Consider the following 72,089-nt stretch of genomic DNA (forward strand, 5'->3'; position numbering starts at 1 on the left):
ACAATGCAGGCTGGGGACTGTCATATTTTTTCCTCTTCCCTTCCAGACCCAGGAAGGCAGCAACAGCCTAATTTCAGCCTTGCCCCCTCCACACAGTGCTGTGTAGTTCTAGGAAAACAACTCAACAACTTTCCCATTACCTTACATGACATCCTAGCAAAAACTTATTCTACACTAAAAAGAGCACTGCCTCTTCCCCCAAATGCTCCCAAAAAAAACACACCTTCTCTATTCACATTGGGGAGAAATATCTCCTCTCCTTCCACACTTTTCAAAAACTCTGGTTTTTCCATTTCCATTTCCAATTCCCTTGAAGCCTCCCCCCCTCCAATAAATCAACCCCTCCCAATTAGTTATGGAGAGCAACACCTCTCCTGTATTTAATAAAAATTAAATACTAACTCTTAGTGGCTAATGATCAAGTACTGCCTTTGATTCACACTAATTTTGTGACCAACGGTGTCGCTCAATTTAGTGTCCTAACTCTAAGTTACAGATCAGCTTCCTATCCACAAGGGAAGTAGTTTCCCACCAGGGGGTTCCAATTCCAAGTCCAGAATACTCCGAGATCACCCATGCCCCTCAATAAAGTGCAAGCCATCGAGCTAAGTTCTACAGATACAAACAAAAACAGTCCTAGAGCTCAAGCTGCTGACATTCTCCTGCGGTTGGGAGGAACAACAATCATTCAATAAGTAGTTTAATAAGTGCCTGCTACATGCCAGGCACTGTGCTATATCTAAGGATGCTAGTACAAAGAATGAAACAATACAACTTGCAAGGAGCTAGACACAGAGAAGTAATACTTCGATTGATTGTTTATCTCACTTCAGTTCTCCCTGCGATGATGCAACTTCTATTCTATAATCTATGAGAGATGAAGAAAATACACCCACTCATGTGAATGTATAAGTAAATAGTGTCAGAACTGTTATCTCACTGAAGTATTCCCTGTGATGGTGCAGCTTCTAGTCTACATTCTACGAGGAAAAAAATACAGAAAATAGTGTCAGTCTATGTTGCATATAGGTATAAAATTCGTTTAAGTATATACAAAATTATTTGAAACCTTCGCTGCCCTGGCTGCGTGGGCTCTGGTCTATTCCCTCACCTGTGAAACTAGGTTTAGAGGATGGATTCTTAACCTTTTTTGAAACCAACGGACCCCAAGTCATTAAATGCATAAAACTGGATTACAAAGGAAACCAATTAGACTGACACTGGGTTATCAAACCATTTAACAGCCCGCTCGAGGGCCTCGCGTAAAGTCACCCAAATGCAGACGAGCCCCCCAAGGCTCCTTCCAGCTTCCAGGCCACGAGCGGACACAACTGGAGCGGGTCAGCTTCCCGCACCCCTCCCAATTCCAGCTGTGTTCCGAGGGCGGGGCTGCTCCCAGGAGACAAAGCAGCGGCGGCGACGGAGCGAGGACCCCACGCGCACCGCCCCTCTCCCTGCCCCCACCCCGCACCCCCTCCCTCCATCGCCGGCCCGCAGCCTCCCCAAGCCTCGCCACCCAAGCGGGGGGCTCCGCGCCGGGGGCCGAGGCCGCCCGCTCTCGACGCCCACCCCGGCCGGTCAGAGGTGGGGGGAGAGGCGGCTCGCTTCTCGGCCCAACAAGGTAAGGCGCCCGAACCCCGGCCGGGACGCCCCCGAGGCCGCACATCCCGCCCCACGAGGACAGCTCCTCACCTGCGGCGTCCGGCCAGCCCCGAGGCCGGCCCCAAGCTGCCCGGACCGGGCTCGGCTCTGCGCATGCGCCTTGCGGCCGGCACGGTCTCATGCACGTCCTTTTCCGGGCTTTAGAAGCTGCTGAAAGGATGCTCTGCCCGAGCGCGGGCGACCTCGCTGGTTCAGGGAGGGGGCGGAGCCGCAGAAAATTGTCTCTTTAATGAGCTGGGATCGGTTTGCTTCTCCCCCTCCTTGCTACACCCACTCCGCCCCGAGGGTGTATGTGTGTGTGCTTGGGTTGCGAAAGGCAGGAAAATGAAAAAACCTCGGGAAGTGGTGATTTCGTTCCCAGGGGATCGAGGCTTGCGGCTCTCTGGTTTTCTTAATCTCATCTCCCTTCTGGCGTTCTTGGTCCAGCTCCTTAACTGGCAAATGTGGGCTGCGCCAGCTGACCTCACTGCCTCCACCCACGCCTGTTCTGATGCCCCTCGGGCTGGCTTCTGCACCCACCCGCTCGCTGGAAGCTTACCAGACACCGCAATGTCAAAAGAGTTATCCTTTCCGATTCCATCCCTGCATCTTGGAAACCCCTCCCTTTGCTTCTCTCCTACCTCTCTACGTGCTCTTCGGTGTCTTTCACTGGTTCCTCGGTTACCCTCTGCATGGAGGCAATCCTTCCAAAACTGTCTTTGTCTCTCCTCCCCTTCTCCCGGCAACACCAGGTCACGATAATACTTCATCTGCCTCCATTATGAAGATGGTTGCCCAAATCATAGCATTTAGGTTTGGATGCTTTACGGATGGTTTAGTTACAGGAAACAGGCCTGTGCAAGTTAAATGAGGCCCAAGATTGAATAGCTAGTTAGTGGAAGACCCAGGGCTACAAACAACTTTTCTTGACTCTTGGCCCTGCCATCCCTAACCTCAAGTTACCTATGTTCATGGTAGTACCATTCTTCTATTTCCCCAGGTTCAAGTCATCTCAATCATCTCACATTTCTTTCTTTGTCGTGCCTCCTTTATACCAATGGTTTCAAACTCAAACAGAAACAGGAACTACTAGTCCATATATAAGGATTCCTGTGGCACTCCGACTGTTTTAAAAAGTGACGTTAGCTGTTTTATTGTATTTTTAAAAATTTTGTTAAATAGTTCCCAGTTACATTTTAATCTGGTTCTGAGTGCACTGGAAAGTATTTTGGATCACAAGCATCAGGAAAGTCCTGTGTTTGACAACTCTACACCTCCTCCAACCCTTTCTGTATTCAGTCACTACTCCTTGAGTCAGCTAAGTGGTGCAGTGGGTAGTTCTCTGACTTAAAACACTTACTAGCTGTGTGATCTTGGGTGAATCAGTCAACCTCTGTCTGCCTCAATTCCTTAACTGGAAAATGAGGATGATAATAGCATCTATCTCCCAATCTTGTTGTAAAGGTCAAATAGACCATATTTGTAAATGTTTATCACAGTGCCTGGCACATAGTGGGAACTTAATAAATGCTTCTTTCCTTCCCATCTGGCCTTTCTTTAAAGACCTCCAGTGAGAGTCACCACCACCTCTCTTGGCAGATTATTTCACATTTGGACAGTTCGAATTTTTAGGAAGTTTTTCCCAACATTAAGCCAAAATTTGCCTCACACTATTTTTACCTTTCTCTCCTAGTTCTGCCCTCTGAAAACATACAGGAGTCTAATCCCTTTTCTATGTGCTCATCTTTCAAATTCCTGAAGGCAGGTAGCAGTGCCCTACCCCACCCCCTCCTGCACCCACCTCTCAGTCTTCTTCAGTTTAACCATCCCATTTCCTTTAACCAATAGGATCCATATGATATGGACCTCTATACCAAAGGTATGAACACTAGGCCTGCTGGCCATATTCAGCTGGTAATAACTCTGGAGTGCCTCAGAACCAGATTAAAATGTAATTGGGAAACATTTAACAAAACAGAAATACTATAGCTAGAGCATAGATAATTTTAAAAAGTGGTTTTCTAAATCAATATGCTGCCTGCAGGAGTCCTTATACACAGCTTAGTAGCCCTCATTTCTATTTGAGTTTGACAACACTGCTCTATACTACTGTCATATAATAATCTTCCTTAACTACTATTACTCTTGTGTTATTTTCTTGCTCTGAGATTTGTGATGGTTCCTCACTGTCTTCAAGTACAAACTCCTGAAGTTAACACTCAATACCTTTCATAATCAAACCTTATGACTTGATCTAGTGGATAGAGGACTAAGCCTGGAGTCAGGAAGACCTGAGTTCAAATCTGCCCTCAGATACTTTCTAGCTGTGTGACCATGGGCAAATCGCTTAACCATTGTTTGCCTCTGTTGCCTCAGCAGTTAAATGGAGAATCATAATAGCACTTTCTTTTCAGGGTTGTTGTAAAGCTCCAATGAGATCATTGTAAAGTGCCTGGCACATAGTAGGTGTTATATAAATGTTCGCTATTATTATTTTAATATATGTACATATATAAAAAGTATATATGCATTTGATTTATTGATGCTACTCTTAAAAGGACCATTATTCCCAGTGACTCACAGAACTCCATAAGAAAACCCTCTCTGGCCACAAGGAAGTGTAGTTAAGCAAAACAAATCAACATATAGGCCATGTCTAACCATGTATGCCTACTTTTATACTGATAGTTCCCCATTTCTCTCTCTTGGGGTGGGAAACATGCTCACTGTTAGTCCTCTGAAATTAATCATTGCACTGATAAGAGTCCTGATATTTTTCAGTTGTTGTTTTCCTTTTCATTATTGTCACTGCATAAATTTTATTCTCACTTCATTCTGCATCAGTTCATACTAGTCTTCCCAAGTTTCTCTGAATTCTTCATATATGTTGGATTTACCTTTCCAGTCTCATCTCCTCTTACTCTCCTATATGAACACTCTTGTGAGTGGCATTGTTTGTAGTGAGGTAGCAGGGTTAATGCAAGGCACAGTGGTGTAGTATAAATAACTTTGGCCTAAGAGTAGGGTGACTTTGTTCTTATCTCAGATCTGTCACTGTGTTTTTACTGTATGACCTTGAGCAAGTCACCATGCCTATCCACTCCTCAGTTTCCTCAGTTTTCTTCCATCTGTACAATCATAAGATTTACAATTGGAAGAAACCTTAAATATGATCTAGTTCAATTCTCTTATTTTACAGAGGAGGAAACTGAGACTCAAAGAGGGGAAGTCAGTCACCAAACATTATGTGTTAGGCACTGTGCCAAGTGCTAGAGATACAAAGAAAAGCAAAAACATGGTCCTGTCCTCATGGGACTGACATTCTAATGAGGAAGACAACATGTGAACTAGAAACAAGTAAGATATAGACAGTGTAAATGGGAGGAAATCCCTGAAGGAAGGCTCTAGTAGTGGAGGGGACCACAAGAGGCCTCTTACAGCAGGTGGGCTTGGAGCTGAATCTTGAAGGAATAGAGGAGGAGCAGGTGAGGAGGGAGAGAATATTCCAGGCATGGAGGACAGCTGGTGAAAAGCTATGGAGTCAAGAGAGGAGTATTGTGAGCAAAGAACATTAAGAAGGCTAGTGTTGCTAGAGTGTAGAGTATATTGAGGGGAGTAAAGTATAAGAAGATTGGAAAGGTAAGAAGGGGTCATCTTGTGAGGGGCTTTAAAAGTCAAATAGAGGATGTTATATTTGTAAAAAGAAGCCACTACAGTTTACTGGATAGGGGAGAGGAGGTGCCGTGGTTGGACTTACACTTTAGGTAGCTTAAATGGAGAGCAAATTGGAGTGGAGGGAGGCAGGGAGACCAAGCACCAAGGAAATGACTTGCTCAAGGTCACAGAGAGAATAAGCAGAAAATTTGGGACCCTTGTCCAGGTCTTCTGACTCCAAAGCCATGCTGCTTCCACTGGGGCATTTAATCAGTCAACAAGCATTTATTAAGCACTTACTGTGTGCCAAGCATTGTGCTATGCAATGGATGAATACAAAGACAGAATGAAAGTTTTTTGCTCTTAAGGCGTACTAATTCTACAGAGGAAGACAACATGTTCACATACAAATGCATTAGGAATCTTTCATTCATCTTTAGGCTGCACTCTGGACTTTCTCATTGGGTATTTTGGTCTGCCCCTACCTAGCTCTTTTGGGTTTCCTTTTATATGTTGTCTTCCTCCATTAGAATGTAAGCTCCTTGAGGGCAAGTTGTAGATTGTCTTTCTTTCTGCATTTTTTTTTTTTTTGGTGTTCTCTGTACTTAGCGCAGTTCACTTCACAAAGTGACAGCTTAGTAAATGCTTGTTGACTTGTGTCAAGTCTTGAAGTAAATCAAACTCCTGAGTGGAGAAATAGTGTCTCTAATCGAGATCACACCATAGCAAACCTGTCACCCTGGGGGATATCCCACCAGCAGACTCACAGGAAAAGGTTCTTAAACTTTTAGGAGAAAAGGGGGAATAGATCATATTAGGTAACAAGGCCTGGTTATGAGATGCCAGCCACCCCCAGCAATATAAGCAAGGAAAACCACTTCATTCTGGCTGTTTTGCCCTTCATTTCATGAATCCCAAGGGAAGAGTTAAGGACATCAGGTCATGGGAGCAAGCTGACTGTTTACAAGGAAAGGGCACAGAGTGGGACTTAGGGAATAGTGTAGCTGAACCTAATCGAGAGTAAATATCTTAAGAGTAGGAGTGCAAGGATATTACTGAAATTCTGACATTACTAAGATCATTTAAGGGACTTGGCAGGTAATATTACATTTGGTATTTACAATTTTCTGTCATCATATGAATAATTTTCTGTCACTTGACAACATAAATATAAGGTGATTTTGCAGGGGATTCTCAATAGCTGGGAAGATTAGGAAAGGACTCCTGTAGGAGGTGGCATTTGAGTTGAGCTTTGAAGAAAACTAGAAATTCTAAGAGGCAGAGGTGAGGACTGAATACATTCTAGATATGGGGGACTGCCTGTGAAAAGGCATAATGTAGTTTCTGAGGATAGTTGTTTGGCTAGACTGAAAAGTGTGTGGAGAAGAGTAATGTATATAATAAATTTGGAAAGTTATGTGGGAGACGGGCTGTAAAGGGCTTTAAATGACAGAGGAATGTGTGTGTATGACCCTTTATAGACACTAGGGAGCCATAGGATTTTATGGTCAGACCTTCACTTTAGGAGAAGCCCTTTGGCAACTGTGTAGAGAATGGATGGGAGAAGGGAGACTTGAAGTAGTAAACTAACATTTTTTTTTGACGAGGCAATTGGGGTGACCAGAGTCACACAGCTAGTAAGTGTTATATGTCTTGAGGCAAGATTTGAACTCAGATCCTACTAACTCCAGGGCCAGTGCTCCATCCACTGCGCCACCTAGCTGCCCCTAAACTGGCATTTATTAAGTACCTACTATGTGCCAGTGCTAATCCCTGGAGATATAAAAACAAAACTCTGCTTCTTCAAGGGGTGAAAACTGGGAAAGAACTGTACAAACAAGATACATACAGGATAAAGTCGGGGTAAGAAGGCATTAAGATTAAAGAGGACTAGGAAGGCGTTCCTGCAGAAAGTGGGACTTCAGCTAAAGGAAACAGGAAAGCTAGGAGGCAGAGATGAGGAGGAAGAGGGTTCGAGTAATGGCAGGGTGACAGCTAGAGAAAACTCTTGGAGTCTGGAGATGGAATGTCTCGTCTTATTCGAGGATCAGCACGGAGGCCAGTGTCACTGGATGGCAAAGTATGTGGTGGGGAAGGGAGGGAGTACGGTGTAAGAAGACTGGAAAAGACTAGCAAATTGCAAAGGGCTTTGAATGCCAAACGGAGGATTTTATATTCATCTTGTCAGAACTGGCTTTAATTCCAGTGGTTTCCCTTTTTAAATTATTTTCTATTTATTCTGTAGGTAACTTTCTTTGTATATATTTGTTTGCATGTTGTCTCCCCCATTAGACTGTAAAATCCTTGACGGCAGGGACAGTCTTTTGCCTCTTTTTGTATCTCTATCGCTTAGCACAGTGCCTGGCACATAGTATACGCTTAATGTTAGTTGAAAGAATGAAAAAGCATCTATCTAATCCATCCATCTAGCTAATTTATGTATCAATCTAATCTATGTATCTGTCTGTGTACTATTTATCTCTATCTTTCCATCTCTTGCACTATCCGGTTAGGACGATATTGTAATAGTCTAGGGGAAAAATGGTTACGGGCCAAACGAGTGTGGTGGGTGGCTTCTGTGCATGGAAAGAATGGGACAGATGCAAGAAACGCTGTAGAAGTAGAAGCAAGACCTGGCAACTGATTGGATATATGGAATAACAGTGATGGGCTGGCACCCTCAGGAGCAATAAAGAAGTTTTGGACACGGAGAGCTGGAGTCGCCTGCGGTACTTCCCGTGGATGAGGTTCCGAGACTGCAGCTGGGCAGTGACTTATCGATGCTTCCCTAAGCTCCTTCCAGCCCTGACAAAATTCCCCCGAATTCCGCTAGAACGAAGTCCTGTTTTGTAACAGACGAAAGCTTAGTCGGTGGGGCGGGCAGACTGGGACCGCAACGCTAGGATAGCATTACTCCCAGATCCCAGGCTCTCCATCCCTCCCAGAGCTTTCCTCCTCCCCACTCTCCCTCTCGCCGGCAAACTCTAAAACCCGGGAGAGCCGCGCCCCGGTGGCAGGGAGCGGCGCGGGCGCCAGATGCTGCAATGCAGGTGGCAGCCGCCGCGCGAGCCAAAGGAGATGCGTTTGCGTTTTCCGCTCCTGCGGCCGGAAGTGCTCCTCTTCTGGGCGGAGCTACAGCTCCCTCCACCGCAAGATGGCGGCGCCCGTCATGGAGACGTGTCACGTGTTCTGCAGCGCGAACCGGGCGCGGGGCGCCGTGCGCTGGGACCCCGGACCCGGGGGTCTCCTGGCTTTCGGCTCTTGCCGCTCTGTGGTCCTCTACGAGCCGCAGGTGAGAGAGAGCGCTCCCCCCACCCCAGGTCCCCCGCTCCGGGGCGGGGTCCGCCCTCCATCCCGTTCCGCCCACACGCGTGAAGCGCCCACTGTGTGCGCTGCTCTTGGGCGGCGCTGGAGCTCCGAGGAGCCTCGGGCTTCGTCTTCTCCATCGAGTGTTTTCCGCACAGCCCCGCGGCTACCCCTCACCCCTCGGCCGCGCTGCCCCGGGCAGCGAGGGTCTTTTTCCCTGATCAGTCGCCAGTCAGGAAGCACCCAGGAACATGCTCCTGTGGGAGGCCCGGGCCTTTGAGCCCTCCCGCCGTCAGTGTGGACGCGGTTGGAGATCTTGCCAGTGCAGGGCAGTTTCTCAAAAACAGCCCAGCCTGCTTTCATTTCTGAACCTAGCTCATGGTTCATTTCTAGCGCATTTCCAGTGATGTATGTGCTTATGGCTTGCTCAGTTTATCGCATGTCATGACCTGGACAGTAGGCATTTTTTATTCCCTTGACTCCCTGTGCAGCTTGGAATCAATGGCCAGCCACTTCAGGGCGGCCTTCTGTTGCCCCCCCCATTTCTTCTCTGCTTGCTTGTCTTCAACACCGAGCACTTTTCCACCTTCCTGATTTCTTGAGGCCTGATTCCAGCCACACAGTGGGTTGACCTGCTATTTCACGAATACTTGCTGTCCAACTTCAGCTTTGCTGTTGCCACTGTTAGGCAATCTTTGTTTCATTTTTAAAGAATTGATTTCCTATCTTCATACAGCAATTATTTCAAACTTTACCAGGTCCATTCTTTCTATGTACTTTGGGCTAGTCACAGCCTCTGTTCTTTAAGCTTGTTTTCTCCAACTTGTCTCTTAATGATTTAGGCCTTGCCTGAACTTTTTTTCCTGTCCAGGGCTTACTCAGTTTTTCACTTTATACTGGTTCCTATGGTCAGTTTTCAAACATGCCTAAATTTTCCCTAGCTTTGATACTTGAATAATCTCATTGGTTGTGAGTAGCCCCTTCACTGATAATAATAATAATAGCCAACATTTATGTGTAACATTTACTATGTGCAAGGCAATGTGCTAAGTGTTTTACAGTAATTATCCCCATTTGATTCTCATAATAACTCCAAGTTAGGTGCTATTATTATCTCCACTTTACAGATGAGGAAACCAAAGCAAAACAGGTTGTGTGATTTGCCCAGAGTTACACAGCTGGTAAGTGTGAGGCTGGATTCAAATTCATAAAGATGAATCTTCCTGATTCCAAACCTAGTGCTCTATTCTCTGTGCCACATAGTTACCAGATACCAAGCCTGAAGTCAGGAAGACCTGAGTTCAAATTCTCCTTCAGGCACTAGCTATGTGACCCTGGGGAAGTCACTTAACCCTGCTTGCTTCAGTTTCCTCATCTGTAAAATGAACTGGAGAAGGAAATGGCAAACCACTCTAGTATATTTGCCAAGAAAACATCAAATGGGGTCACAAAGAGTCCGACAAGACCTAAACGACTGAACAGAGGATGGCTACCTCAAGTTTGAGACATCCTAGGTTTGAATTTCTAAAGTTACAGTTTGTGAGCCCAAAGTAATATGTTTACTTTGGTGCAGTCGTAAAGAGGACGCAGCTCAAAGCAAAGACGTTATTGAACTGGCATAGAAAGAAATTATGCAACGAAATATTCTACCCATAAATCTGGGGTATGGTCTCCTCCAAGTACACCCAGGATCAGTGGGGAGAATGGCCACACATAGAAGTCACAAACAGAGAGGCATGTGTGAGGAAGAACGGCTTATACTTCTGATGCTAGTTCCTGTGTCTTTCAGAGTTGTCCTTTACAGTGTTGTAGTCAGCATAGTAATCATTCACAAATTATGGTATGTGAATGTAATAGAATACTATTGTGCTATAAGAAATGATGAGCAGGAGGATTTCAGAAAAACTTGGAAAGACTTACATGAACTGAGTGAAGCGAGTAGAACCAGAAGTACATTGTGCACAGTAACAGCAACATTGTGTGACGATCAACTGTGATAGACTTGGCTCTTCTCAGCAATACAATGGTCTAAGACAACTCCAAAAGACTTATGATGGAAAATGCTGTCCACATACGGAGAAAGAACTGTGGAATCTGAATGCAGATTAAAGCATTCTGCTTTCACTTTTTTTGTTGCTTTTTTTCTTTTTCGTGGTTTTTCCCTTTTGTTCTGATTCTTTCACAACATGACTAATGTGGAAATATGTGTAATATGATTGTACATGTATAACCTATATCATATTGCTTGCCATCTTAGGGATAGAGGAGGAGAGGGAGGCAGGGAGAAAAAAATTGAACTCAAAATCTTATAAAAGTGAATGTTGAAAGCTATCTCTATATGTAATTGGAAAAAATAAAATACTGTTAAGTGGGAAAAAAATAAAAAAAGACACCAAAAGAAAAACTCATAACAATTGTTCTCTTGGTTTGGCTCACTTCCTTATACATCAGTTCATACGAGTTTTCCCAGGTTACTATGAATCTGTCCCTTTCATCTTTCTTATGGAGCAATAATATTTCATTCCGTTCATGTACCATAATTTGTTCGGCTATTTTTCACTTGACAGGCGCTTACTTTTTTTCCAGTTCTTTGTTATAACAAAAAATACTGACTTTAAGTATTTTTGTACGTATGGCCCTTTCCATCTTTGATCTCTTTGAAGTATAGGCATAGTAATGATGTAATTAGCAATTGCTGTCCCTCTTCTCCTTCTCACCTTACACCCCTCCTCTTGTCCTCATTTATTTGGGGAAAAAGATAAAAAAAAATCAAACCCTTGTAACAAATATGTGTAGTCAAGCAGAACAGATTTCCCTATTTTCTGTCTCTGAAAACATACATCTCATTCTACACCTTGAGTTTTGCCTCTCTGTCAGCAGGGTGCTTATCATGTTTCATTATCCTGTGATATCATGGCTGGGCCTTGCATTGATCTGAATTCATAAGCCTTATTTATAATGTTGATCTTGTTCTAATTGTACGCACTTCATTTCCTACAATTTACACACTATAAAACTTAATACTTTAAAATATATACTACTTTGTATTTTCTCTTAATTGTTCTTGTGCATTAGTCTTAGATTTTAAGTACATAGAAGTCGGAGACCATAACTTAGAACTCTTTGTATTTTCCCCATATTGCCTAACATGGTATAACTTTTAAGATAGATAATAAATATTTGCTTACTTAATGGTTGCTTGAAACTTTCAAGAGTCAGGGTCATTTTCTGCTGTACCTGTTTTTTGACAAGATTTTTGGCATTGTTGTGCTGGTGAATGGGAGCAATTGAGATTGGCTGGAGTATAGTATGTGGGAGGTAGTGTGCCACTGAAGACACAGGTAGTTAGCTCAGTGGTTAGAGTGCTAGGCTTGGAGTCAGGATGACCTGAATTCAGATCTGCCTCTGACACTTATTAGCTGTGTGACCCTGGGCAAGTCACTTAATCTGTGTTTGCCTTAATCCACTGGAGAAGTAAATGCAAACCACTCTAGTATCTTTGCCAAGAAAACCCTATGGACATTATAGTCTACAGGGTCAGGAACAGTGTTCCACTAATGCAGCATCAATTCTTACAAGCTTTCGTAGGTTTCCCTGAAACCATTCTTTTTCTCATTTTGTACAGTACTATAGAATTCTGTTACATTAATTTATTTTAATTTGTTCAGCCATTGTTTAATTGATGGGCACCCGCTTAGTTTCCAGTTCTTTGCTTTAACAAAGAGAGCTGCTGTAAGTAACTATATATATGTCAGTCCTTTCTTTCTTTCTTTGATGTCTTTGTTTCACAGCAGTTTTTGTTAAAATTTAGGTTTTTCCTTATCCCAGCATTGGTGTTCTTGGAATTATCAAACATACGCTGCTATGTTCAATTAGTTGTCGCTGTGTGTGATGAGGCATCTTGTCTCTGATCATGCAGTTAGTGTATATCAGAGACAGGGCTCAAGTCTCCCTCACTTCAGTGGCAATTCTCTATTTAATGCACCATTGGGAGTACCAAGATAAAAAATTATGTTCCCTGGCCTCAAGGAGTTGCTTGAGTTTCACTAGAACTCAGGTCTTTTGACCACAAATCTAACACTACTGCCTCCCTTTCCCTCCTCCCTCCCCTGTACCACACTATATCATACCAGATGGTCTGGTGGCTAGTGTCATGTTTGTTGAACCTGGTCAAGTACAGATTTTTGTCATATATCATCTAGTTGCCAGAGTTTGGTTGTAAAACATAGTGTAAGGTGATCCAAGCTAGTTTCCAAGGTAAAGTATCAGTCATAAAACAGCTTCACAGGGCTGCTTCCCATGAAGTTTACTACTGTATTATTTTAGATTGAATTGTGAATCATGCATGAATTATTTAGATTTAGTTTCTGTTAAGCAGGGGAAACCTATATGAAGTTATCCAACTTCATAGCTGGGTAGCTATAGCTGATGTTAGAGGGGAAAATCCTGATTTTGTTTAGGTCCAACCTTGAACTGTAAATTACTAATACCACTGTTTCTTTTCTCATAGAAAGGAGTTGTTATTGACACTCTGAATGGTCATACTGGTCGAATTAATTGCTTACAGTGGATTCAAAAACAGGATGACTGTAAGTATTAATTGGGTTCTTTTAAATCAGTTTTTTTCCTTGATGAAACAAAATTAATTCTTAATTATCTTCCATATTCATCTTTAGTGTTATACATACTGGAAAAAGACCAGATTTTTACAGATAAAAAGCTCTAATATATATTATTGTAATACTTATAATAAATAATTATATAATAATTATAATATGATAATATAAGCTTACACTAGCTTGGATATAGTATGGGGTGAATAGTTTAATTTATGAAAAGTCTTAAAGAATAAAATAAAAACATCATAGGATCATAGAACTAGAATTAAAAAAAAACCTTAGTGGTCATCTAGCCCAATTTCTTTGTTTTGCACATTAGGAAAATGAGACCTAAGATAGGAATTTTTCTTTTAGGTTCCTTTAGTAACCAAAGCTAAACTAACAAAGAGGTTCTTAGGGAATTGCTGAAAAGAAAAATTGAAAAGGAATGGAATAGAGCACAAAGAGCACATTATCATTATGATCATCATCAAATAGCTAATTGAGCAATACTTTGTGTTAAGACCTGGAGTCTAAAATGAGAAAGCCTACTGTGTTGTACCAACTCTGCTGCCAGGCAGCTGCGTGATCTTGGGCAACCCTGTAACCTCTCCAAGCCTGAGTTTCCTAGTGAGAGAATTATTCCAGATAATCTATAAGGCCCATTTAGCAGTTGCAGTTTATGATTCTCTCTCTCTTTTGTTTTTTAAAACTATTTATTTATTTATTTATTTATTTATTTTTTGGTGGCTAGGCAATGGGGTTAAGTGACTTGCCCAGGGTCACACAGCTAGTAAGTGTCAAGAGTTTGGTCTGAGGCCCGATTTGAACTCAGGTTCTCCTGACTTCGGGCCTGTGCGCTATCCACTGCGCCACCTAGCTGCCCCAAGGTTCTCTTTTATAATTAGCATATTAGTTTGTAATTGGAGCTTTTAAATGCTCATTTTTTCCCCCAAATGTTTTAAACATATTTCCTGCAATTTGGTTTCACTGTTAATTATTATGGTCTCTGGAGAAATTATAATACTGCAATTTGAATACATTATAATTTGAATTTAGTTAGAATTCAGGCTGAATTAATATGGTTTTGTTGAATTTATTTTAGTGACATTTTAAATCTGTAATTTTTTTTTTTAGTTCAAACTTAGAGTTTTATTGGTATGGGAGAGTTTCTGATGTGGAAACTCCTTTTTCTGATCCAGGTATAATCTTAGAATAGCCTGAGGACATGGAAAGGTAGTGATTTGTTCATGGTTACTCTGTTAGTATATGCCCAGGGTGAAACCTCATTTCAGATCAGAACTCTTTCCAGTATACCAAGCTGCCTCTCAAGTGTACAATAGATACAAATGTTATCTATATATCTATATTTATGTATTCTTTTCCTGGCATCCTTTCCAAAATGTTAATGAGGTGCTGCTTATTAACACCAAAAATGTACACACATTTTTAAACTATCTTATGAGTTATGTATCTGATTTTATGAATGTACATGTGATAAGGGGAGAAGGAGGTGGGCTGCTCACTCATAATGAGAATGAGAGATAACAGTGCCTCACTAATGCTGGTGGAATATAAAAAAATATAGAGGAAGCCCCCAGCATGTCTATGGAAGATTTAAAGAAAAATATGGACGGGAAATACTCAAGATGAGGACTGAATTGTATTTATTGTAACTGGTGATATTAGTGAGATTACCCACACTGATGAGATTACATATTGAGTGAAGGATTAGTGTAGAATATTGTTGTATGGGCCTTGAATTTTTCACTTTGAATAATTTTCTAGCTATAGTATATTGTAATACTAAATTTAATATATATTTAACATATAAATTTAACAGTGAGATATTATGTAGAAAACAATAGACAGAATTCACCCAGTTATAATTTATCTTGTTCAGCTCCTGCAACGGAACTGATTTCTGGAGGATCAGATAATCAGATGATTCTTTGGGTGATACAGAAAAACCAGGTAAATGAACATGTTTTGAGTCTCTTTTTGTTTGTTTATTTTTTTATCTGATCTCGGATTTCATCAGTGTAGGAAGTTCCCAGTGAGAAACTTCTTTTTACCATTTTATCTTGTAGTCTTAATGGTTAAGTGACTTATCTAGGATCACACAGCCTGTCAGAGGCTGGACTTGAACCCAGGTCTTCCTGACTGTAAGGCCGACTTCTGATCACTACACTATGCTGCTTCCCTTAGTGTAATGTATGTTGTAAAGATATTCTGGTTTTGGGGGCAGCTAGGTGGCGCAGTGGATAGAGCACCGGCCCTGAAGTCAGGAGGACCTGAGTTCAAATCTGGCCTCAGACCAAACACTTACTTGACATTTACTATCTGTGTGGCCCTGGCCAAGTCACTTAACCCTAATTGCCTAAAAAATTTAAAAAAAAATTCCGCTTTTGCTGGTAATTCTTATTCATGGTTTTTGTTTCCTCTTGTTTCTATTGTTTTAAAGTTTTCTACGTGCTTCTTGGTTCTTATGCACAGTTATATTGACCTCATAGCCCTAATCTCATACCTTATTTACACGTGATTGCAAACATCTTTTTGAATGTCCAGGTATTTCAGAATGCCTTTCAAAATTCATTTTGTCCAACAAGTCTTATCTCCCTCTGTATTTATCAGAACCAAGTAGAAAGGGCCATAAGGGATTTTCACAGTGTAGCAATGCTCCTTGTGTCCTCCTGCCAGGGATGCCGATGCCTAGAGTGTGGCATGGCTCATGTAGGAGGCACAGGTGGACTGATTATTAAGGGTTTGTAGCTATGTCGGAAGGTCGGAAGATTGGGTAAAGCCCTAATGGACCTTGTTGCCATTTCTGTCATTTTCCCTTCATTGTTTACTTTGATCTGCTTATTAGTTTTGGTTGGACTGTGGGAAGGGAAAAGGAGCAAAAATACTTTTACATGTAAAACAATGGTATTTATTTGATGTCTTCTATTTGCAGAGCCCTGGAGTAGATAGAAAGTTTAGACAGAATAGTTCCTGATCTCTTGACACTTAAAGTATTGGATATTGCAACACACACATGCCGAGAGCTATAGTACACCATGATTCAGGATACGTATATTACATAGATCCAAGACAAAGAGGTATTTGAAGTGGGGAAAAGGGTTGTTATTGACTGAGGGATTAAGGAAATCTTTGAGTTGGGCTTAAAGAAATGAGTAGGAAATCAGTAGTGAAGAGATGTAGAAGGATATTCCAAATATAATAATAGTCAAAGATAATGATATGGTACTTAAATGTTCACAAAGCACTTTAGATACATCATCTCATTTGAATAATGTGAGCAGAGACATGAGAGCAGGGTGTGTTCAGGTTAGAAAATAGTCCACTTTGGCTGGAGCATGTGCAGAGCTCGTGTGGAGGAGCAACATGGCAGAAAGTTGGAAAGGGAGGGTAATTTCACATTGTGGAGGGCCTTGAATGCCAGACTGTGGAATTTTTACTTGACTCAGGAGACAGTAGGGAGACCCTAAACATTTTTGAGAGATGAGTGACATGATCAGATCTATACATTAAAATGTTCCGGCAGCACTTACCATAAGGATTAATGGGTAACAGAGAGAATGAAAGGGGAGGGGCCTGTTCGGCTGTGGCACCAGGATGGGAGGGTAGTCATGAGGGTCTAAGTTAGAATGGTGGCCATGGGACTAGCAGAGAGGCTACAGGATTGAAATCCCATAGCAGTGTGATGGAACAGATGTGATATGACAGGTGAGGGAAGTGGAAGAGTCACATATAAACCTGAGATTAAGAATATGGGAGACTGAGAGAACATCATGCCAGTCAGAGAGTAAAGTCAGAAGGAAGAACGAGTTTAGGGGAAAGATGATGGGTTCAGTTTCAGATGCCAGTGCTTTATCCTTGTGGAGATGCACTGAGAGCCAATGGAGGTGTGGGTTTGGAGCTCAGATGAAAGCTTAGTTGTGGAAATAGATATTTGGTATTCGTCTGCCTGGAGTCATTCATTGGAGAGGTGAGAGTGCATGAGTTTGTCAAGGGAGAGAGGAGAGAGAAGAGGGGCCACGTTCTTTTAGGAGAATAGCCACGTTAAAGGGTCAGAGGGAGCTGAGGCCCTAGTGAAGGAGACAGAAGAAACGTTTAGGTGGGAAGGAGAACGAGGGAGAAGGAAGCCAAAGGAAGAGGAAGTATCCAGTAAGGAGGACGCAAACAACAGGCATTTCTTAGTCACAGGTGGGAAGGAGGGGATTGTTGCTAGCTCTTCACTCCCAGTTTTCAACCAGCCCTCTTGTCCCCCACACCTCTGCTCTGTAGCCAGTCATATTGATTTCTCCACTTATGATGTTGAGATCTTTGTTCCCTGCCCACCAAGTCATGTTTTTTGTTCAGTACTCCCCAAAGCTATAAAAGAGAGCTGTCCCTCTCATTCAGCGTCTTATCTTTGCCGAGGAAGCTGAGATCCTATTTATTAGTAAATTTGTGCTTTACTAATAAATTGATCATGCTCAGAACTTTGTGCTTAGGTTTACTTTATTTTGACTGTAATATCCCTTAACAATAGGATTCCATCCCTTCTCTTATGCAGGAAAAAGCAAGGGGAGGTTGTTGATTGTTGTGGGAAAAAAGGAGAAGTAGTATGGGAAGGCCAGGGCATCGTGGTTGTGTGTATGTGGGACATGGAAGCTATGTTAGCAAAGATAAATGTCGTCCAGAACTGTCCTTACAGGCAGGCACTGTCACCTGTGTTTTCATAGTGCTAAGGTTTTAAGGTTTTTTTAACCCTTAAAAATGGAGCTCTTTTTAACCAAGTAATAAAAGATGAAATTGACAACACTATTTTGACATAATATTTTTTATCTTATCTCCCTCTTCTTCCTTGTTTCTGTTGAGACATCATTATCCTTCCCGTCACCCAAGTTCAAACCCTCAGAATCCTCCTTGACTCTCTCTTCTCCTCTCCCTTTCTTCTTCCCTTCCCTGCTCCATATAAAATCAGTGACTAAGTCTTATTGATTTGACCTCCACAACATCCCTCACATCTGCCCTCTTTACTGCACTCAGAAGGCCACTACACGAATTCTAACCATTGCTTCTCACTTGAAGGTCTACTTAGACTCCCTGCCCTCAGTCTCTCCACTCTCGTTTGTTCTCTACAGGTCTACCAAATTAATATCTTCAAAGCACGGGTCTGAACTGTCACTGCCCTGATCAGGAATCTCCAGTAGCTTCCCGTTGCTTCTAGGATAAAATAGCAATTACTGCATTCAGCATGTAAAGCCCTCCACAATCTGGCTCCAGCCTACCCTTCCGGACTTACTGCACAGGACTCCTCATCACACTCATTATGTTCTGGCCAAACTGGCCTCCTGCTGGTCTCTGTACATAACACGCCATGACTCTGCTCAGGCTCTCCTTCCCTCAAGCCTGCCGTGCTCTCTCTTCTGCCTCTCTTCCCACGTGGGGACTATCCTATTCCCTCTGTTGTGGCCCCCATCCCCCACGACTTTTTGTTTGCATTTTATACATTTGCTATACGTGTTGTATTTACTTACCTGTATACATGCTGTTTTCCCTGAATAGACTATAGGTGCTTTGAGAGGACTCGTCTTTGTTTCCTTGACTTCTAGGGCAGTGCTTGCACATAGTAGGCACTTAATTGCTTTTTCTTGTTGTAGCTTATAGAAATAATTCACTTCAAAGGCCATGAAGGTGCGATTTGTGCTGTCACTGCTGTTTACCAGAAGAGTGCCTCAGGTATAGAATTATATCCACTTATAGTTTCTGCAGCTTCTGATTCTACAGTCCGAGTGTGGTCCAAGGTGGACTCACAAGGTAAGTAATGCTTCTTCATGTGTTATAGACTGATTATCTATTTATTTATTTATTTTTACTTTTTTTACTACATTTTTATTGTGGTTTTTTTTTGTTTTCATTTGCAGCATAGTTAATATGGAAATGTTTTGCATGACTTCATATGTATAATCGAACTCAAATTGCTTGCCTTCTCAAGAGGAGGGAGGGGTGAGAGAGAGGATAAAAATTTAGAGCTCAAAAATTTTTTAAATGAATGTTATTTTTTTTTACATGTATTTGGGAAATATTTAATGAAAATCAAACTATATTGAAAAAAGTGAGTACTTGGTTTCTAAGCAGATTAACTGGGGTAATTTGACGCAATTATCCGTATCTCCAATTTTGGAAAGTTCTCTGGGTCCTGGCAAGGCTCAAGATTGTCCTTTCAAGTGCCTCAACCAGTGCCCCGCACTAAAAACTATCAACTTATGTCCATGGAGTATACAGTTCAGTAAGGCCTCCTAAATGTCATATAAAGAGTACTGTGGTAGAAAGTGCCTTGTCACATAGACTGATTATTTAAAGAGAATAATTGATTATTAAATGAAAGATAAGAGGAGGCAGTCAGTAGCAATATTTTCTAACATGTTTTACTTGGAATTCAAATTTTTTTAAAAATCTTCTCACAGTTTCTGTAAAGCTATATAAAGGAAACCCTTCTCAGTCTTTTTTTTGTCATTTCTTTGTAATATCATAATCAAATATATTTGGTAACTATAGCCTTTAAATTTGTAGAGTATTTTGACTAATTTAATGGGAGGATTTGTGGAAGGAGTATTGGACTAGAAGTGAGGAGACCTACCTGGATTTTGTTTTATTTTTATCATTATATTTAAGTTTATTTTAAACTTAAATAAAAATAAAATAAAATATTAAAAAAAAAAACGTTGCCATGTACACAGCAGAACATAAGAGAGGATTCACTATAAAACAATAAATTTCCATTTCAAGAGCACTGGCCCTGGAGTCAGGAGGACCTGAGTTCAAATCTGACCTCAGACACTTGACACTTACTAACTATGTGACCCTGGGCAAGTCACTTAACCCCATTGCCTAGCCAAAACAAAAAAGGCCTAGAGCCATCATCACTGGTTAATGCCTCATAGTGTTTAAAAGCTGCTATAAATAAGTGTGAGTTGTTATAATTATTAATCATGCTTTTATTATTTCTTAGCAAAATGCCTTCAGACCTTACAGTTTGGAAGTGGGTTTATTTTGGATGTCTCCTTATCCTTTTTGCCTAATAGTATTGGTGAGTATCCCTCTGGTCTTATATCAAAGACAAATGAGCCCTTATCTATTTTAGCTATAAAAAGACCTAAGTACTTAAAAGGCTTAGTAAATAAACAAATGTTTTATTACACACACACACATACATACATACATATATACATACATACATATATACACTCACACTCATACTCCTAGCTCTAAATCTTGATTCTGAAATAGTCTCTGCCTCTTCTTTTGGTTGCTTTTTGATTTCCTTGAAATATGTAGTTTATATGATAATTCTGAGAGTTTAGATTGGGTTACCAAGATGTTCTCAGATTCTCATATTTCATTGATCTAAGGATTCGTGTAAGGCAGTGGATACTAATAGGTGAAAGAAAAAGTGTTATTAAATTTGATTGGAGCTAATATGAATTTTGTAACTAGTAAAAATATTTGTGAGCTTGAAATTTAATTTATATCCAGAGCTAAAAAGTAGCAAAAAACCAAATGTATTATATAAATTATGTATCTATACATAATTCCATGTATTTTAAGTGTCCTGAGCCCAAAGAATTGAATAATTATAAAAAATCAAGTAGTGACACTGTAGAACCTGGGCTATTTTTGCTGAGATAGTAAATGCTTCCTTTTATTTTATTTATTTATTTTTTTGGCTAGGCAGTGGGGTTAAGTGACTTGTCCAGAGTCACACAGCTAGTAAGTGTTATGTATCTGAGGCCGGATTTGAACTCAGGTCCTCCTGAATCCAGGGCCGGTGCTCTATCCAGTCCAGTGTGCCACCTAGCTGTCCCTAGTAAATGCTTGCTGTTGATTTGCTCTCCCTCTAGTCTCTCTCCCACCCTCTACCATTTTGAGTTCTTCATCCCTGAAAATACTCCTTTGAATACTAGGGTACCTCATATCCCAGCTACATGCAGACAGCTCAAGACTTTTCTGTTCCTAGGTACAAACTCCACTTTTGTCCTAAAACAACTGCATTCCAGTGCATTAACTCCCTTCTTTGAACATTATGTCCATAGGGGTTAGGGGACCACTTTAAATACTCACGTTGGTATATCTTATATCTACTATGTCTTTTCCTTCATTGTTTTACCTTTTCTAATTTGTGGGTAGGTTACATTGAGGGGAATGGTGAAGAGGAACCAGACAAACGAGAAGTGATTTCTAGTTTCCTGACTTAACCATCCACCTGTCTTTTTCTCTCTCTCGGGGTCAAAGGGCATAGCCTTAAGTTGTTTTCCTCTCAAACTTCCTCCTTCTGACCTATGGGAACTATTTGGTAGAGGGGAGTTTAATTTCCTTTGAAAGGTAGAGGGGAGTCCTGTTCTCTCTGCAGCCCTAATGTGGCAAAGCAAAAAAAAAAAAAAATGGTTCTGTAGTTAGAGAACCTAGGTTCAAATTCTGCCTGCTGTGCTTAGTACCTGTGTGTCCTTGGGCAAGTCATTTAATCTTCTTGGACCTTGGTTTCCTTATCTGTAAAATGAGCGGGTTAGATTCTGAGATCTCTTCCAGCTCTAGTTCTATGATCTTGGAATCCTCTGTCTACCCCCTGAGGCATAAAAAGAGTTATCTCCCAACTTTGCAGGAGGAAATGCTTTTTTCAGTGTCTCCTTGAGTCTTACTTTTTAAAAATTTTCTATTTTATCCTCAATTGTATCATTTACTTGTTTCTTTATGTATATTAGTTTTATACTCCAAAAAAAATTAAATTTCTTGAGGACAATAAGTATCTTTTTATCATTACATCTTTCATAACTTCTTACACTGTGACATTTTGAGAGGAACATAATTTTTATTTAAGGATGGCCAGCCAACGATGATGAATTCAGAAAAGCATGGAAAGATTTACATGAATTGATGCAAATTGAAGTAAACAGAGCCAGGAAAGCAATATACACAATGACTACAACATTTTAAATGAAAAGAACAAAATCACAAAACAACAAAAAGGATGTTGCAAAATTATGTCTATATCTAATCTGTGGCAGAGGGATAATCTATGGGTGTGGACCATTGCATATGATGTCAGATTATTTTTGATGTGTTGGTCAATTTACAAAAAATTTTTCTCTTTTCACTTTTTGGCTTTTGGCTAAGATCAAATGTGGTATCTGCTGCTCTTCCTTTTTTTTTCTTTTCTGATTTTTTAATAAAATAAATTGTTATAAGAGATGTCTCTGGAAGGGAGGAGGGAAAGGATGCAGGATGAAATGTAGGTAATGTAAAATCAAAAGGTGAATAAAAATGTATAAAAAAAAAGACGAAAGAAAAATGGTGAGTTTCACATCTATTCATATAGGACTGGACACATCATTTCTTTCCATCCCCAGTTCTTTCTTCCCTCCTTAAAGGACTTTTTTCCAAGCCTCTATCCAGGTCATTCTGACTTCTCAGTATAGTATTTGCTCTTCTGTCACAGTCATTCTTTTTTTTTTTTTTTTTTTTAAGGCAATTGGGGTTAAGTGACTTGCCCAGAGTCACACAGCCAGTAAGTGTCAAGTGTTTGGTCTGAGGCTGGATTTGAACTCAGGTCCTCCTGACTTCAGGGCCGGTGCTCTATCCACTGTGCTGCCTAGCTGCCCCCACAGTCATTCTTTGAGCCAAATGGGCATTCAAACTTGTAGTACTTGCCTAGAGAAACTTTTCTTTGGTGGTTGTTATTTCTGCTAGTCAGTCATCATATTTATGCTGAATAATGTAGTTATTTGAAGATTTATAATTTCATCTCAAAATTCATTCTGTATCAGCTAGTCAACTATTTTCTTTCATGTTTCCATTCTTCCCTTTACTGTTCTTCCCCTCGTCCCCCCCCCCCCAAGTCTGAACCAAAGGAAAACATATCATAGTTTGGATATGGTTATGGGGGTGTTAATAGCCACAGTGATGAAGTTTTGAATGACAGACTGAGGGGTGATCATTGATATTTTCAGTAATGGTCTTAGTAGTCAGTGAAGTGTAGTATGATACAGTTGTTTGGGGGAGGAAGGATATGGGTGGCAGTTAATAAAAATGGAGATACAAAATATAGATTCTTTCAAAAGATTATTGCTCCAGTAAATATTAAACCAGTCACTGTTCTTTGAGTCTTAGATAGCACGGAGCTAAAAGAAATGTAATACTGAAATGTGAAAGATCTACAAATATGGTAATGAGAAATTGTTAAATAATATTTAGCTTTGTCTTCTATCTTACTATGATAAAATTCAACCCAAATCTTAGCATAAAATGTTTTACTATTAGAATATAAGTGCCTTGTGCCTGGTGATTATTTTTCTTTTTGTCTTTGTATCTCCAGAGCCTAGCCCAGTACCTTGTACGTAAAAGGCAGTGAATAAATATTTATTCAATCAAATTGAATTGTGCAATAAAAATTTTTCTAACCTTGTTTTTTAGTACCAGTTCTGGCTTGTGGCAGTGATGACTGCAAAATCCATTTGTATGTACAGCAGAATGATCAGGTAATCACTACTTTTCATTCTTGCTCTTGGAAATGCCTAATTTTTATTTTTAGTTTTTTTATTTTCATTTTAATTTCATTTTAATTTTATTTATATTTTTATATTATATATTATAATGTAATATGTATTATATATAATATATTATTATAATATATAATATAATATAATATAATATATGTTATGTATTATATTATAAATATGTATTATATATTAATATGTTATATAATACAATATATTATAATATATTTTTTATTTTTATTTTATTTTATTTTATTTATTTTTTCTTTTTATTTTTCCTTTTATTGTCTTTTCTTCTTAGAGTCTGTTGTAATTGTTATCTATACGATTAGATAACTATATATGTATACATGCATATATGCTTATCTTTTCCTAATATAATTATGTATCATAAATGCATGATTCTTTTGCTTTAAAGGAAATTGAGGTAAAAGGATGAAAAATTAAATGATCTGCCCAAAATTACGTAGGTGTAAGCCAAGTATTACATATTATGACTTTTGATTCCCAATTTAATTGAGAATTTAAATGATACGTGACTAGTTTACATTACCCTATGCAGAGTTGGTACTCTATCCAGATAAGAAGATGGCTGTGGGTGTGGACTTTTGAGGATAAGTTAGGTTCTTGATGTGTGTTGATACATTGAATACCTAAAAAAATTTTGTCATCTTGTTTTGTTTAGTTTCACAAAATGCTTTTGCTCTCTGGACATGAGGATTGGATAAGAGGAGTTGAATGGGCAACCTTTGGTCAGTATAAAACTCAACAAACTATTATGTGATAGAAGCAAGTATGTGTCATGTCTCTCTAAGATTCTGGCAAAGAAATATACAATTTCCCTTTTTATTTCACTTCTCTTATAACTCCCATTCTTTATTCCTTATTAGAACAAAAGTTTCTCATCTTTTTAAACAATAATGTTGGCTATTATTATTATTATTACCCTTTCTCTTGAATGTCAGTAAGAGTAGATAGAATAAAGCAGTTTGACAGGACTTAGAAAACTTAAGCAACTTAGCGTTCTGTGGGAAAGCAACTTTTTGAGAAATGTCCATGTAAAAAATTGTCTTCTTGAGATTGTAAAGATCTATTTTGAGCCTTTATGTGAACAATTTTCCCTGTTACCTTATGATTCCCTAACATAACAGATTAAATGTAAGAATGTGGCATTTTATATAAATTATGTAGCACTGTGTTGTGTAGGAGGTTTTTCAAAATATTGTAAGTGTAACGTTGGGGAAGGAAACATATAAACAAAATCCTAGAGTGTGCTCAGTGGAAGAAAGAGACTATTTTAAATAATTTTTAGAACATAATATTAATTTGTCATTTTTCTCCATTAGGAAAAGATCTTTTTTTAGCAAGCTGTTCCCAAGACTGTTTGATAAGGGTCTGGAAATTGTATGTAAAATCAACATCCTTAGAAATTCAAGAAGATGATGATATAAAGCTGAAGGAAAATACTTTTACTCTGAAAAATGAAAGTGAGTAGTAACAAAATTGTTAGGATATAGAAATCCTTGGTTTGTTCCCATCTCTTTGGCTCATTTAGCCTTTTCACTAAATGAGTAATTTGAAGGTTATTTCCCTATAATTGTCAATTCTCTATCAAAAAGTAGTTTATGAGTTTTCCTTTTATGATAATGATTAATCTGAAATAATTTCCTTGAAAGTGAAATGTTTGATGGTGTAAAATATTTCCATATGGTCCACATAGAATAGACTTGATTTGAATAAGTGCATAGCAGTATGTAAGGTCAAAATTGTGACAATATGTTACAAGAAAAATTTTGTAATATAAAATATTGCTGTAAGTAACTTTATAAACATTGGTGAATTGGCAGTTCTAAAGTGAAAACTAATTTAGGGGCACATTTAAACTTTTAAAAATATCAGTGGTGTGAATAATGCATTTTTTTTTTTGGGACAATCTGTGATTTCATTGGTGTGAAAAAGGTTTAGTGAGGAATTTTCCTCTGCCAGTGCCCCTCACTCCCTACGTTGTCACTTACCACTTAAAATCTTCAAGAATTCCTGGGATAAGTGACTTGCCCACAGTCATACAGTTATCATGGATCAGACACAGGGCTTGAATAAGGCTTCTGACTTCCAGAACCAGATATCTCTTCATTTTCTCACACTGCTTCTTACATACACGTACTCACATATTTACAATGGACAAAATAATCACAGTATTCAGATATGTTCTATAAAATTAGGCTTTTCTATGTACAAAACATGGAAACACTGCTGCCTGTTTATTAGTATTATTATATACTTGAATATCTCTTTCTTAAGGAAACCTATAGTTACAAGTTAATATTTATAAGTATTGTTCAATTATAACAGTATTCTGTAATGAAAGGGTTAAATGTGCACACTGTTGTGTTTGAACTCTGATTCTTCTTAGGCAAGAAGTTATCTCACTTTTATGTTATAATAAAAACATTGAATGACAATACAAACAAACTAAACTTATTTAAGTCACTATATTTGAATTAGTGTTGATACATGAAATATAATACTGTCACTTAAGTCCCCATTGGAATTCTTTTTCCTGTCATTCTCATTTACTTTTCCTTACATGATAATAATGTGTATTCCATTCTTCTGGCTCTGCCTTTTTCACTTTGCATTATTTCGCAAAGATTTTTCCAGGTTTCTTTTTGCATTTCTCACACTTGCTGGTCTTAATTACATTACATGCCATTACATTAATGTAGCACAATTTATTTAACTATTATTTTATCGCTGACATTTAGTTTATTTTCACCTTTTTTGTTTGTTTGTTTGTTAGGGTTTTTTTTTTTTTGTTTTTTTTTTTTTTAAGGCAGTTGGGGTTAAGTGACTTGTCCAGGGTCCCACAGCCAGTAAGTGTCAAGTGTTTGGTCTGAGGCTGGATTTGAACTCAGGTCCTCCTGACTTCAGGGCTGGTGCTCTATCCACTGCACCACCTAGCTGCCCCCAATGTAAAGATCTTACTAACAACTAGGCTTTATGGTATAGTGGAAAGAGTACTGGATTTGGAATCAGAGCATTTGGGCTCAAAGCGTGGATCTGCCATTTGCTACCTGTGAGACCTTGGACAGGTCATGTCCACTCTGAGTGCTACTTGTCTCATCTGTAAAATGAGGAGGTTGGAATAGATGACCTTTGGGGACCCTGCTACCTCTAAATCTATGGTCTGTAGTTTTTTTTTTTAAGGCAATTGGGGTTAAGTGACTTGTCCAGGGTCACACAGTTAGTAAGTGTCAAGTGGTTGGTCTGAGGCCGGATTTGAACTCAGGTCCTCCTGACTCCAAGGCTGAGGCTCTATCCACCGCGCCACCTCGCTGCCCCATTTTCATCTTTTTTGAAATGACATATAATGCTCCTGTGACAGTATTAAAACAGAGAACTCTTTTTTTAAATTGTCTTTGATAACACTTTCAGGATATATTGTTGGCAGTGTTTTGTACCTGTTACTTTGTTCTCCCACACTGTGCTTGATTTCACCCTCACTGCCCATACAAAGTACCTACATACTCTTAAGTGGTCATTATTATAGTCTATAGTTAGCATACTTTAAAATAAATGGAGGAAGGGAGAAGGTACTTTATATTAAATTATAGATACCCTAAACTTATTCAATCTAACACTTAACAAGGGTATATTCTTTGGGGATTTTTATTAATTCTTTTGATTTAAGGTTTCAAAGTACAGACTTTTTCAAAAGTGCAGAGCACTCAACTCTAAAGCCTGAGTTTGCGTATTGTCTTTGTCACTTGCTGTTCTTGTGATCTTGAACCAGTCACTACCTTTGGGACAGAGATTTTATTGGGATGGCAGGTGTCTCAAGGCTTAAAGAAATATTTGATAAATTCATTTTTATATTTCATTAATAAGTTGGTTTTAGTATGGTAAGCTTAAAACTAAGTCTTTAAAACTTTCCTCTTACGTAAGTCCCATTGCATGGATAAAGGAAAAGACATTTAGAATGTCTTGCATTTACTTAAAAGTTGTATATCCTGTTTTCTTGAGCATTAACATTTCTTGCACACCTGGGTTAATTCTGAACATTCTGTTGGTTCTTTGGGGAAGAGCTTGGGCAGCAGTGTGTGCTAAGAGTGTTGGCCTTAGAGTGACAAGACCCGGGCTCTCGTCCTGGCTCTGCAGCTGTGTCATCTTGGGCAAGCCATGCACTTGTCTGGATCCCAGTTTCCTCATTTGTGAAATGAAGTTATTGGGCCAGATGTTCTCTAAGGACCTTTCTGCCTTTGAGATGTCATGATTTCTGATTTTACAAATCAGTAATTTCATTGCCTTTTGTTGTAGGTGCTGAGGCAACGTATGCCGTTACTCTGGAGACAGTGTTAGCTGGTCATGAAAACTGGGTAAATGCTGTTCATTGGCAGCCTTCATTTTACTCAGGTAGGAAAGAGATAAATGGAGGTTTACTAAATATTTAACTGACCAGATGGTTACAGTAATTCTTTATATGTAATTCTTTATATGTAATTGGTATTCAATCTAATAAATTTTCACTTTGGAGGTCATGTTAAATAATCATACCTATTGACTATGTGATATCATAGCAGTTCTGTATTATACACTATAACTACCAAACCAAAGGAGAAATGGAGAAACAAGGCTCTCGGAGCTAAGTGTATGAACTCAAGGAATCTGTTAGTGTTTGAAAAACTTCTGTGGTCTGGTCTGTAGAAAGATAACCATGGTGGGAGAACATGGTGGGGAGGAGGGGTTGGCAAATGAAAAGAAATGTGAACTACTAAATGAGAGCTACAGTTTTTGGTTTATAAACCTATAATTTCTGGCATGCCATGGAGCTAATCAACAAATGTTCATCTTATTCTTTTGAAGAGTTTCTGATTTCTTTTTAGGGATCACAACTCTGATTTTACAGTGTGGGGAAAGCAAGGTTTACATAAGAGTTCAGTTTATAATTAACTCTACTGGGATGTGAGGATAACTGAACTGACTTGCATTGTTATGTGTACCAGAACAATGGACTCCGTTTTGCCTTGGAATACAAGCTCTGGGGCTTCTGAACTCCTTCAAAACATGTATCTCTTTGTAGTCATAAAGCAGTGAAACAAGTGGTTCTCCCATTGCTTCGTTTTTTCCCAATATCTATATTACCAGTTGATATAAGACAAAAGTGGGTAGGTAGATAGTATGAACTAGTGCCAGAGACCCAAAGACTTCCTGACCAAACTAGTATACAAATCATTGAATTAGTAAATTAGATGATGGATATAGGATTAGAGTTCTTCAAGTAAATAGTTTCTAGGGTGACTGACTGCTCAGATGGCCTCAGATGCCCATTGACTATCATTCAAGTTTACCCAGCATAGGTTTTAACCCAAAACTGTATTTATTTTTTAATTAAAATTTTTATTGCTGTCTTCTATTTTTTTTATCACCTTTCTTTCCAAATTTGCCCCTCCCCCTTCTGGAGAGTCATCCTTTATAACAAAAAATTAAAAAGGATGGGTGGATATTTGTTTATGTGTAAAAAGACAATGTCTTCATTTGTCTTCATGGGAGTCTGTTTGTCATTTTGTTCCCAAGGCATTAGGATGGTATAAAGGTAAAGAAATGGCCTTCATGTAGTAGTTAGTATTCATTGGAGTAATAGGGGCAGGAACTAGGCTGTAGTTTAAAAAACAGTTCCCATGGTGGGACTAAATGCAAGCTTTGGGATCAGGAGACCTAGGTTCGAATCTGGCTTGGACACTAAAATGGCACTTGGCTTTGCTTGTCTGAGCCTCAGTTTGCTCATCTGTAAGATGTGCATAATGTACTGTTCAGGTCACAAGAATGTGGTGAGGAAAGTATTTTGTACATTGTAAGGTGCTGTAGAAATGTGAGTGGTGGTATTTTCAGGGTGGTAAAAGGAAGAAAACTTTGGCAGTAATGGTTATAGATTGCCTATGAAAGTAATGAGCCAATGAAAGGTAGGTATAGCACAATATCCCAATTTGAAGGGCAGCCAATTTAAGTGAATCTTTTTTTTTTGAGGGAAGAGATGTATGAATGAAGGCAACAGGGAAATTGACAAGGAAAGAAAATAAGGATGTAAAGGGAGGAAAGAATGAGTATAGAAACAAATTCTCATGGGAGGTGAGAAATAGTAGAATTAAGGCAAAAGGAAGGGAATTCTTTTTTTTTTAAATTTTTTTTTGCTTTGTTCTAAGTAAGTTTTTTAAAAAAAAAGTTTTGTTTTTCTTAACATCACCATACTTTGCAAAGGAGCATGGTTAGAGTATTTTCTTATATATCTTCTTTCCAGCCATGCTTATTTTTGTGATTTTGGAACATTCATTTTTTTCCACTGTGGTTCTTTCTGTTTACAGTGTTGTGGTCAATGTGTATATTATTTTCTTGGTTCTCCTTACTTCACTTTGCCATCAGTTCATAGAAGTCTGTCTTTGCTTCTCTTTATTCATCATATTCATCTTTTTTTTTTGGCCATATTCATCTTTTTTTTTAATAGCACAGTAATACTCCTTGACATTTATGTACTACAATTTGTTTAGCCATTCCCCAGTCAGTGGGCATCTACCTTGTTTCCAGCTCTTTGCTGTCACAAAAAGTGCTGTTATAAATATTTTGGCACATGTGGGAAAAATTCTTTTAAAGAAAGACAGTTTCTTATGTGGCGGCAAGAAATGATGAGAAAGGATAGATATAGAAGCAAGAAGTAAAGGTGAAAAAGAGAATATATAGGTAGCTCAGACTAGATGTCATTCTTGGAGACAGGAGATGTGATGGAATTTTCTTCACATGAGAGAGGATTGGTATGTTAGGGAGAAATGAGCAGCTTTGGCATAGCTGCTATGAGGAGTGAGTGAGTCAGTAATCTCTGTGTGAGGTTTTGTCTGTAGACCATAGGCTTGTTTAGAAGACTGTCCCACTGTATTTTGCACTACAGATACTAGGTCAGAGGCCGTCAATCGTGACAATAACCCAGGGTGGGTGAAAGGGTTGTAGTAGAAGGTTAGAGAAATAAAGGTGTCACAGGACAACTAAAGTAGCAAAAAAAAAGCAACGAAAATGATGCTTGCCAATTTCTAAGGAGTACATAGTCAAGCATATTAGATGTAACATCTCTCGAAAATTGGGTTTTTAATTAGACTTGCCAGAGTATAGAAAAATTTGAAAAACTTGTGATGTTAAGGTATTAGACTCCAAGGCAGTGGTACCTAGTATTTTCAAATATGAGGACCCTTCATAACCCCGGAGTAGGGGTACCATGAGTATCCATTGATTGAGAAAATGCATAGTGAATGACAAAAATTACTATGAATTCATTAATGCTTTTAAGTGAATTTGTGTTTTATTTACCACAGTGTCTACATATGTTTGAAATACAGTAATATGCATATGTGCTAACTGTGCATAGTATTTATTCAATCTACAGAATGTATGTTTATATAGTATATAGAGGGATGCTGCTACTGGAGCTAATTAAGTAGCAAAATGACCATGTTTGGGGTTCATAGGAAGTCATAGACCCTTTCCAGTGACTCAGCTCACAGGCTGAGTTTAAACTTAAAAGACCGCCTGATATGATTTTTTGTTAAATAGAGCTTAAGTGTATTCTAGAGGTAACAATGTATTTTTTACTCCTTAGGTGATGTGATTCAGCAGCCAATGAGATTGTTGTCTGCCTCAATGGATAAAACCATGATTCTCTGGGCTCCTGATGAAGAGTCAGGAGTGTGGCTGGAGCAGGTAAAGACAGATGTTTCATCTCCTCTACTGCCTTGTAGACGCCTTAAGGGTAGGCGTTGTCTCATATTTTCTTTATATCCTCAGCCCTGGCTAAGTCGCGTTACATTTGGATAATAAATGTCTGCTGGGTGAAATTAAATATTTGTTTAGTTTACAGTAATTATTATTTTATAAATTAGACTTTTACATTTCTAAAAATGAATTGCCATAGCTGCAAACTTTTCCTTTTGGTAAATATTACACAAATAATGAATTTACTGTAATGTGCTTTTAATATGGGATATTTCCTTACAGCTGTTTTCTTTCATTGGTTGCCTAGGTACGAGTAGGTGAAGTGGGTGGGAACACCCTGGGGTTTTATGACTGCCAGTTTAGCCCCGATGGCTCCACGATCCTAGCCCATGCTTTCCACGGAGCATTGCACCTTTGGAAGCAACATGCAGTTGGTTCGGTAAGAGGGTTTTCTTCCATTGTTTCTGGTAAGGTTCTTTTGGAGCCTAATAATAGCTGCTTTGAGTAGTGGGGTTTTTGATTTTGTTTTGTTTTTTAATTTCCCTTTTTGAAAACAGGGGTCTTTTAAAATCGATGATCTCAGTTTGATTCCTGTACTTGTGTCTCAACAGTTGTTAGTTGTGAGACGCTGGCTTTACCATATATAGTAACTGTTTGGCATCATTGGAGAATGAGGTATTCCACAAAAATGAGTTGTTAGATACCTAAAACATTTTAAAATCATATTTGTTAGAAATGTTTCTAAAAACATTCTACTCCCTTCCTTCCCTAACTTTTTAAATGGAATATGTTCGTAAGGCGGCTAAGTGGCTCAGTGTGATAGCACACTGGGCCTGGAATCAAGAAGTCCCGAGTTCAAATCTGTTCTCAGACATTTACTAGCTGTGTGACCTGGGCAAGTCATTTAATCCTGTTTGCCTCAGTTTCCTCATCTGTGAAATGAGCTAGAGTAGGAAATGGCAAACTACTTCAGTATCTTTGCCAAGAAAACCCCATGGACAGCATTGGCATGCTATGGTCCATGGGGTCATAAAGAGTCAGACACGACTGAACAACAGTGTTCAATGTAATTTAGCCTTTTGTTGCTGACTGAGGGCCATCATTATTAACATTAGTGACATTAATGTGCTATGATATGTGCTGCTCTCAGGAGCTGTTACGAAATAGAGGGCTCTCTATATAGGCCACTCTAAGTGACCTCAGATTCTAATGCTTTTACAGTCATCATGTCTGCCTTTTGAAAGCTTTTATTTCTCTTCCTTAAGTTAGCTCTCTGCCACCCCTTGTCCTGTTGGAGTATTTAGTTTTTAATTTGCTTTAGTCAGAAAACTTAAATATATCCATGCTTGTTAAAACTGTACATAAATTAAAATTCAATAAATTGTAAATTTATAGTAATACTTTTGTGGCTCAGAGGCTTTTAAAAAGTATATTTTCTATTTTAGATGGTTGAGATTCACTGAAGTCTGACCTCTTAGAATAAAAGGGTATTCCCTCCTTTCTACATTTTAAGTGTTGGGTTGTTTTCTTCATTGCATTCTCCTTTAAACATACTATTAATAGTTCCAGCAAATAAAATATTTAGCTTTTGCACATATATTGGTCCACAAGGTTATCCATTAAAGTATATGGTTTTTTAAAAAGTTTCCTAGTTTTCTCATTGTACAATTGCCTTTAATTTTATTACTAATCTTCTGTGCCCCTTCTGAGCTGTCCTTCAGTTAGTCTTTGAGAAACATTGCAAAAAGATACACTATGTGGGAAGATTGGAAACAGTAAATGACAAAAGGCAAAGTTTACTGAATACCATCTTTATGCCTTTAAGGGAAGATAGCATAGTTATGAGAGGAAATTTTAAGTAATGAGACTGCATTTTAAACAGGCAAGTTAGAACTGATCTATCCAAGTTAGTCCCATTAGGAAAGACTTTGTACTTACTCATATGATGTGTGCTATTGCTTAACTCAGTTTTGGAAGTTTTCTTTTGAAGTTTTCCTTTACAGTCAATTTATGTGATAAAATCCATTTTGTTACTTTATAGCCACACCTCATTTTAAAATTAAAAGTTGTTACCTCACTTGATTCCCAGCCTTGTTTAGCATACTTGGAACTGAGCAACTCTGTACTGATTTTTTTTTTAAATCCACCCTCAATGAATAGAGATTTACCACCATTGGCAACATTTTCTCAAAAGTGCCACCGGTTCTGAAGCAGTTCTAGAAAAGGAATTTGAAGAAGGTTTTGACTACTAGCAACATCACTGGAGTAAGAGTATTTAACATTGTAATGTGACTACTGTGAAAGGGAAGGGAAGGCACAACACTCATGTGGATGTCTAAGCTCTCCCATGTTTGCTAGAAAATCAGTGGTGGTACTTTATAGTCATACTTCATACACATGGCTTCCATTCTCTTTGGTTCTCCAAGTCCGTTTTTGCCACTCTTATGTTATATCGCTTCTTTTAGTGGTTTTACTCTTATTATCAAAGTCACTCACTTTTCTTTTTTGCATTTGAGGAGTGTCAATATAGTGGAAAGGGTATTGGATTAAGAGTAAGAGGACTTTGTTTCTCTTTTGACTCTACTTACTAGCCATGTTACTTAATTGAACTGAATCTCAATTTATTCATCTATACAATGAGGATAGATAATGTCTTCCCTGCTTATCTCAGAGGATTTTTGCTAGACTTATGTATAAATGAAATTGCACCAAAAACCATAAAGTCCTCTAGCGATGCCTAGTGCTGTCACTTGGTGATGTTATACGTTATGTACTTTTTCTGTGCAGAAAGAATGGGCTCCAGGAGTTGTGATTTCTGGGCACTTTAATAGTGTACAGGATCTAAGGTGGGATCCAGAAGGAGAATTTCTCATGACTGTGAGTGCTGACCAGACAACTCGGCTCTTTGCTCCATGGAGGAAAAAAAATGATTCACAGGTAAATTTTTTTCTGAATTTTACATGCTAAGTAATATCGATATAGTCATAGAGGAGGTTGAAAGATTGAATAATCCTTTGTATAGGTGAGAAATAACATCGTCCTCAAATGGAACCAAATCAGCTTTAAAAATTTTGTTTAGCTATATACACTTCACCCACCCACATGTGTGTATACTTAGATAACATATGACAAATATAAATTTAAAGTTTGCTTCTACATTTGATTACCTTGATCTGTGCCACATATATTAAAAGCCTATATTCCTCTTTTGTAATTGTAACATATTCCCAGCTTTGAGTCATTTGTGACACTCCAGCTCCCCCTTGACCCAATCTCTTTATTGTCTCTGGGAAGCTTTGTTTCTTCTTCTTCTTCTTCTTCTTTTTTTTTTTTTTTTTGGTGAGGCAGTTGGGTTAAGTGACTTACCCAGAGTCACACAGCTAGGAAGTGTTATGTGTCTGAGGTTGGATTTGAACTCAAGTCATCCTGACTCCAGGGCTAGTGCTCCATCCGTTGCGCCACCTAGCTGCCCTGAAGCTTTGCTTCTCAGGCCACGTTCATCCAGATCTGTATTGATCTTTGGGATTTTGTAGAGTAGCTACAGACTAGGCCTGAAGGGCACTACTGGGTGTGCTGTCAGCATTTTGGGTTGCATCTAAGCGTAGAGCTGTGAAACATCCCAGTGTCAGACCTAATTCATGTTCATGTCCCCATTCTGAGAGACTCAGAATGTAAGCCTCTTTGGCTTACAATGAGGAACTGGATCCAATTGTTCTTGAGCAAGAAAAATGATATCAACATCAGACTATGGCATTCTGCATTCAGCTTCTTTGCCATCACCTTTTTATGGGTTGACTCTGTCAACGGACTGCCATAGTTCTCTCTGTGGACCTGGTTGTTTCTTCTGTAGTTAGAGAAGAGTATTATGGGTGGTGGTGGTGATAGTTTTCGTAATTCCCTTAAAGCCCTAGCCCCACAAAGGGGACAGCCTTTGTAGGTTAGGTAATGTAATTCTTGGTAGGATGGATGAAGTATTATCTCTATGGTTATCAATTTGGTAATGATAACCTGGTGATGGATAAATATTAATTTCTCCAAGCATCAGGTTATTTATACAAATTGTGAGGGTTCAAAAGAGTAGGTCAATAGTTGCTAGTTTAGATGGCAGCTAGAAATGAGAGATTATATAAAAATTTGTGTGCTTCTTATAGGGTCATATCTGACCTTTTGTACCAAATGCAGTTCTTTTGCCTAGACTATGTATACTCATTACTTTGCCCATAAGGCTTCCATTTGGCAGATGATGTTTTAATATTCTAGATAAATGCTTTCCCTCTCTCTTGCTGAAATAAATTTCTTTGGAATGTTGACAGTGAGAAATAATTCTTGAGGATTTAATAAGTGGAATTGTGAGGCATCTTCAATAAATGTTCACTAGTTACCACTATGCACGTCCTATTTATCCACCTGCTTTGTTAGTCAAGAGGGAGGGGAATGAGATCAATAATATTAGAATGTTTCCCCAAACTCCCAAATACTTGCAAATAAATAAGTCAAATACTTGCAAATAAATAAGTTGTTTTAAAAACAACTTTAAAGGTAGAGAGGGTATTTCATTGAAATAAGAGAGTTAGTTTTATTCTTAGACATAACATATCTTCCTATGGAATTAAATGTTCTTTTTCTCGGAATCTAAATAATGAACTTTATGTCAGTCTCTTGTAGATCAGGAAGTTGGTAAGTCAAGTCAAGAAGCATTTATTAAGTATCTACTCCTTCAGGCATTGTGCTAAGTGCTGTAGATGCAGAGGAAGGTAAAGAACAGTACCCATCATCAAGGAGCTCACAGGCTATTGGGGGGGACGAGGTGGAAACAAACATGTACAAACGAGATATACACAGGAATTACTGGAGATAACCACAGAGTTCTGGCACTCACATTAAGAGGGACCAGGAAAGGCTTCTTGCAGAAGGTGGGAAACATTTCCTGTGGGGGAGAGTGGCACCTGCTAATAATGTGAATGTTTAGCACTGTCATCTCAAAAGTTTTCTCTCCATTTTTTTTTTTACCTGACTCAGGTTTTCTCCTAGTACTTCAGTTTTATAGTAATGCTTTTCCTCAGCCTTTTTTGGGCAGAATCCAAGAATGTAAATAAAAGATGGAATGATTTGCTCCCATTGAGTCTAAAACACTTTATTTGTTCAAAATGTACAATTTACTAGATTAAAGTAGTGTTGGGTTGTTTTTCTATCTTGTAACTAGATAACTTGGCATGAAATTGCAAGGCCTCAGATACATGGGTTTGACATGAAGTGTCTAGCAATGATTGGTAGGTTTCAGTTTGTATCTGGAGCAGATGAAAAAGTGCTTCGAGTCTTCTCAGCTCCAAGAAACTTTGTGGAGAACTTCTGTAACATCACTGGGCACACAGTGAAGAAACTACTTTCTAGTGTAAGTATAAATCATTTTTAATTGAATGAAGTATCTTAGTTTTAAACTTGATCATTCCGGCCTAAAGAAATGCTGTATCCCATTTCCTTATCTTCCAAGCTATACATACTATGTATAAATTGTAAGAAAAATAAAATCAACTTCTGTACTACTGACTTGCCATAAATGATTGTGGACCTGCTGGCTTACAGATATATGTGTTTTAAGAATAAGAATGTTTGTGTCTGCAAAGAGGGTAGAAGGATTCTAAAGCAGCATTCAAATTTCAGATTAATACACAACAGAGTTAACTTTCACCTCATTATTGCATTGTTCAAAGTACAATATTTTATGAATGAATGTTTATCAAGGATTATTTTGAGCTTGGCATTGTGCGACATGCACAAGAAGTAAAAGATATGGACCCTTCTCTCCAGAATATTATAGCCTTGCTGGAGAGACTGTAGTGGGTAGTATGAAATAATTACAGGATAGTTAAGTGTTAAACTGTATGGAACTGATTATGGGTGCAAAAAGGACTCAGAGAAGGGAAAAAAGAATGTAGGCTGAAATAAGTTGGGGGAAGACTCCATGGAAGAGGGGGCAACTGGGTGGTTCAGTGAACAGAGCACCGGCCCTGACGTCAGGAGGACCTGAGTTCAAATCCGGCCTCGGACCAAACACTTGACACTTACTAGCTGTGTGACCCTGGGCAAGTCACTTAACCCCAATTGCCTTAAAAAAAAAAAAAGACTCCATGGAAGAGAAGGAAGATAAATTAGACCTTGAAGGAAGCAATGATTTATGGAAGTAGAAGGGAGGGAAGCAGGACCTTCTAGCCAGAGGGAATTGCAGAGAGAGAGGTAAGAACTATTGCATTTGAGGGACAGTGGATGGAACTGGCTGACTAAAATAGTGAGTATAAAGTGGGATGGATAAGAGGAGGCCAAATTATGTAAGATCTTAAAAGCCAGAGGGAGGAATTTGCATTTGGTATGGTGACACTAGGGAGCCACTGTAGGTTCTTGAACAGAGGAAGCACCTGATAAAACAAGTGTTTTAGGAAAGTAAGGTTAGAAACAGCATGTAAAGAAATTTGAACAAAAAGAGACTAAGGGTCAGGGAGGCCTGCTAGAAAGGTGTCCTGGGTGAGTGGGTTTATGTGTGTGTGTGTTAATGGAGAGGAAGAGGCAACCCCAGGAGATATTTAAAAGGAAATGTCTATTAAAAACCATGTTGCTGCCTTAATTCCCTGGCCTTTAACATATACTTTGAGCAGTGAAAGGGTGAAGGAGAGGAGAATGAGATTCTGGGATACTCTGGGGAAGATTTAGGAAGAGAGATCATTCTCCTGTGTTGAGCTTATTCTCATCATTTTGACTGTAGGAAAAACAGTTGAGGAGGGAAAATACAGGCTGGGCAAGGGTCTGGATTGTATATTAACTTTTAATAGACACCATGGGTGAGGAAAACCTCTGGAGAGTAGAGAGGGGGCCAAAGACTGGTATGAGGATTCTGGATCATTGGATCGTAGATTTACAGCTCTAGGTGCTTAGTGGTTATTGCATCAGACCACCTCATTTTACGGGTTAGGAGACTGAGGCGCATAGAGGTGTTAATATGTGGTTTTAACATATTAAAAATATATTTAATGCATAATAGTTGCATAAGTTAAATGGTTTGCCCAGGATCAGACAGCTACTAAGTGGCTAAGGTGGAATCTGAGCCTAAATGTTCTTAATTCCAAAACCTGAATGCCTTATTCAGAACACCAGGCTAGGTGTTTGGGATAAAAAGATAAAAACAATACCTACCTCTCTAAGACCTTATAATATAATGTTAGAAATTACAGCATAATCCCTTTAATCATAGCCTATAAAACATTCTTCTCCCAACCAACGTTCTTTCCCCTTCTGTGCGGACTGCAGCCACAAACCACTGCAATTTAATGTCACCCCTTTCTCACACCCATGACCACATATTGTGCACCATTACAGTTCAATCACCTTGCCCAAATCAAAAAACTTAAGATATGTGAATTTTCTTGCTGACACTTACTCCTGCATTATCCTCTTGAACCTCTCTTCTACATCCCTTTCCTTCATGACAATCACGTGATTGTGGGAGGTGGGGAGCTGGATGGAGGAGGAGGTATACAGCTTATTGGAGGAGAGAGTAGGGGGTTGGTGACTCCACAGGACCTGTGCTGAATGGTCAACAAAGTGACTTCAGGCTACTCATGATTTCCTATTACTTCTCACCCTTTTTTAATGCTAGTGTAGTGTCTTCACCTCTTAGTAATTTATGTTTCTTAAAATCTGGATATCTCACTTTTTTTTTTAGCAGGACAGTGACCTTCCAGAAGGTGCTACAGTGCCTTCTTTGGGACTCTCCAACAAAGCTGTTTTTCAGGGTAAGTCTCTAGCACCTTTAATCACTGAAGCTGCAATTACTAACTCACACTACTCTCTGTAACTGTGCTTATAAACCTCTCTGTTTAATGTCTGGTGAGTTTCCTGACTACTGAGGTTATAGATTCATTCTCACAAATCAAGTATGCCATTTTTGAAGTGCCCACCCATATATCCCTCTGAGGGAGATAACAATGAATAAGGTAAATTTAAAAATCTTAGCTAAGGACCAGCTATATTCTGAATAAATCAGCTCAGTTAAAAATATTTGTTATGTGCATACTATATACAAGGCATTATATTAGGCTCTGGGAAATAACTTATTTAGTAGCAAGGTGTAAATAAACATACAACTTCAATTTGATACCTGGTTTAGTCAGTAGAAAGGCTGGATGGTCTAGTGGGAAGAGTCCTAGGCTTGAAGTTAGATGGTCTATGTTTGAATCACAGCTTTGATGCTGTGTGACTATGGGCAGGTCAGTTAACTTATACAAACCTGAGGTCCTCATCTGTGGAGTTGGGATAGTGATGCTTCTACTCCCTCTCTTACAGGCTTGTTATGAGGAAAGTGCTTTATAAATCAAAAATGCTATAGAACAGGAAGAACATGAGCTATTTTTTTTAAAAATAAATTTTTATTGATAGCTTTTGTTTTTATATCACCTGTATCCCTCCCATATAACAATGGGAGCTGTCCCATATAGCAAAGACTTTTTTAAAAAATTAAAAAGAAGTGAAAAAAAATCAGCAAATCAAAACATTGAAAAAATCTGACAGTATATGCAGTGTTCTACACCTGTGGAGCCTCTGCCTCTGCAAAGGCGGTCCATAGCTCTTCTCAATATCTCTTCTTTGGGTCCAAGCTTGTCCTCCATAATTTTATAGCATTCATTTTCTATTGTTTTGTGATGGTTATTTTTCTGCATTTACATTGTTGTGGTCACTGTGTATATGTATTGTTTTCTTGGCTTTGCTTACTTCAGTCTTCATCAGTTCATGGAGGTCATTCCATGCACCTCTGTAGTCATATTCATTGTTTCTTACAGCATAGTAATGTTCCATTTGGTGATTCCAGAAAAAAGTATTTTGGTGTATATGGGGGACATTCTTTTTATCAATGACCTCCTTTATATGCCTTCCAGTGGAATCTCTGGGTCAAAGAATATGGACATTTTATCAATTTTATTTGGATAATTTCAAATTTAAGCTATATACTTTTACTATTTATTTAGGATTTATACACTTCTAAAAAGAACTTCAGGCAACTTAAAATTTTGAAATGCATAAAAACAGGATAAATTTTAAAATTCATTATTAAGGGCATTGATAACATGTAAGTTATCAGATATCATTTCCTATGTGAATATGTGAGGGGCCCCATATCCTTTCTTGGATAGAGGGCTTGCCATTCACTAGCTTTATGACCATGAGTTAGTCCCTTAATCTTACTGAACCATAAGTAGTTAGTTTCCTAAGACTTAACTGAGAGATAGATAGGTTAAAGTCTGTTTTGGTACAAGTTTCCATATTGACAGAATCATTTCTGTGATAACAGAAATTCCTGTTTGAACTAATTGATTTAGTTTTCTTAAAAGAGTTAATCATCTGAAGGCAATTTTGGAGCAGGAAAATTCAATTTCATCACAGATGGAGTATGTTGTATATTAGGGTTGTGTTTTTTTTTCTTAGTTGAGAAAACTCCATCTGTAAAAACATAGTGGAATCTGTTACCGTAATTTGATATTACTGGCAATGTAAAAGTGGAGTTGAAAATTCTCCCAAAAGTTAGGAGATAGAATTATTTTTTTGTGCTGTTAGCCTTTGTGGCAAACAAAGGTAATGATTAGTAATAAAACAAAGGTAATAAATAGTCTTATGCCCGCAACTTTATCTTCCACAGAACAGGTCATCGGTTCAATAATAGCTCCTGCTGACATGGGTCACTTTAAGGGTTATAGAGCTCTGGTACATGGCTCCGTGTTTGACCTGAGAGCTCTTTGAACAAAAACTTTCTTGCTCATTTATAATCTTATACACTGCAACTTGTTTTCATGATGCATTCCTTCACAATTTTACAATATTACCTCTTAATAGCAGTTGTTCAAAATTTGTCTCTATTCCTCCTGTATTTAATTTTGCATCTCTGATCGTATCTTTTTCTCACTTAGTTCTCCAATTTCCCAGCTTTATTCTGAGTGGCACACCAAGATCCCCTCCTATTTCTTACCCTTCCCCCCAGTACTGCAATACTCTAGTACTTAACACAGTGCCTTGGGCATAGTAGATGCTTAATAAATGTTTATTGATTGATTCATTGATTCAAGATAAGCAGCTACAAACTACCATGACTCTTCCTTTCTTCCTCATAGGCTACTAAGACATGGATTACTTAGTCATTAGATAAAATATGACTGATTGGCTATGTCTTGGTGACCTTTGAGCCTCAGTATCACCCTGCTTGGCATGAATGAGGAGGCCTGATATCCAAAAAAGTATAGGCCTAATGCAGTTATTCTTTGCAACTTCTTTATGACTTTTGACTTTTATATGGAAAGAATTTTGATGAAGACTTGAAAAAAATGGTAATCATTTTTATTTTGATGTGGACTTTTGATTTCATGGGTGTAGGGATCTCCTGGTGAGAAAGTTCCCTCTTCCAATTTAGATGGCCAGTTCTGCAGTTTAGTTCTTTTTTTTTTTTTAATATATTTTTATTTGTTTTGTTAAGTATTTACCAGTTACATGTAAAACCATTTTTTAAAATTCTGAGTTCCAAATTTTCTCCCTCCCATGCCTTGAGAAGGCAATCAATTTGATATTATTGTTTATACATGTGAAGTTGTGCAGTTTAATTTTAAGAGTCACGCAGGGCACTGAAAGGTGAAGCAGAGTAAATTGTCTAGGATCAAAGAGACTGTGTGTGTCAGAGGCAGGACTGTAACCCTGACTCCAAGACCAGCTCTCTGTTCATTGTGCCACACTGCCTTTCAATAATAATAATGATAGCTACCATTCACGTGAGGTTTGCATGGAGCTTCACTACGTGCATTATCTCATTTGATTTTGAAAAATTTGAGGAGAGAAAATGAAGAGGTGATAGGTCAGTACCTTTGACTATCTTTGTATTTATTTCCTTAAAATAGGAGACATAACTTCGCAGTCAGCTGAAGAAGAAGACGGATTTGTTGGTGTTGGTCGTCAGTACCAGGACATTTGCTTTCAGTCCTTCAAACTTATTGGTAAGAAATGGAAAATATTCTTAATGCAGTAACTGTTGGTTGTAATAAAGAGCCAAACTGACTTTTTAAGAAAAAAGCAAAAAATACTTAATGCAAAGTGTCTTTTTGTTTTTTATAGAACCTCCTACCGAGGACCATCTTTTACAAAATACGCTGTGGCCTGAGGTTCAGAAACTGTAAGTTATACTAGTGTAGGTGCACATCAACTCTTTGATCTGGTGATATAATTTTAATCTTAATATTCAGATGCATACATTGTTATTAAGGACCTTTCGTGTTCTTTGTCCCATACACTCTGGAGCCCCTCTCTGCCTTGCTCATAGGATATATGAGAATAAAACACCTCAGACAATGCTGTTCACCATCTATGTGGTAGTGACACGCTGACACTTAAAAGTATATGATTTGCAAAATTCATATGGACTAGAAGATAATAATTCTTCTCCACAACATACTGAAGTTGTTATTAGAGGTAGGCAGTATTTGGTTTCAAGGCATACATTGTTTTCTTTTCTGCAAATATGTGTGTTTCATTACTGTGGGTACTACCTTTGCCCTCATGAATCATAACCACTCTCTTCCTAAGCTCATAGTTCTTCACTGAGGCCTGACGTGATGTTCACTTGGTGACCAGCCTTCTGGTGATTCATCTTTCTGATCCTAGTGTTGCCTTTATATAGCAGACACTGTATCCCCCGGCCTGCACACGAAGCCTTCTTAGCGATGGGGACTATGAGAGCTTGTGCTGGCTTTGCCTTTGAGAGGCCAAAGTTGCATCTACACTATGATGTGAAGTGCCTTAGGCTAATTTATATTTGTTGCTGTATCTCAGGGAAGGAGGTTGTCTGGAGGATGCAAAAATCCTTTCAGAGAGACTGTCTGGAGACTTTGAATCATTAGGTATCAATTACTCCTTCTTGGGAGTGAAGGTATCAAAGGGGCAGAAATGTAATTTAGCTATAGATCTGTTATTGGGTCTGGGCTGTTTTGTAGAATGTGTGAATTGATTGAAAACTTCATGTGCCTAGTTGCCTGAGGAATAAGAGCTCTCCAGATAGGCTGTTGATCCTGGAATTTGGAGTTGTGAAAAAAGGTAGGAGGTTATGGACAATTTGGGTTCAGAAAGAGCAGAAAATCCAGTATGAGGGGATCGAATGAGGAAATAGGCAGAGTCCAGGGGACTTTGGTCAGATGGCAGTTTTGACTTGAAACTGTGCTAGTGTACCTAGAGTACAGACTGGAAAGGATTGTATTTCTCCAGGGACTTAAGGACAGAGAGCACCACCCGAGACTGATGGTGAAGTGTTAAGAAAGGAGAATGATTCCAAGGATAGAGGCTGGAGGACCAAGCCAATGACCGAAGGGGGAGTGAAAAGACTGTTAGTGTTTTAAACTTTCATTAATCTAATTGAGTGAAATCATGTGCCTCTAACTCACCTAAGTTTTCTCTCTGTCTCTGTCTTTCTTTGTCTCACTTCGTCACTGACTCTATCTCTCTTTTGCTGTCTCTCACATATATTTTATTCATTTATATGTTCATTGATTTAGTTATTTATATCTTTATTTTTATGAGGTTCCTCCTACTTATCTTCTGAAATCTTTGATTTTATCTGTTTGCATGCTTCCTTCACCAATGAAGATCTCAAACCTTCATTGACTTAGTAGAGTTTTTGAGAATTGCTGTGACCAAAAATTTCATCATGCTGTGGCCAGTCTGGTGATGAGTCTCTGTGAACTTAGCTAGGCTAAAACTCAAATAAAAGGCAGATAGTCCATCACTGGGCCTATATTCAGTGTCATTCCACTGTGGCAGGCCCTCTCGCAGCTTGGACTTGACTGGCATTGCCTTGGAGAATGGAGCATCGCCTCCATTTCACAGAGACATTAGAGGGAGACTTCACTTCCGTGGCGCCTCCCTCTCACCTCATCATTGCAGCTGAAGTGCGTTTTTGCAGTAGACACAGTGGCTGGGGAATACCACTGGAGAGTGGAAAGATGGAAAAAGCTATGAGTCACAGGATCATAGATTGAGAACTAGAGGGGAACTTAGAGACTCGCGAGTCCAGCCTTCTCATTTTACAGGTGAAGAAGCTGAGACCGAAGAGGGCCATGCTCAGGCTTAGACAGTAAGTGCCTGACATGGGATTTGAACCCAGATCTTCTGAGTCTAAATCCATTGCCCTATTTATTACACCAGGCTGCCTGTCAGTGTCCAGAAGAAATCTTCCATCTCCTCCTTTAACAAGAGAAGGTTATTAAGCTGCCTTGTTGGTACCCTATTCACTTAAATTCAACTTTCATTAAGCACCTATTCTGTGCAAAATATTGTGCATGTTAAGCATGGGGAATATAAAGGCAAAAATGAAGAGCAATGCCTGTCCTTGAGAAACTTTCCTTCTCTTGGGAGGGAGAAACAAGAAGACAGACAAGTAAATGCAGGATAATTGGAGGAGGGAGAGTACACTAACCCTTAGGGTTTTTGGGAAAGGCTTCCTGAAAGAGAGGCTGAGGCTTGAAAGAAGCTGGGAATTCTGGGACCCAGGGGGGAGGAGGGAAAACATCCTAGGCTTGGGGTAGCTGTACAGAGGCACAGAGCCAGGAGAAAGAAGAATGAGCTCAGTGAACTATTAATACTAAGTTAGGCCATTTGGGCTTCAGTGTTGAGTAAATATGTAATGAGGTTGAAGAGGTAGGTCAGATCCACGTTGTGAAGGACTTGAAGTTCTAAGTTCAGGAGCTTGGGTTTTATCCTAAGGGTAATGGGGAGCCACTGAAGTTTCTTGAACAGGGGCATGCTGTGGTCAGACTTGTGCTGTTGGATCTTTATTTTGGCAGCCGTGTGGAAGCATGGATTGGAGACAGGAGAGACTAGAAGTAGGAAGAACAGTTAGTAAATTGTCGTAGTAGTCTAAGTAAGAGGCGATGAATCTGTGTGAGGCAGTCAACTGATTGGAGCGATGTCATGGAGACAGAACTGGTAGGACTTGGCAGCTGATTGGATGCAGGGAGAAGAGAGTTGAGGATGGGTCCAGGGTTGCAAAACTAGCACAATTGGAAGGGTGATGGTGCCTCTAGCAGAAAAAAAAAATGTGGGGAAGGTAGTCCCAAATTGTATCGATCAGCGCGTTTTTTTCTTTAGTACAAGTTATCTCATGTGCTGTAAGCTGTGAGTTCTGTTTGAAATCTCACATTTGTGAATTCTGTGATGGAAATCAAGGAATAAACTACCTTTGAAGGCCTTCCCACATTCATTACACTCAGAAGGAGTCTCTCCAATATTAATTGTAGGATGTTGAGTAAGAATTAAATTCTGGGGGAAGGCCTTCCCACATTCATCATGTCATTACACTAATTTATCACAGGGTATAATTCTTTGGTTAGAAAAAGATTTATCAAAGGAATCCTTTAATTAGCACCTCCCCAGGACATAAATTACAAAAAAGATCTATGTGCAGCTTCTCAGCAACACATCCCATCTTTTTTTTTTTAATGTGAAAACCTCAGCATTTATTCACTAGGAACCTGCATTTTAGTGATATAAAGCCCATACTTGTCATAGTACCTTTAATATCAGTACTTGTACAATATTCAGTAGCGCAGCAAGTTTCAGTACTTAAGTATTCAATAAATCAGCAAATGCAGACGTCTGCAGAAATCATTTGAAAAGGAACAGACTTATATGGGAAACACCAGAAAAAACAATGACTGTACAATTGTAGCCCCAAACAAAGAGAAAATACCCTGCTAGTTTTACCCTAGTGGATTCTAAGAACAAGGATAGCCACAAGTAACTAGGGTGTCTCCCTTGAGGGTTCCCCGAAATGCAGAGGTCCTGGTTTTATCCCATTTGAGCCCCTCTGTAGAGTATGACTCTAAACTCGTTCTTCTAGAGCAAGGCCAACTCCCCTTCAGGGATACAGGGACACTCCCAAGCAGTAGGGCTGTATTTCTGCACTACAGTTGGCTCCAGCCCTACACTAGCATATTCTTCTTTCCGCTTGTTAGTTGCCAGTGATTAGTGTTCCAGTTGCATTTAGCTTTTTATGGAAGTATTTACTGCAAGAAGAGAAATTGCAAACATTTTCCTCCACCACCCAAGGTCACACTTTCTCTTATACCCCCACTTTCGTCCATGGGGAGAGCGGGCTCATACGTAACATAATTTCTACAAGGCATAGCCAAAGATGGAGGAGTCAGAATCTCTTCTACTGCTGCACTGGGTCAGACAGGTGTCTCTGGCCTTCAATTCTCATTCTTCAATTCTCTCTTCCTGTATATGTTGGCATAGACTCCAGCACCCAGACTCCTGGTGACCTACTCTTTTGACCTTTCAAAGCTTACAAGGTCAAAGCTGTCTTCAGTCTCCTTTACCTAAAAGTAGGAGAGAGTGGACACAGTAGAGACAGAAACGATAGCAAGCCCACGTGCACCTAGCTTCGTGCTGGCTCTGGAAGTAAGAGGATCTGAGGCCCTTTCCCCACCTGTAGGCTCATAGCACTTGAAACGAACCCATCCAAGAAGGACCAAGACATACCATCTTTGGTGAGATTGATTTAGTGGCCCTCATATTGTCCAGTTAGACCAGATGGATAGACAGTGATGCCAATCGGCTCCACGTGGACTTCCCACCACCCATGACCACACGTTGTACCCATAACTCCTGCCTGCCTTTTATTAAATACGTGCTGTGACAAAGGCATCTGGGCAGGGTGGTATAGCATGATCAAGGCAGATCCATCATTATAAAGGAGATGTTCTGCTGGTGGTGAACTAGTAACAGCATCTTCATACGTGAAGGAAAGCATTATGATTGTAACACTCCTATTAACTCCTGCCATCTGGAAGATAACTCGTCCCTGTGAGTAAAAGAAAAACTTTGGTGTAAAATCCTCCGTCCTAACAGTAGAGCCCCCTTCACTAAGAACATCTTGTGAAAAATAACTCAGTAAATTAGAAGGAGGATAGGTTGACAACAGCAAGAAGTAATCAGGGGCAATCAGGAGAGGCACCGCCTATAGCAATCATAGCAGCTAGAAAAGCCCAGGCCTGTTTAATGTGGTTACAGCCAGTGTTACATGCTCCGTAGGCCCTTAGGACATCATTATGTTTCAGCATGTACGCTAATGGATGCTCATGACTGCTCTGAGTCATCTAGAAAAAGTTACATGTTCAGTGTACTGCTTAAGAAGGCATGGAGGTGTGTGGGAAGATAGGTGAGAAGACCAGAACCCAGAGACCACGCTTCTCAGCTCCCACAGCTGAAATCCTCAGTGAGACACCCAGTATCTCAGTGAAGCACACTTCTCCCAGTGACATGGGGGCACTGTTAATGTGGGTGCTGTCACTGCAGCGAGGATTATAGCTTTCTCATCCTGCCCATGTCCTTCTGTGAATCCTCTGGATCAGGAGTTCTTAACTTCCTTGTTGTCCCCTTTGGCAGGCCAGGGAAGCCTATGAACCTCTTTTCACAACAGTGTTTTGTTGCCTGCATTCATAATCGAAGGGAATGCTAAATTTCAGTTAGAGATTAGTCCAAATTAAAGTGCCCTTTTTTCCTATCCAGTTTCACAGACCCCAGGTCAAGAACCCCTACTTAAACTGAGGTCTACAGAGTATGCTGGGCAAAGTTCCTCCAGGTCTTCTGACATTGTGTCAGTAGAGTGCGTGCCTTTCTGGCCTGCATGACTGGCCAATGTCATCTTTCATACCACTTTTCCACGTGACTTTTTGTTGGTAGTTATGCTGCAGCCAATCCATGAGCCTCTTTCATTGCCCTTGGGCCACCTATGACTTGAGTTCTTTGGAGACTGTGGTATTCTACACTTCTCAACTGCATGGTGTTGTTGCAGTTTTCATGGTGTGTTGTGGTGGCCCTTTCTCGAAGAGTTCAGAATCAGACCATCTGTAATTGAAGGCTTTTATTGAAGATTGACGCCCCTCAGAAGTGAGCTAGGTTCAAAGAGGAATCAGCAACTTCAGTGAAAGAAAGACGGATTTTTATAGGGCAAAGATGCAATTACTTAACATAAATTATGAATATTAAAAAGTCAGGAGGGATTTGTTAAGGGATTAGGTAATGGAGAGGGGTTTGTTAAGGGATTAGGTAATGAGGAAGGGTCCCAGCCTCAGTGAAACTGTGCATGTGATTATCCACAGTGCCTACAGAAAAACCCATTTGGGGGTTATGTATGTATGATAACGATATTATAATAAGCCTTTCTACGTCACAAGATCACCTAAAGGACAGCTTTTGCTATTACTACGCAGGTGCCTACTTAGGGAACGTCCTTTCTATTGTTTTGGGGTTCACATCTTGCTCGGGCATCCTGGTGGTGCTGCTTTCTGATTGCCTGACTTTTGTGGTCCTATCTGAGATGAGATGGGTGTGGTTGTGGTTGAGTACATGGACACGCCCGCTGTTTCTGTGGGAAATATAAGGAAATGGTCTGGGGGCAGTGGCTAGCCAGAGGCAGTGGCTGGGATTCCATCACATGGACACGCCTGCTGTTTCTGTGGGAAACCCAGACACACCTGTTGTTCTAGTGAGCAGCGAGGCATATATGAGGAAGTTAGAATATTGAGGTGGGGGGACACAATGGCTAGGTAGGGGAAGTGGCTATAGTGAGTCTGGGGGCCTGTGGTGTGGTTAAAGCCAGATTGTGTGGTTAAATCAGGATGTGCCTGCTGTTCAGTGGGGCCCATAAGGAAGTTAGAATATTGGGGTGGGGGCAGCTTTATTAGGATTCCATCTGTGTCACAGAAAGAAGAGGCTTGGTTAGAAGGACTAGACTTGTGATTTCACTGGTATAGAGAAACTCCCCCACCAATGCTAGTCAGAACCAGCTCTGCAATTTCTAATCTTAGAGAGTTGCCTACATCATTGAGAAGTTAAGTGACTTGCCCAAAGACAGACAGCAAGCTTGAGTCAGAGGCAGGACTTGAACCCAGGTCATTCTGGCTTCAAAGTCAGCTCTCAGTCCACTATACCATATTGTCTCTATACTTAAAGAATATTGGAATTAAAAACATGCGTCTTTGTTTGAGGGAGGAGCTCAAAGTCATTAAAAGCATCACACAGATTCCCAAATGCAGCTTACTCTGCTTTTTCACTCTTCAATTCTGGGTTCATTTGATTGATTGATTATTACCCATTGTATCAGTCCAAAATACAGGAACTGATAGATGAGCCCTCTGGGCTGAGTGTTCAGTTGCACATACGTTGGACAACAGAAGTTCTCTATCCGCTTGATCCCAGTTTCTTTAGTATCTATAGCCTTTTCTCCATTCACCTGACCACTGCCTTGGGTCAAGCAAGTCCTCGGCATCTTTTGCCTGGACTATTGCAGTAGCCTCTATTTGTCTCCTTGCTTCCAGGCTATTCCCACCCCAGTCCATCCTCCACAAAGCTGCCAAATTGTTTTTCCTTTTTTAAAAAAATAAATTTTTTATTCTAGACTTGAGCATCAAATAAAATAAGCATTGCACCACACAGTGAAACTGCTAGTCTCTATTACGTATAGCTTTTCCTTTTAAGTATATAATAAATTTAACATAACTTTCAAAGCTGTCATGCTTGTCCATGTTTCCTTCTGGTCTTCCCTCTGTTTTCTTCTGGACATTTTTAATAGTTCAGTCTTTTCTTTCTTTTCTCTTTTTATTTCCAAACTGATATTCCTAAAGCATAGATTTGACCACATCACCCCCTTACTCAAGAAGCGTCAGGAGATCCTTATTACTAATAGGATAAAACTCTGACTGGCGTTCAAAGCCCTTTACAATTTGGCTCTAACCTAATTTTCCATTCCATCCTTTCTCTCCTTTCCGTTCCTTCTTACCCACCCTGTATTTCAGACAGTCTGGCTTACTTGCGTTGCTGTATAAATGACATTCCATTGTTTGGCCCTACTTTGCACAGGCTGTCTGTCCCCTGTGTATGAAATGCGCTGCCTTCTCCCTTTACTACTTGGGAGCCCCAACGCCTTTCATAGTACAGCTCAGGTGCTGCCACCTAGAGGTGACCTTTCCACTCAGAAAATACTCAGTTCAAATCAGTGCAATTGGACTCAACAATCCTTTACTGAGTGCTTAACAGACATTCAGTCTACTGAGTAGACATTCAGTAGAGGACTGTTGAATCGAATTGCATTGAATCAAACTGAATTCTTTCTGAGTATATAGATATGCACCAAACCCACTAGTGAGGAATAAAAATACAGGGTTGACTATACATGTTAATTTCTTTTGGGTTTTTTTTGGTCTTGAAAATACCTTTTTTGCCTTTAAATACCTTTTTTTTCTAATAATCTTTTTTTTTCTGATTGCTTGGAAAAACAATTTTTAACATTTTTTTTTGAAATTTTGAGTTCTAAATTCTCTACCTCCCTTTCTCCTCTTACCCTCCCTGAGACAGTACGTAATTTGATATAGGTTATGCATATGCAAGCATGTAAAACATATTTCCATATTAATCATTACATGTGTTAATTTGGGAAAGCATGTACTTGACTTTAATGGAATGTCAGTGAAAAGATGTTCTGTGCTTGTTTACTACAAGGGAATTTCCCTGGACATCTCTTTTTTGGTATGGGAGCTAAACATCCTTCTCTGAAAACTTTTGTAAACTCTGATTAGACATGCAGAATTATTCCTGTCTCCTCTGCTCATATCTAAAATACTCTTTAAGAGCTGTATACCTGAGAGAGGCTTCTTGTCCTTTTTTCCTTTAAGTGAAGCATGTGATTTGCTTACTTTTTTTTTTTTTTTTTTTAGATATGGACATGGTTATGAAATTTTTTGTGTTGCCTGTAACAATTCAAACACTGTGATTGCCTCAGCATGTAAGGTATGAGATTTTTCTTCTTATTATTTAGTACACTATTTGAGATCACATTTGTTTTTGGATGTCGTTGGTCCTGGGCAGAACTTATGGGAGCTACTTAAACACTCAGCTTATGAATCAGCAGTTCATGGGATTGATCCTGTTGCTGCTGATCTCTCTTGCTCATCCTCCCTTTGCGCTCCCTCCTCCCACGTGCCTTGCTCTGCTGGTGCTGCCATAGGAGAAAGAAGTGCTCCTGCTGGGCCCCCCTTATACCTCACCGCACCCTGGGACTCCTCCCCTTTCTGAACCTCTCTCACCCCACCCCAGCATCAGCTGCCCATGTTCTTTCTTGTCCCAGTTTCCTTCCACTCACTCCCGCCCTGTCCTCGAGCCCTTTTAGGAGCTGGCTAGTGAGAAAGGGGATCAAGTGGGAATTCCCACCACAGGGGTTGGGATTTGTAGCTGGGACTGTTTGGCTTCCCAAGTTAGAACTTGGAGCTTAGTTTCCTTTAGAGATCTTGTTATACATGACTATTACAGGTATATTTTTGCATGACTAAACATGTGTAACTCATATCAAACTGCTTGCTTTCTAAATGGGGGGTGGTGAGGAGGGAATTTGTAACTCAAATGAATGTTAAAAATTGTTTTTACATGTAACTGGGGGAAAACTTAAAAAAATAAATATTAAAAAAAAGAAACACATACACAAATTTGTTACAAGTGGTGATTAGTTCATTTGTACCTTTAAGCTGTATTATATGTTTTTTTTTGGTTTTGTTTTGTTGTTTTGTTTTTTTTTTTGGTATATTATATGTTAAATAGGCCTTTGTGGACTAGTGTGAAAACTCCCTACTCCCCCATACTCCCCAGAGGGAAGTGTGTTTTCAGTTCCCAGTGATTGACTTCAAATGCATTTCTAGGATGCTTCCCATTTATAACTTATTGACTGGTTGAATATCTTTCAGGGATTGATGGTGGGGGTGTGTATGATCTGAAGTGCATCTAATAGTGTGGTTATGCCTCTGAATGAATGAAACAGGGACTGTGCTGTGTTGGACTTCTGAACCAGTTGCAGCCCTCTGTCCAGATGTGTACATTTGCCATTTTGCCTTCAGTTGCTTTCTAGCTATGATAGTTTTTCCTGTTTTTTGTTATTGTTTTTTTCACTGCTGTCCTATAGGCAACCAAGAAGGAGCATGCCGCTATCATTCTCTGGAGTACTTCCTCCTGGAAGCAGCTGCAGAGCTTACTTTTCCACAACCTGACTGTGACCCAGATGGCCTTCTCTCCAGATGATAAATTCCTGCTTGCTGTTTCTAGAGATAGAAACTGGTCACTGTGGAAAAGACAGGAAGAAAACTCACAACAACCAGGTAAAAGATGGTGAAAAACCATTGGTGTGACTGTGGGTTTCATCTGCTTCCAGCATTGGTTGGAAAAGGGGAAGTTTAGAAAATCTTGAAGTGGCTGAATTCAGAGCACCACAATTCCATGATGATGGGTTCATCCCCAGCCTTGCAGCTGAAGGAAGGGAGTGAGACTGATAACGGTGACAGGTAGCTCTAGGCAGGGTGTGTTAAGACGGTGAGTTATGGCTTTTATGGTTGGGACATTTCATAGACACTAAAGACATTTTAAGACATCGGTTTTGCCACAAAACTTGATAAATGATATACATTCTGATCTATAAATCTTATATGGTATAAATATTGAGCCAGAAATACAACTCAGAATATTTAAAATTTTTTAAAAAGCGTAGTAGTACTTTCAATGATTTGAAAAGCTTATTTTCCAAATGTTTGATGGCTGCATCTACACATCAAGAGGAAATAAGGGACTAGAAATTATGTTGCTTTTCATCATTCTAGATATCTAATCTATAAGCCCTGGGATTTCTTCTTAGCCATAGAGAGGCATAGAGGAAGCTGCTGGCTCTATGTGTAGTGTGCTGCACCTGGATTGAGAAAGACTGAGTTCATATTGACCTCAAATACTTACTAGCTACTTACTAGATACTTACTCAGATACTAACTGTATAGTGGCACCTACCTTGAAAGGTTGTTGTGAGGATCAAATGAGATATTTGTTAAGAGCACTTAACACGGTGGTTGGAATATGATAGGTGTTCTATAAATGCTTACTCCTTCCTTCCCTTTCCCATACCAGGAATGTGCCCTAAGACCAGGTGAGTCCCATAACTTTTTTCATCCTAGTTACACAGTTAGTCAAATCACAGAGTCAAGTGAGGTGCCAGAGCACACTTGTCCAAGTACCTACAGGCCTAAAGGACTCATACATATGTTTTCTTTTGTATTTACAAGTGAGCTTAAGATGGGACTTTGATAGGGGACGGGGACCTTGTTAGGTTCCAGTGTATGCAGGTACCATAACTTGGTGCTCAGGATGTTTCGTGGCTTCAGTCTGCATCATAACAGTTCCATGATGATGGATTCATTCACCAGGTACATTCAGCTTAGAGGACCCTTGGCCCTTCCCCATCCTCTCTGGTCTTTTGGCTGTCTTCTGCCTGCAGCCTCAGCTGGGCCTGGGGATGTATTTTTTAAATTCCAAGTGGTTGTTTTCTTTTGAATGCCTCTTAACCGTGGGCTGAAACCAAGAAAATAAGTTTCTTGGTACCTGGACTTTCAGTTTTACTTCTTGAGAATGAGCCGGTGTATTTATTTACCAGTAATTCTGGAGTATTTTTGTCTGGCTCAGTCCTGTTATGTGCAGTTTTCCCTGAATCTGCTAGAGATGAGTGGGTGTACACATTTTAATCCATTTGGTCTCTGGTTCTTAAGGACTTGGTTTCTCAGGAGACTATTTCACTTCCATCTTTCAAAACTCTCCTTGTAAAATGTATGCAGCAGGCATAAATAGATTAAGTTTGATATTTGGACTAAATAGTTCTTGTCTGAAGAACAAGAATTATTTCCACTGGAAAGGAAAAGAAAATGATCTTGTGATAGTGTGCTTTTAATCATACTGTCCATGGCATCTCTGCCCGCAAATTGAACCCCTAACTAGCCGTGTCAGATGTTCCCCACTGACCACAAAAGTACTTGTTTAGCACAAATCCATCCCCACTATTAGAAAAACGACAAGTAGTATGTATCCTGCTAATTGCAGGTCAGTAGTTCTATTTACATAATACAAAAAATTTTAACAATGTAGTTTCACATAAACATGTACTATACAGAAATGAGTTGCTAAGCATCATTGTCTTTAAAACATGGCTTTATAAAGGGTAAAAAAGCAAATAGCTGTCTCATTCAGTAGATGATTTTTCAACTGTGGATATGTATTTTTTTCCAGAACCAGCTTTTAGTCTCTGTGCATTCACAGACAAAAACACAGCTGTGCATACTAGAATCATTTGGTCTTGCGACTGGAGCCCTGATAGCAGATATTTCTTCACAGGGAGTCGTGACAAAAAGGTGATTTAAAAAAAAAATTGTCAAATCTTATATGACTTTCTCTAAAGAGCTTGAGGTACTATCATGAAAACTTTTTAACAAAGAGTGCTCAGACTAAGTGATAAATTAAGGGATAGAAAGTACTAGAAGAGGGGGCTGAGGAGAATAAAAGGGAGGCGGGAAGAGGGAGGGAGAGAGAGACATTATTTCTAGTTGAAAATGATGACAGTCATAGAATTTTGAAGATAGACGAGATGTGGCAGACATATAGTACACAGTAGACACTTAGCTGCTAGTTGACTGCCCGACCAGCAGAATCCCCATTGTAACGTCCCTGACCAGTGGATATCTAGCCTCTACCCCAGAGATTTCCAGGGAGGAGAAAACTCCTCACCTCTGTTGTCAGCCCGTTCAGCTTTTGGACAGTTCTGATTGTTGGGAAGGTTTTCACAACAAGCCAACTTTGGCTTCTTTTTAACTTCCACTAAATGCTGTTGTTCTTGCCCTTTGGGACCAGACAGAACTTCGAGTCCCTCTTGTCACAACAGCCCTTATCATCGGCCCTCCTGAGTCTTCTCTTGTGTAGGGTAAACACGCCCAGCCCCTCTTACCAATCCTTCTCTGACGTGCACTCAGGCCCTTCACCATCCTGGTTCCCCTGCAGCTCACCATTGTCTTTGTTAAACTGCGATGCCCCAAGCAGAACCAGGCTCCAGGTATGATCTGACTGTGGCAGAATGCAGAGGGACTTTGAGGAGATGATGAGAGAATAATTGTAAAGTGCTTAGCAGTGCCTAAGCATGATGGAAGTGTTTGCTGTTATTATTCTTGGAAGCAGAGCCTTCTTGACACTAGCCAAGATGTCAGTAGCTTTTTGGGGGGCTGTCATGTCATCCACTGAGTTATACTGGGCTTAGAGTTCACCGAAACCTCTAGGTCTTTTTCAGAGAACCTGTTGTCTAACTGTTCCCCTTCACACACACCCATCTTGTGCATGGGAAGCTGATTTTTAATACCAGGTATAAAATTTTACATTTATCTTTCTTGAATTTCATCCTTTAGCTTCATCCCAGTGTTCTAGTCTGTCAGGATCTTTTTGGGTCCTCACTGTCACCCGGTGTGTCAGCCGTTCTTATCAGGTTGTATGAGCAATCAGTCAATTGAATAATCAGTGAAGTGCCTTGTATGTGTCAGGCACTATGCTAAGCACTGTGCCAAGCAGAAATAATCTTGCCCTCAAATAGCTGACATTCTACTGTAGAAAAACAGCACAGACATATAAAAGGATAGAGAGTGGACCTGTGATTTCATTGTTACAGAGAAATGCCAGGTGTGGAAACTCCCTTTCTCAATGCAGGGCAAATTAAAGAAATAAAGAAAACTGCCCAGAGCATTGAGAGGTTAAGGGATGTACTGGTCCCTGTTACCCAGCCTATGTGTGTCAGGGCAGGACTGAAACCCAGGTCTTCCTGATTTCAGGGCCAGCTCTCTACCCACTGCACGACACTGCTTCCGTGTAAATAGAAAGGCACCCACAGAAGCTGGGGGAAAGGTAGAACTAGTATTTGGAGGGATTAGGAGAGGCTTCACGTAGAAAGAAGGTGGCAAAAGAGTCTAGAAGAAAATGTAAAATTCCAAGACATAGAGGACAAGGCACATAACCTGTCCAGGCCTCATCTTCCTTACCTGTAGGAGGTTGGACTAAAATGACTCCCAACTCTAAATTAACAACTGTTTGAAAACCCAGAAGAAATCACTTTTGGATATTGATCGAGATCCCCATCACCGAAAGAGATGGACCTTTGGGAAAGGAGACCCTCCAGTAGTAGTTATGATTTTTCCTGAAAAGAAAGGTAAAGAGCCTATAAATGTATCTGAGAATAAAGGCTGGACTATAATCAGATAGCTTGCTTCCATTATCTCTGTGTTATCTAACACTGTGCCCCAGGGATCTTTGCTTGGCTGATGCTATTTAACATGTTTATCAGTGACTCTGATAAAGGCCTACATAGCATTAACATGTTTATCAATGATTCAGATAAAGGCTAGGTGTCACGCTCCTTAGATCTCCTCTCCACTTGGGAATTCCAGCCCAATTCTCCTTTAATTTCTTTTTTAGCAACTACTTAAGTGGAATCAGGATTAGAAAGTGGGTCCATGTACATTTCCAAGAAAGCAGGTATACAAACTTTTCCTTGGTTGGATCATCATGTCTTACAAAATCTCAGCAGATCAAAAGTCTTTTCCAGAGCTTAGAACAGTGAGACCCATTTATTTTTAGTAGCACCTGGCAACATCCCCCATCTTTATAAAGTAAACTGAGTGAGAAGTAGGGTAAATAGGGTTTCATCTCCTTCAGTTTTCTGTTGTGTAACTTAATCATGTTGGGTGTAATATTGTGAATTTTCAGAACGTTAGCCACAGCGTTTGCAAATTTAAATATGAAAGAAGGGTCAAATATGAATGGGAAAAAAAAATCATTCGTGTCCCTGTACCTTCTGTTCCTCAGAGCACCTGAGAATGGGCTTATTTATGGAATATCTATTCCAGAAGAAACTTGTAGGGAGCGTCCCAGGGGAGAAGAAGAATGTTTTCCCCGTGGACTTGTCCGTGACCTCAGATGTCAAAGACATTGTTCCACCATACGCAGCTTTGTAATTTGTCCGTTGGTTGTGTCTGGCTTAGGTTGTAGTCTGGGGTGAGTGTGACTCTGCCGGTGCCACAGAAGAAAGTCGCATCTGTAATATCGGGCCCTGCTCTTCAGTCCTGGATGCAGGTGATGCAGTCACCGCCATCAGCGTCAGCCCTGTGCTCACCCTTGCCAGAAGGTATGGCTGTGCTCTTAGATTTTATTTTAAAGAGGAGAACATTTTAATTCTCACTTATTCATTGTAAGGCCAAACTCTGAACTGGGCAGCAGTGTTGCTTGCTTTCCTGGTATTTGTTCCTCTTCTAACTCCCTTTGTGAGGACTCCTGGCCTTTCAGAGTTGTCTCCCAGCTTTCCCAGCAGAGACTAAGAATCAAATATAGGCAATGTTTCTTTTAGAGGTGATTGGTTCTTTTAGATCCTGATAAGAAAATGCTTATAAATTGGTTGTTAAATCCTGCTTTATGCTCAATTAACAATCAAATTATGTTGAGCTTTATGCTCAATTAACACCTTAAATTTAGGAAGTGACATTGGCGATAATAGAAGTAATTTTAATACTTGTTGCTATGTCTTTTTTTTTTTTTTAGATATATTGTTGCATTAGGATTAGAGTGTGGAAAGATCTCTTTGTATACATGGGAGGAGACTCTTCAGAACCCAGCATCTTCAGATTGGACCAAATGCATAGAAACAAATCATAGGTATTTCCATGTCCCACTCCCTACAGACAATATTTATTTTCTTTGAATTGAACAAAAATTAGTGTGTTTTGTTTATCCAGCTTTTGCGTGGAGAGACACATGCAGAGACCCAGGTGCAGAGAAATGATTGAAACTCTTTCTTCAAGAACATAATAATACACTTCATTCCCGAAATGCTTTCTTCTTCACATCATTCAGATCATTGATAGCAGTCTGATAGAAATAGGATCTATCCCTGACGCCTAGAGTCTAGGAGAGATACTGGGGACTTGTTGCTTGGCACAAAAGACGGGGTGACTAGATAGGAGAATTCACTTTTTCATTGCTATTCTTAATACTTGGAGCCTTCCTTTCTGTTCTTACCTAGGTCTAGCACTAGGATCTTTGGATTAAAAAGCGTGGACATTTTAGGCATAAATGTTTAGGGTTTGGTTTTGGTTTTTTTTTGGCATAAATTAAGTGGCTCATATTGAGGTGAAATCTGAATTTATTTTGCAGTTATAGTTTGCAAAGATACATTTTTGTGTCATGACTTTTCTGTCTTTATTACAGCCAAAGTCATACACTTACTGTCAAAAAACTGTGCTGGAGGAATTGTACCGGAAGAGCTGGACATGATGACCCGGACAGTAGTGAGTGGTTACAGCTGGCAAGCTGTGGAGAGGATAATTGTGTCAAAATATTCAATGTGAACAGATATGCACTTTAGCTAAAGTAGAAAATTCACATTAAAAAAAATGTTAAAATCTCAGTTACCTGCTTGAGTTTCACATTCTGAAAATTTTTATATTATTTTAAAAAGATAATGATGTTTTTATAATATCTAAAAACAGCTTTGATAATAGTATTATCTGAATATTTGTAAATAAATAAATTTTCTTTACCTTCATAATTTAATTTGAATTTCATTTGTATAATTATGTTTAACACTTTATTTAGGGGCCAATTATCCTATTTGTGGCTTATTCAGTTCCATTTCTTCTTCCTTTATCCTGCCTGTCTCAAACTTTCTTTCATTTTATTTTACTTTTTTATAATTAATTAATTTATTTTTAGTTTTCAACATTCACTTCCACAAGATTTTGAGTTTTGAATTTTCTCCCCCTTCCTGCCCCCACCAAGATAGCATGCAATCTGATATAGGCTCTACCTATACATTCATATTAAGCATATTTTCCCATTAGTCATGATGTAAAGAACAGTTAGAACTAATGGGAGGAACCACAAAATGAAGCAATAAAACAAAACAACAAAGGAAAAGGAGAGCAAATAGTATGCTTCCATCCGCTTTCAGACTTCAAAGTTCTTTCTCTGAATGTGGATAGCATTTCGCATGGTGAGTCTTTTGGAGTTGTCTTAGAACTTACTTTCATTTTAAACCTCTTCTTTTTTCCCTCCTATCTTCTAGCATTTACTGAAATCTGATGCCCTCTGGAGGACACTGCTTCCCTTGACACCCTTTCCACTATTTGCTATACTGTCTTCCCTTCCTTCTCTTAGTCCTTTGGTGAAACAGTTCAACTCTACCCTCAGATCCCTCACCTTCTTGCTTTATCCCTAATCTTATGATGGGGTTTGCCACGGCCCCAGCCCTGGATTACTCCTGTCCTCCACCACCTTCACTTCTATCATGTGCTGCTACTGAACAGATTTATCGGATATCGTGAAGCCATGCTGATTGGGTCCACTACAGATTTATGTGATTTAACCTCAGCTGGGCCTTCGCCGCAGTATTGCAATCATTCTGCTCCTCCTGACCATGACAGCAGTTTGCTCCCTCTCGCATCTCCATTCTCTTTTATTGTCTGTCTCTCTCAGCTCCTTCTCTGCTGCCTACAAACATGCTCATGTCTCAGCCCTCCTAGCTGTCATCCTGTATCTGTCCTCCGATTTGTGACTAAACTCCCCAAGGAGGTTGTCTGAGCTCGATTCTGCTTCCTCCACTCCCATTCAGTTCATCTGAAACTGCTCTCTCCTAAGTCAACAGTGATCACTGAGTTGTCAAATCTAAGGACATTTTCACAATCCTCGTCCTCCTTGACTTCTGTGCGCCCTTTGACACTGTCAATCACCCTTCTTCCCCTGTGTACTCTCCTCCTCAACATTTTATGACAGCGTTCTCTCCTGGTTTTTCTCCTACCTGTATGGCTAATCCTTCCCAGTCTCCTTGGCTGGGTCTTTGTCTAGAATATGCCCATTTACTGTGGCACTCTTCTCCTTCTCCTCCATGCTATCTTGCTTGGTCATCTCATTTGTTCTCATAAGTTCAGTTGTCATCTCTGCCCATGACTCCCAGAGCTACATTTAGCCCTAACTTTTCTCCTGAGCACCTGTCTTGCATTACCTTTTGAAAATCTCACACTGGGTATCTCATAAGAATCTCAAGTCCAGAACAGAAGTCATCTTTTCTTCCATGTGCTTTCCTCTAACAAACTCCCCTATTATTGTTGCTGGCACTGCCACGCTCCCAGTAACCCAGGCTCAAACTTTGGTGTTATCCTCAATTCCTCTGTCCCTCAGTCCATGTGTCCTCGTTTCTACCTTCACTACATTTCTCAACTATGTCCCCCATTTCCAGTCATGTAGCCACCACCCTATTTCAGAACCTGGACTGTTGTAGCTGCTGAATAATTGTTCTCCTTGTGTCAATTTTCTCCCTGCTCCAATCCATCCTCCAAAGTGATTTTTTAAACCAGGGGTGGGGAACCTGCGGCCTGGAGGCCACATGTGGCCTTCTAGGTCCTTGGCTGCAACCTTTTGACTGAGTCCAAATTTTACAGAACAAATCCTTTTATTAAGGGGATCTGTTCTGTGAAGTTTGGATTCAGTCAAAGAGGCACACCCAGAGACCTAGAAGGCCACATGTGGCCTCCAGGCCGCAAGTTCCCCATCTCTGTCCTAAAGCATAGCTCTGGCTAGATCACTTCCCTACTCAGTAAATTCCAGTGGCTCTATATTACCCCCAGCACCAAATATAAATTTCTCTGGCATTTAAAGCTATTCATATCCTGACCCTGTCCTACCTTTCTGGTTTTCTTACTCTTACTCTTAACACTCTGCATGCTTCTGGTCTTCCTGTTACTTGCAAATGACTCTCATCTCTCCCATTTGGAACTCACTGACCCTCATAACCTGGAATGCTCTTACTCACCTCCATTTCATTTCTCTGGCTTCCTTAAAGTCTTAAGCCCTTAAGCCCTTCCTTAAAGCCCTACTGCTAGTGCCTTTACCCAGGTGATTTCCTCCCATCTACTTTGGTATAGTGGATAGAGTACTGGGCCTCGAGTCAAGAACACCTGAATTCAGCTCCATCCTCAGACGTTTACTGGTTTTTTGACCGTGGGAAAGCCAGTTAGCCTCTGTCTGCCACAGTTTCCTCAACTATGAAATGAGAATAATAATAGTACTTACCTAGAATTAATGGAGACAAAAGTGCTTAGCATAGTACCTAGCGCACTTAATAAAACGCTTTTTCCACTCTCCTTCTCTTTATATTGTATGTACCTAGATCTTTACATATCTCCCCCATTAGATTTTGAGTTCCTGGAGGGTAGGTACTATTTTTAACCTTTGTATGTCCTGGGTGTAGCACAGTGGCTGGCACATAATAAGGGCTTAATAAGTGCTTTTTGATTGATCACTACTTGAGAACTTTTATTTACTGGTCCTAATTTTGTCTTAGAATGGTGTAGAATAAGTTTAATCTTCTGAGGCTTAGGGAGATTCAGTGACTTGACCAAGATCACACAGTAGAAGTCAGGCAGGATTTGAACCTAGGTTCTCTGACTCTAGAACAAGTATTCTTTTCATTGTAAGTAAAGTTGGAGTGGTTTGCCATTTCCTTTTCCAGTTCATTTTACAGATGAAGAAACGGAGGCAAACAAGTTAAGTGACTTGCCCAGAGGTAAGAGTTGAAGTAGGGAAGATGAGTCTTCCCAACTCCAGGCCCCAGACTCTATGCACTGTGGCGCCACCTACCTGTGATTTGGGGGGATGTCTACTCTGAGCATGTGAAGACTTTCTCTAGCAGAATGGATGAATGAGAACAATTTCTTCCAATGGCCATGAGGGTGGCTGAAGCAGGCCCTGTGGCATGCGTAGAGCTTGGCACCCACTGCACCCTGGGCCATCACCAGTCTTTTGTCCTGCCCCTGGACTTTGATGGCTCTGAAAGAGAGAGTGACAACTTTGTGCAACTCGGCCTCACTTAAATTCAATTCACCCACATCCTGTGATGTCATTGGTCCTCTTTGAAAAGGACGGGCAAACAACGACAACAACAACAAGAAGAGAAGTTGGAGTTTGTCTTAGTTGTGAGATTCAGTTTATGTGATAGGATGATATTCTGCCGCCTGACGAGACAACAAGATGATCTGCTGAAGGCAAATTGAATAATAACCCAAATGGAAACTTTAGGCAATAGTCTTCATAAATCTGGTATAGATCAGTGAGTTTGCCAAGCCACTGATCCCAGAAGCTTCCTTATCCTACATGGACTGTATAGACCTGAAATTTCTTTGTACGTCTTATGATGAATGGGGATTCAAAGTGAGCTGGGTTGTTTGGATTTGGTCTGGTCTCGTTTCTTTCTGGTCTAACCTCAAGGGCTTGTATTATTTTGACTTCATTCCACCATTATTCACTAATATTGAGTATATTCCAGAATAGACCCAAGGTAGAATACGAAGCTCTAAGGTTTTCTCAAGATAAACAGCCTCTTGACTGGAAGGTTGAAATATAACTTATACTTGGTTAATGAATACTTTGCTGTTACATCAGGTTCTCAGATTGTTTTATTTCTACCCACCTTAAGCTGTCCCGAAACTCTTTGTTGGATTATCATCCATTCTAGTTAGTGAGGACTTAATATGCATCTAGCTAAATATATGTGTGTGTGTGTGTGTGTGTGTGTATATATATACACACACATATCTATATATACATCATATATATAATAGAATTTTTATTTTTTTAAAAAAAAATGTCATTTCCAAGAATGTTGTCTATTTTTCAGTGGTGTCTCACTTTGTGACACCGCTTGGGGTTTTCTTAACAAAAATACTGGAGTGGTTTGCCATTCCCTACTCTAACTCATTTCCCAGAAGAGGAGACTGAGGTCACACACCTAGTAAGTACCTGAGACTGGATTTGAACTCAGGAAGATGAGTCTTCCTGACTCCAAGCTTCAAGTCAGCAATCTACCCACTGCACTACTTAGCTGCCCTTCCCAGAATGAGACATGTATATCTGAGCATGGCTAGTGTGTGAATTAGTTTTGACTCGTTTCCTCATCTGTAAAATGGGTATAATAATAATAATGCCTACCTTCCTGGGTTGTTATGAGGACCAAATGACATGATAATTAATTGTAATGAGCTTAGCACTATGCCTGGAACGTAGTAAGTGCTATAGAAATAAATAATATATTAAGCTATTGTTATTAATAAGTTTGATCAGACCGAGATAATTCTGAAGGACTTGTGATGAAAAGTGCTATCCATCTCCAGAGAAGGAACTGATGTAGTCTGAATTCAGATTGAAGCATAGTTTGATTTTTAAATTTTATTCTTGGTGGGTTTTTTGTTTGTAAAGATTTTTAAAAATTGTTCTACAGAGGAGGAGTGGAAGGGAGAGATAAGCATTTATAAAAAAATGTTAAAAAACAAACTTTAGGGACAACTAGGTGGTGCAGTGGATAGAGCACAGGCCCTGGAGTCAGGAGGACCTGAGTTCAAATTTGGCCTCAGATACACGATATCCACTAGCTATGTGACCCTGGACAAGTAACAACCCCAATTGCCTCACCAAAAATAAATAAATAAAAAAAATAAAAAAATCACATTTCTTGCTAGGGAAGGTGGCCTAGCCATACCAGATCTTAAATTATATTATAAAGCAGCAATCATCAAAACTACTTGGTACTGGCTAAGAAATAGAGTGGTGGATCAGTGGAATAGGTTAGGTCCGCAAAACACTGTAGTAAATGACTATAATAATCTACTGTTTGATAAACCCAAAGACCCCAGCTTCTGAAATAAAAACTCACTATTTGACAAAAACTGCTGGTAAAACTGGAAAAGAGTATGGCAGAAACTAGGCATAGACCAGAATCTTACCCCATATACCAAAATATAGTCAAAATGGGTACATGATTTAGATATAAAGACAGATACTATAAGCAAACTGGGAGAGCAAGGAATAGTTTACCTGTCAGATTTATGGAGAAAAGAAGAATTTATGATCAAACAAGAGATAGAGAACTTTATGAAATGCAAAATGGATAATTTTGATTACATTAAATTGAAAGGTTTTAGCACAAATAAAGCCAATGCAACCAAGATTAGGAGGGAAGAAGAAAACTGGGAAAGAATTTTTACAGCCAGTGTCTCTGATAAAGGCCCCATTTCTAAAATATATAGAGAACTGGGTCTAATTTATAAGAATACAAATCATTCCCCAATTGATAAATGGCCAAAAGATATGAACAGTTTTCAGACAAATAAATCAAAGCTACTTATTGTCATATAAAATGTTCTAAATCACTATTGATTTGAGAAGTACAAATTAAAACAACTCTGAGGTACCACCTCCCACCTATCAGATTGACTAATATGACAAAACAGAAAAATGATAAATGCTGGAGAAGATGTGGGAAAATTGGAACACTAACGCAATGTTGGTAGAGTTGTAAACTGATCCAACCATTCTGGGGAGCACTTTGGAACTGTACCCAAAGGGCTATAAAATTGTGCATATCCAGTAATAGTACATCTAGGGCTATATCCCACAAAGATCATACAAATGGGAAAAGGACTTACATGTACAAAAATATTTATAGCAGCTCTTTCTGTGGTGCCAAAGAATTGGAAATTGAGGGGATGCCCATCAATTGGGGAATGGCTGAATAAGTTGTGATATATGAATGTAATGTAATACTATTATGCTATAAGAAATGATGAGCAGGTGGACTTCAGAAACACCTGGAAAGACTTACATGAACTGATGCAGAATGAAGTGAGCAGAACCAGGAGAATATTATACATAGGAGCAGCCACATTGTGTGAAGACTGACTTTGATGGACTTGACTCTTCTCAGCAATGCAAGGATCTGAGACAACTCCAGAAGACTCATGATGGAAAATGCTACCCACATCCAGACAAAGAACTAGGGAGTCTGAATGCATATGGAAGTATACTATTTGCTCTCCTTTTCTTCTGTTGTTTTGACTTATTGCTTCATTCTTGTGATTCCTCCATCAGCTCTAATTCTTCTTTACATCATGACTACTGGGAAAATATGCTTAATGTGAATGTGTATGTAAAGCCTATATCAGATTGCATGCTGTCTTAGGAAGAGGAGAGGAAAGGGAGGGGGAGTAAAACTTAAAGCTCAAAATCTTATGGAAGTGAATGTTGAAAACTAAAAATAAATTTTAAAAAATCACATTTTTATAAGTACATTATGGTTACCAACCACTTTTAATCCATTATCCCATTTGATCCAAACATATCAGATCACTTACATTTGGTTTGGAAATGTTGCTTTGTACTTCTGCTTTAAATATGATGTGTCTCATGTTCTGGCATTCATAACATTTCAAACAAAATAAAGCAGCCGCATTTGGAGTCATGAATTGGCTTAGCCACTCTAGAAAGCAGTTTGGAACTATGCTCAGAAAATTACCAAACTATACATTCCCCTTGACTCACCTATACCATGTGAAACCTGAAATGTGCAAATTTAGACATCCCCACTCTGACTTCATATGGACTATTTGTGCCTGACTTGTGGTAGAGCCTTCCTAGCTTGTATTGGTTTGATCAGCCACAGTTGCACACACTGTACCTTGACCCCAACATAGAGATGTCATTTTGGTCCTCATTGAGCACAAAGGACAATAGTTAACCAACCACTACTAGGTCTGTACTCCAAAGAAATTAAAGAAAGAGGAAAAGGACCCATATGTACAAAAGCATTTATAGTAGCTTTTCATGGAAGCGCCAAATTGGAAGCTCAAGGGGTATTCTCTTATGGAGGATGACTAAACAACTGTGGTATATGCACATAATGGAATAATATTGTGCCATAAAAAATAATGAAATGGACAACTTCAGAAGAAACTGGGAAGACTTCTGAATTGATGTAGATTGAAGTGAACAGAAGTAGGAGGCCAGTGATAACATCGTAGAGAAAAACAACTTTGAAAGACTTTAGAACTCTGATCAGTGCAGTATTAGCCATAAGTCCAGAAGACTGAAGATGAAGCATATTGGTCCCATCCTCACAGAGAGGTGATGAACTTAAATGCAAAAACACATACATTTGTGGACATGGTTAATGTGGGAATTTGTTTTGCCAGACTGTAGCTATGTATTGAGGACTTTATTTTTCAGGTTTTGTTTTTGTTTTTTAAGTTCACTTGATGGATGAGGTGTAATGGGAACATTAAATTAATTTAAAAAAAACCCAACTTCTAAAAAGAAGCCATACTTGGAAAACTTTACACAGGAAGAGCTAAAAAGTTGTTCAATTTCCTTCTGTTTGCCTCAATTTCCTCATCTGTAAAATTGGTATAATAATAGTACCCACCTCTTAGGGTTGTTGTGAGGACCAAATGATTTAATAGTTATAAAGTGCTTAGCACTATTCCTGGCAAACAGTAAGCACTATATAACTATTAACTATTATTATTAATGTTTGATCAGACCCAGACAGTTCTAAAGGACTTATGATGAAAAATGCTATCCACCTCCAGAGAAAAAACAGATGGAGTCTGAATGCAGATTGAAGGATACTTTTACATTTTCCTTTATTTTTCTTGTTTTTTGGTCTGAGTTTTCTTTTACAACATGACTAATATGGAAATATGTTTTTCATGACTGCGCATGTAAACCTATATCAAATTGCCAGCCTTTTCAATGAGGGGAGAGGGGAGGGAAGGAGGGAGAGAATTTGGAACTCAAAAATTTTAAAAATGAATGTTAAAAAATGTTGTTTACATGTAATTAAGAAAAAAATAAAAATTAAATGCAAATTTTAAAAAAAAGTAAGTTAAATCAGATAGCTACTACTTTGTATTAGGAACTTAGATTTTTCAACTTCTAAGATATACACACACCCACAGCTCTAGAGAATACTGATGATAAGTAGGACATATGTGTGAATGCAGTGAAAATACCTACTAGAAGACTGAACAGAATAATAGACACCTTTCCCAGGGTACTCTTGGATACTATTGACAAGATATAGTGGAGGTCCTGGATAGGCAGAAAAAGAGAGTTTTTGAGTCTCTCAGCCCTCAGTAAAGAGAGAAGATTAGTGACTCTGGGTCTCTTTCTAAGCCATTGAGGAAAAAGGAAAAGAACAAAACAAAACAAAACAACAAAACATCCATCCAACCACTCTCCCCCAAACAAGCAGTAGAAAGGGAAAAGTCTACTCTTCACCATCATTCCCCTGCCCCAAATTGCTTCAGTTCTTCAACATATATAAATTTTTAAAACATCACAGTACATAGATAGTATTGTACTCGCTTTCCCATGTTAAGAATTTTTTTTATTCTTTGTTCTACCATATTTCTATATTCAGTCTAGCCTTGCTAACATTTGAATTTTCTCTAGATATACAAATTGGGTAGCTGCACAAAAGATCACTTTAGAATACTTTTTCAAAGATGAGCCTAACTTGCTGGAGGTGGGGAAAAAAGGAGAGGGGAGAAGTCCACGATTTGTTTGCTGTCCAGTTTGGCTAAAGTATAGAGTGAAGGGAAGTAACAGACGAAGAAACTCAGTAGACTCTTTCTGAGTTGCTATTACCAAAAAACCATCACCTATTAACCAGCCTACTGGTGGTGTCTCACTTAGATGATAAGGCCCAGACTTGAAGCTTATATAGTTTGGTAGACCCTGCCATAGCTTGTGGGTTATTGGCAGTGCATGGGAAACTGATACTCCAACTCCATGCCATGCAGGATGAGGTATTGTAAATAGATTTTTAGTGGAAGAATATGGGCACTGTTGTACTTAAAAAAAGTTATTACCTTCACTAAAGTCACAACCCATTGTTGGAATGAACTTTCCCGATTCTCCAGGGTAATAATGATCATTATTGAGCCTTACATTTTAGGTATTTTCAGCCTATTTGTTTTCTTGCCCATTCTTTTTTTTTTTTCCTTTATCTTCAGCTTAAATCCCTTCTGTTAAGTCTAAAAGCTGACTTAATACCAGGTAGCCAGAGAAAATATTCTCACGGTCCGCCAGTGATACCACCCATTGGTTCTTTGTTCTTTTGATCAAGTACAAATTATTTACTCTGAGTTTCGTGCCATTGGCCAAACTGCCTATGCCTGTTTCTTTTCCCTGTTCCCCTAGGACCACCACCTCGCCCCTCCCTCTTCATTTTGACAATGTGTTTATTGTTTGCGGACATCCTAATGACTGATTGCTATACTACTCCCACCCCAAATGTTTCATGAATATAAAGGCAAGATCTCTGTGAACGTTATTTCCTGGGAAGTAATTTTTTTTGAGGGAGGCCCACTAAATCCCTTCTCTAATTGGTTTAAAAAAAAAACCCAACTACTAGCCAACAAATTCCTAAGACCTTTAACAAATGGGTGAATAGGAGAAGAAGGATTATTTAATGAGGACCTGCATATACATGGACTTTCAGGGAAGATTTTCACTTAACATTCAAATTAATAAAAAATTACTTTTGAAAATTAAGAATATGATTTTAAGACACAAATATACAAGTGTTCCTACAAAAAAAGATGAAGATTAAATTGTTCTCTTACTTTGCACAAGATCACAGGAGTGTCAGAGAGAGAAATGATGCAGCCTTTGCATAGAGAGGAAGGAGTGACAAAATCCCTGTTCTGGCCATCAGAAAAAGAAAATGGTGGATGACAAGTGGTGAGAGAGACATGGGGTATTTATGAGAATAATGAGAAAACCAGCTTGATTAGACCACAGTGTGTGTGAAGAGTAGTAAAGTGTAACAAGCCTAGAAAGACTAGGTGAATCCAGGCTGTGAATGTCAGTTGAGTGATGAGGTCAAAGGACAGATTGCAAGTGGTTGAGAATTGAGTGAGAGGAGAGGAGGTGAAGGGCAGCTTGGTGGCTCAGTGGATAGAGCACCAGGCCTGAAGTCAGGAAGACCTCGGCTCAAATAAGACCTCAGACACTAGCTGTGTGACCCTGGGCAAGTCACTTAACACTGGACAAGTCACTTTGCCTTAGTGTCCTCATTTGTAAAATGAGCTGAGAAGGAAATAGCAAATTACTCCAGTATCTTTGTTGAGACTGAATAACAAAAAGGATATGGAGGCAGTGACAGTAGATAGTCTAGGAGTTTGGCCATGAAAAGCAGTTATTCTCAAGACTAATGCAGGTTAGTCTATTCCTGTTCTCATGCCCATCTCTTCCCAACTCCTCTGGAAGCTTATCATTCTATCCTTTTTTTTCATCTTTGAGCTCTCCCTTTCTACAGGCTCTTTCCCTAATGATAACAATAACTAACATTTATGTAGCTCCAACTATGTGCCAGGCATTGTGCTAAGTGCTTTACAATGATTATCTCCTTTAACTCTCACAATGACCTAGGGAGGTAGTTGCTATAATTATTCCCATTTTACAGATGAGGAAAATGAGATAAATAGAGGCTAAGTGACTTGTCTAGAGTCACACAGCTATGGATTGTCTGAGGCCAGATTCAAACTCGGCTCTTCCTAACTGCAGGTCCAGCTTTCTAACTGCTCCTTTTGTAACCTGCAAACATACTCAGGTATCTCTTATAATTAGAAATCTTTACTTGACCCTCCCATTTCCTCAAGTTATCTTCCTAGATCTCTCCTCCTTTTCATTGCCAAACTCCTATGAAGTTTCTATTCTCACTTCCTCTACTTTCTTCACTATCAATTCACTTTTCAGCCCTTTGCAATCTAGCTTTAGATCCCACTACTCAACTGAAGTAGTTCTTTTTTCTCATATTAAACATATTTACACATTAGTCATGTTGTGAAAGAGGAATCAAAACAAAAGGGAAAAACCACAAGAAAGAAAAAAAAGTGAGAAAATAGTGTGCTTCAATCTGTATTCAGACTTCATAGTTCTTTCTCTGGATGTGGATAGCATTTTCCATCATGAGTCTTTTGGATTGTCTTAGATCCTTGCATTGCTGAGAAGAGCTAAGTCTATCAAAATCAGTCATTGCACAATGTTGCTGTTACTGTGTACAGTGTTCTCCTGGTTCTGCTCATTTCACTCAGCATAAGTTCATATAAGTCTTTCCAGGTTTTTCTGAAGTCTGCCTGCTTATCATTTCTTATAGCACAATAGTATTCCATTACATTCATATGCCACAACTTGTTTAGCCATTTCCCAATTGATGGGCATCCCCTCAATTTCCAATTCTTTGCCACCACAAAAAGAGTTGCTATATTTTTGTACATGTAGGTCCTTTCTCCTCCACTTCTTTTTTGATGTCTTTGGGATATAGACCTAGCAGTGGTATTACTAGATCAAAGGGTGTGTACATTTTTAATAATCCTTTGGGCACAGTTCCAAATTGCTCTCCAGAATGATTGCATCAGTTCACAACTCTAGTAACAGTGCATAAGTATCCCAGTTTTCCCACATCCCCTCCAACATCCATCATTTTTCTTTTTTGTCGTATTAGCCAATCTGATAGGTGTGAGGTAGTACCTCCGAGTTGTTTTAATTTGCATTTCTCTAATCAATAGTGCTTTAGAGCATTTTTATATGACTATAAATAGCTTTGATATCTTTGTCTGAAAACTGTCTGTTCATATCTTTTGATCATTTATCAATTGGGAAATGACTTTTTTTTTTTAATTAGACTCAGTTCTCTATATATTTGAGAAATGAGGCCTTTAGCAGAGACACTGGCTGTAAAAAAAATTTTTCCCCAGTTTTCTGCTTTCCTTCTAATTTTCATTGCATTGGTTTTGCTTGTGCAAAAACTTTAATTTTATAGAATCAAAATTATCTATTTTACATTTTGTAATGCTCTCTATCTCATATTTGGTTATAAATTCTTCACTTATCCATAGATCTGATAGATAAACTGAAATGAGCGTACTTAAGCTTTGTTTTGGAGATTGTCCTGAAGTTATTGTAGTGTGAGGATAATAAACCAAACGTGGGCAGAGAGAAAAGCCTGCCCTTCATCTCCCACCTAATGAATCGAAGTCCATATGAGTATAGAGAGCACACTACTTTGGCAGGTACCCTGGGCTGTGTGTAACACAGATAGTTCTCATATGTTCATTTCCAACTCTCATTCTAATCCTGAGCATATAACCTCAGATTGCTAACTGTTTGTTGGACATTTCTACCTGGATATCCCAAGGACATCTCAAGTTCAACATGTCCAAAACAGAATTCAGTATTGTACCCTCAAAACACACCCCTTTCTCTAACTGTGCTGTTTCCATCAATAGTATGACCATCCTTCTCGTCTTCCAGGTGTATAACCTCAGAATCTTACTCTTTTCCACCCAACATATCCAATCAGTTGCCAAGTGTTTTTTGATTCTATACCTCCACAATTTCTCTTGTATCCACCCTGTTATCTCTATTTCAACCTTCACCACCTTGGTTCAGCACCTTATTTTCTCTCCTATATCATTGCAATAGCCTCCTAATTGGTCTTCCCATTGAAATAGCAAGTCTCTCCCTTCACCAGTCTGTCTTTCACAAAGTTGCCAAAACAATAGTTATAAAATGCAAGTCTGAGCAAGAAGCTTCAGTAGTTTCTTATTTCCTCTAGGATTAAAAATTCCAACATATTTGTTTGGTTTTTAAAGTTCCTTGAAATTATCTTCCCAGACCAATTTCACATTACCTTCCCTACCCTCTACATTGTAACCAGACTGGCCCTACTTGGTCTTTCCTATACATGGGATCCTATGTCCTCCTTCAGTGTCTTTGTCTAGAATGTCCTTTCTTTCAGTGTCTTTGC

The 72,089-nt window shown here is 39.3% G+C and overlaps 2 protein-coding genes across 5 annotated transcripts in view; one reads left to right on the top strand and one right to left on the bottom strand.

Annotated features, from left to right (window-relative positions):
* SLC39A6 (solute carrier family 39 member 6) overlaps positions 1 to 1,773 on the bottom strand; it is a 38,741-nt gene extending 36,968 nt beyond the window's left edge. The window contains exon 1 of the mRNA XM_027868785.1: positions 1,693 to 1,773. The gene's annotated coding sequence lies outside the window, so the exon portion shown is untranslated. The remainder of the gene's footprint in view (positions 1 to 1,692) is intronic.
* A 6,676-nt stretch (positions 1,774 to 8,449) lies between these two features.
* On the top strand, positions 8,450 to 58,856 carry ELP2 (elongator acetyltransferase complex subunit 2). 4 transcript variants are annotated; one of them, XM_027869030.1, is made up of 22 exons: positions 8,450 to 8,587; positions 13,112 to 13,190; positions 15,103 to 15,173; positions 18,851 to 19,007; positions 20,203 to 20,280; positions 23,658 to 23,722; positions 24,426 to 24,492; positions 25,087 to 25,227; positions 28,058 to 28,153; positions 31,380 to 31,480; positions 31,800 to 31,931; positions 34,280 to 34,429; positions 36,696 to 36,884; positions 39,207 to 39,276; positions 42,418 to 42,513; positions 42,632 to 42,689; positions 51,283 to 51,355; positions 52,518 to 52,710; positions 54,653 to 54,774; positions 57,439 to 57,581; positions 57,992 to 58,105; positions 58,658 to 58,856. In XM_027869030.1, the coding sequence occupies exons 1-22, from the start codon at positions 8,450 to 8,452 to the stop codon at positions 58,812 to 58,814; spliced, it is 2,490 nt and encodes an 829-aa protein (XP_027724831.1). In that variant the 3' UTR covers positions 58,815 to 58,856. The 4 variants fall into 4 exon arrangements, with proteins under 4 accessions (XP_027724831.1, XP_027724832.1, XP_027724833.1 ...); XM_027869031.1 differs by having other exon boundaries at positions 39,210 to 39,276; XM_027869032.1 differs by lacking the exon at positions 36,696 to 36,884.
* Positions 58,857 to 72,089: the final 13,233 nt, after the last annotated feature.

This window comes from Vombatus ursinus, unplaced genomic scaffold, assembly GCF_900497805.2.
Source record: "Vombatus ursinus unplaced genomic scaffold, bare-nosed wombat genome assembly UNPS02014791.1, whole genome shotgun sequence".
Taxonomy (NCBI): domain Eukaryota; kingdom Metazoa; phylum Chordata; class Mammalia; order Diprotodontia; family Vombatidae; genus Vombatus; species Vombatus ursinus.

Coding starts and splice junctions, on each gene's coding strand:
- ELP2 (XM_027869030.1), top strand. CDS start 8,450: ATGGCGGCGCCCGTCATGGAGACGTGTCACGTGTTCTGCAGCGCGAAC. Junction 8,588..13,111: donor TGGTCCTCTACGAGCCGCAG/GTGAGAGAGAGC, acceptor CTTTTCTCATAG/AAAGGAGTTGTTATTGACAC. Junction 34,430..36,695: donor GGAAAAAAAATGATTCACAG/GTAAATTTTTTT, acceptor TCTTGTAACTAG/ATAACTTGGCATGAAATTGC.